Raw genomic sequence first — 53022 nt, forward strand, 5'->3', positions numbered from 1 at the left:
AAACAATCCAATGGCTGGAAGTTGAAGCTAGATAATAAGGCATACATTTTTAATGGTGAGAGTAATTAACCATTGGAACAATTTACCAAGGGTCATGGTGGATTCTCCATCAGTGATAGTTTTTAAATCAAGATTGAATGATGTTTTTGTAAAAGTTCTGCTCTAGGAATTATTTAGGGGAAGTTCTCTGGCCTGTATTCTACAGGAAGTCAAACTAGATCACAACGGGGCCTTCTGGCCTTAGAATCTATGAATCCATGACTGAGGTTCCTAGGGGCTATTATAATACAAACAAATAGTAATAATAATGATAACGTGTAGCAGGAAGAGAGACAGAGACATAAGCTCTTTCTTTATTTCTTATGCTTTAGTTACTTTAAATAAATGCTTACAGTAGCAAACGGGGGCAAGTATCTGTGTTCTAAACCTTGCTCTCCTCCCAAAGTTTATGCAGGGAAAGTGTGGTGCATCCCAACCTCTTCCCTTCTGTCTTCAGAACCTTGATTGTGACAGTCCTAAGGTGCCAATATTGCATTCACTCATCTCTCTTTTCAGAGCTAGTTCTAACGATTATAAGGATCCTCTTCTCTCTCGCTCTCTTGCGCTCTTTTTTTTTTAATCCAGAGATTTCACAGGCTCAGCTACAAAAATTCCTGTTTCCAGGTTTTTTTGTTGTTGTTGGTTTGGTTTGTGGTGGTGGTTTACTGGAAAATGTGTCCAGGTTTACAAATAATGACTGCTCTTCCTGATTTTATCTTTTTCCCTTTTATTACTTCCAGTTATTAGTCACTTGGCCAGCACTTCCACTGGGACTTTCCGAACATCAGGTCTGGCCAAAGAATGGAGTTTAAGTTTATGACTCCCCCTCCCCTGCCGCCAGCCACCCTCCGAGACTGAATGATGTCCAGTAGGAAAAGTGGGACTTGTCTGTATATGTGAAGCCTGTTTACCATTTACTGGAAGACGCCTAGAACACAGGAAGTACAATCAGGCAAAGGGATTCTATGGCGGTGGTTCCACTTTGTGGCAGCTCATTCTCCCAGCTGACTAGCAACAGCATGGACGTGTTTCCGCACACAGTAAAGATGGAGACTGCCAGAAAACCATTGATCTAATACACTGGTAGACAGGATTGCTAAGGTTTGCTATAAAGGTCTTTGCTATCTCTACAACCCCCTCTGTATTTCATGCTCACCTCTATAGTCCTCTTATATGACCATATTTAAACCATGTTAGCGGGTACCACAGTTTGCCTATACATCGTTCATCTTTTTAATCGTGCTGCAAGGGCATTCTTGTACCACATTCAAACCTTGTACAAAGAGATGAAGAGGTAAGAGCCTTTAACACTGTTCTCACTGATATGGTTCATTCGCTGCCTGGCCAAGAATCTTACGTCCTAACACAGTTCCTGGAGGGGAAATGAATTCATTTATCCACTTGGGAAGTAGCAATTATCTCCCTAGTTACCAAACCCCAGTGAAGCTCCGTAGATTTTTTTATACTTCCCCTGTAGCTTTATCCCTTGCCTGATTCTCCATTTAGGGGAAATTCATTTGATTTCACAAACTGTTACCTCCACTTTCACAGTCTTTAAAAAAATCCCTCACAAAACCTAATGCACATCGTAGATGGGTTACATTGGCCTCTCTTCAAGCAGAAACTAATCCTAACATGTCCATGAAAAGTGGTGCAACATGATGACCAGACGAGAAGGCAAATGGCTTGAACTGAGTGTGATGCTTGCATGTGATGCAGAGGTGGGGAGCTCTTGTATAGATCATAAGCATGGATCATGACATGAAGCACTTTTTATTATTATTTATATGTGCAGGGCACAACGAGACACAACAAACAGAGGGGAGAGCAATCAAACAACAGTGAGATCACTATAATAAGCAGGAGTCACAGCACACAGACTATGAAGAACCTTTATTGAAGGTAAACCTGTGAGGCAAGCTGGGGGGCGGATTTCCATCCTTTTGGGAAGGAATCCCATTGCACTATTGTGCAATGATGAAGAGGAATTCTTTAAAGAGGATGCAACAGACTGAACAACAAGAAAAAATGTTCTAAGAGTCAGGTCTACTAGCATGTGGAATAGAATTCCAAGTGGTGGAAGCTCCATCTCTTAAACCCAGACTAGACCCAATACTCCAGACTATGCTGGAAGGAAGAACCTTGCATTAGCCAGGGACGAGGGACAAAATAATCAACACTTTCCCCATCTCTGATTAGCTTGAAATAGGAACCGGAATTATTTTATTATGGTTCTTCTGGAAATAAGAAGAACAGACTCGCAGGGAGTGAAATGCATGTGACCTGCATAAAGCCAGAGTAAGCTAATTAGATGCATATATGTATGTGCGGGGAGGCACCAAGTACCTTGGGAAGGCAAAATCAATCCAAACGTGGGAAACAGTGCAGTCCTTGCCCCTCCCACTCCCCCAGATGCTACTCCAGATTATAGCCTGGAACAGCCCTCACATACCACTTGGATGGGGTGTCTAGGCCCCTTGATCTAGATAATTTTGGATTCTGTACTCTGCCTCCAGTGCCACTGTCTGTGCAATCCTACTACAGGGATTAAATGTTGCAGCTTTAGAATCTGGTCAAATTTCATTAGATTTAAAAGTTGTTCACATGAATATTGGAGGTTTATGGGCAAACAGGATGGTTTAGCTGTCTGAGTAAATTCTTATGCATTTGATATATTAGCCTTTACGGAGACACAGTTAAACTCTAGGATTATCAATAATCCAATTACACTAAACAGGACAAGTTATAAAGGAGAGAGAAGGGAAATAGATCTGGAAATGGGGTATTGGGTTACGTAAGGGAATTCCAAAACCTGTCTGGATGTCAGTACCGATAAAACTGATCTCAATTTATGACTTTGCAGGATTTTATTAGAGCGCTAGTTTAAAGTTAGATACAGGAAGGCCCAGTTCCTGAATATGATATCAAGAAACTAAAATACTAATAAATACTAATAAATAATTGGTTTTAATAATAGATGTCAGCATTAGATGAACAGCTAGGCAATACCACACAGTTCATAGACTAGAGTCTGACAAACCTGACTAGGAGCAGCCTCATTTTTCAACACAAAAGATCAAATTTTCAAGAGGCCTCTGACAATACTTCTGCAGTAGTTAGAGAGTCACCAAATGATACATGCAAAATCCCACATTTGCCTGGGCATTTTTGCAGCAAATCACACGACTGATTGCACATGTGTACAAATACTGCAGGTATATTTTCCAAGACCTTTGTAAATTTGACCCCAAATGCCATTTTGACAAACCTAAGTGCTCAAAAATCATGAATCAGGCTCCCCAAAATCATGGCCTTTGTTTTTTAAATAATAAATGTTGGGTTCTTTTTATTTGACTTCAGGTTTCTGAGCAAAGTTACACTCATTTTACATTTCCAAGCTTTTATCTGAAGCCACAAGGGCCAGAAACTTACTTCCCCCCCACCCCCGCAACAAAAGCTAAGATTCTCATGTAATCACATCATTCTAGAAGTTAGGGAACAGCAATTTGATAATAGAGGGCTCTTCAGTTAAGCAGACAAAGCTATAACTAGTTCCAATGGCTGGAAATTGAAGCCAGAAAATTCAGAGTAGAAATAAGCGAAAACAAAGTTTAATGATGGTAATTAATCATTGGAACAGTTTACCAAGGATGTGGGTAGTTTGTCAGTGGAAATGTCAAAATCCAGATTGGACGTTTTTCTAAAAGATATGTTCTTGTTCAACCACAGCTATTGGTTTTGAAGCAGGAATAAATATAAGGAAATCCTGTGGCTTGTGTGATGTAGAAGATCAGATTAGATAATCACAGTGGTCTCTTCTGACCTAAAAAATCTGTGACTCTATAAAGGAAAAAATCATGTATTGCAAGAGCTGGTAACACTGAAAATGTCAGTGAATTCATCAGTAATATAGAGTGGGTCTTTGGTCTGGTTTTATAAGGAGGGGCTTGAAGAGCAATGGGCATTTCCTTGCTGGAGAGGATATGGATTAAATCACAAATTACATTGATGTGGGGATTTCTCTGAAAATGTTAATAGTTGAGAAGGACTAAAGCTGGAAGGAGCAGAGGTGTTGCATGAAAGGTTTCCAGGTCCTTTCAAGAGCTGAGATTAAGAATGGGGCATTTGTATAGCTCCTCTTGAATACTGCAGAGTCAACACAAGAAAAAGTGCACACCACCCAGCAAGTAACATTCATTACCATCATTTTCCCTCAATGCATTTTTATGTTTTCCTGTTTCTAGCTTCAATTTCTGCTGCTATGGAAGGGACACACTTAGGCAACTGTGCACGTTTCTGGTTTAGTGGGGGATATACAAACCATCAGTGGGTCTTCTGGTTTATGAAAGGAAGGAGGTCTTAGGGACAGAGAAAAGGATTGAGCCCTGGTCTACACTGGAGGGGTGGGGAATCGATCTAAGTTACACACTTTCAGCTACGTGAATAATGTAGCTGAAGTCGACTTACTTAGATTGACTTACCGTGGTGTCTTCACCACAGTAAGTCAACTGCTGCTGCTCCCCCGTCGACTCTGCCTGTGCCTCTCACGGCGCTGGAGTACAGGAGTTGACGGGAGAGCACTCGGGGGTCGATTTAGCACGTCTAGACTCGACACGATAAATCGATCCCCACTGGATTGATTGCTGCCCGCCAATCTGGCGGGTAGTGTAGACATACCCTGAGAGTCAGAAGGTTAAGACATTGGACTAGGACCAGGAAATTAGGGTCCGATTCCTGGATTTGCCACTGGATTCCTGAGCGATGCTGGACACACCCCTTAATTTGTGCATCTCAGTTCCCCATCTTTACAATGGAGACAATAATCCTTGCCTCCCACCCCACCAAGGCTTTAAAAGTGCTTTAAGGTCCTCACATACAGAGTTAATTGCCAGCTTTACCCAATGCTGCTTGACTTCTTTGCAATGCAAAGCAATGATGTCAACCAGAATATGCCATGTATGGAAAGCAACAGCAAATAATTTCATTATCAACATGTGTTGATCTGGAATTGGGACTCTCAGCATGGACTAAAGGCTGCAGCCTCAGGTCCTTTCTAAGGGCTTGAGTACATGCACCATGTACTAATAATTCCCTGGTTCGTGTTAACGTAGTCCCATTTCAAACAATAAGAATATAAGAATGGTCGTATTGGATCAGACTGAGGGTCCATCTAGCCCAGTATCCAGTCTTCTGACAGTGGTCAATGCCAGGTGCCTCAGAGGGAATGAACAGAACAGATAATCATAAAGTGATCCATCCCCATTGCCCATTCCCAGCTTCTGGCAAATAGAGGCTACGGACACCATCCCTGCCCATCCTGGCCTATAGCCATTAACGGACCTATCCTCCAGGAATTTATCTAGTTCTTTTTTGAATCCTGTTATAGTCTTGGCCTTCACAACATCCTCTGGCAAGGAGTTCCACAGATTGACTGTGCATTGTGTGAAGAAATATTTCCTTTTGTTTGTTTTAAACCTGCTGACTATTAATTTCATTTGGTGACTCTTAGGCCTGGTCTACACTGGGGGGGGTCGATCTAAGGTACGCAACTTCAGCTACGTGAATAGCATAGCTGAAGTCGAAGTACCTTAGCTCGAATTACTTACCCGTCCTCACGGCGCGGGATCGACGTCCGCGGCTCCCCCGTCGACTCCGCTACCGCCACTCGCTCCGGTGGAGTTCCGGAGTCGATGGGAGCACGTTCGGGGTTCGATATATCACGTCTAGATGAGACGCGATATATCGAACTCCGAGAAATCGATTGCTACCCGCTGATCCGGCGGCTAGTGAAGACGTACCCTCAATTCTTGTGTTATGAGAAGGAGTAAACAACACCTCATTTACTTTCTCTGCACCAGTAATGATTTTATAGACCTCTATCATACCTCCCACTAGTCATCTCTTTTCCAAGCTGAAAAGTCCCAGTCTTATTCATCTCTCCTCATATGGAAGCTGTTCCAGACCCCCAACCATTTTTGTTGCCCTTTTCTGTACCTTTTCCAATTCCAATACATCTTTTTTGAGATAGGTTGACCACCTGTGCATGTAGTATTCAAGATATGGGTGAACCATGGATTTATATAGCGGGAATATGATATTTTCTGTCTTATTATCAATCCCTTTCTTAACGATTCCCAATATTCTGTTCGCTTTTTTGACTGCTACTGCACGTTGAGTGCATATTTTCAGAGAACTATCCACAGTGACTCCAAGATCTCTTTCTTGAGTGGTAACAGCTAATTTAGACCCCATCATTTTATATGTATAGTTGGGATTATGTTTTCTAATGTGCATTACTTTGCATTTATCAACATTGAATTTCAGCTGCCATTTTGTTGCCCAGTTTTGTGAGCTACATTAACATTAACATACACCAGGGAATTTTTACTGCATGCCAGCAGGGTCCGCACAGGCCAGTTAGTGTGCAACATGCTAGTCTGCACTAGAATTTTCATCCCCTTCATGCGGGCTAATGCACTGTGTGGACAAGCCCTTTATGGCCCTCTGCAAAAGCTAGCCAGGGCCTCACATATCCAGTTTCATCTCAGAAGCATAGCACAATGTTTCACGCTGTGTTGATGACAGCAATATGGAGCTAGATTCTCACTTGCTCTCTCTCTCTGAGTGCCCCAGGAACATGGTATAAAGACCATTCGCTTAGAATAGGGAATTAGAAATTCTGTAAACAGGGATTAGACATGCTATTCGATGACAAATGGATTTGACTGCCAGTTTCAGGCATCTGGTGCCTAATGCCAAACTGGCAAACGCCCTCTTGAAATGCACATGTATAAGGCATCTGCACTCATTGAACTGCTGTACTTTTATGGTAATAAACACAGGAGTCCTTAACACTACAGATTTCTGTGCATTCAGATGGGTTGGCTCAGACTTAGCTCACTAGCTATTAGATGTTTACAGGAGAGAATTAGCTGTTTATATTTCACACGTATACTGTAGAATGCACACCCTGACATGCAACTAATAACTTGCAGAAACCCACCACCCAGCCATAAGCGTATGGGTGAAGATAGCACTCTGTTCAAGTGAGTTTCTACATCACATGCCAATGGGTCAAACAACTGTGAATCAGAGTCTTACTTGTACAAAGGAAGATGCAACAAGTTGTCAGAGGGAATCTGCAAATATGAAAAGAGTAGAGTGGGCGTGAGAGTAAACAAGAACAGAAAAAGAGTAACAACATCAACAGAACTGGTTGAAAGAGGGGGAAAGAGGTTTGTTAGCAGACAATTTATCCATTTAATAATAATAAAAAACCCTAAATAGTTTTGGCTGAGAACTGCTGAAAAGTGCAGAAAAATAATAGGGGAAATTTGGGTTTTGGTTTTCCAACAAAAAATTTTTGAGGAAAACAGACACTAGAAAAATTTTAATTGAGCTGAAGCCCCAATTTTCCATTGCTAAAAATTGTTCATGGAAAAATTTCAACCAGCCCTAAGAAAAGTAACCTTTGCATGTCCTGCACCGGCTCGCATAGAGAAGACCCTGATCATAAGTGTCCAATAGTCACTATCAAAGTCAGTATCAAAACTCCAATAAGCATTAAATACCCATAGGAAACAAAGTGCTAGCTATCCAATTATTAAAACAAAACTCTTTCCACGTGCACCTATTTTTTGTTTGTTTTGGTGGAAATCTGGAGGCGTTCTAGCTTTATTGGAAAACACTTATGATCATTCCTTTAAAAAAAATTAAAATATGGTATCAACTGCTGATTTATTTATGTCTATCCTTTGGGTTTTACCAGAAACCTTGTAAAATTCGCTAGTTGAGCCAGAAAGGTTTGTTGCCAGTATTGTGCTTTACTGAATGTAGGTTCTGCATGTTTTGTTTGTTATTCTGAGTCCTATTACAAACATTTAGCAAAGGTATCCAGAGGCTTACAGGAAACTCAAGAGAAGCCAAAAATCACCAGATGGATGAGAAGCATCTTAAGGGGATAACACTGGGCCTAGGAACCAGTATAGAATTAGACTTAGGTTCAAACAGAAGATGCTTGATCTGCCCCTATATTCTAGCACTACTTATAGTTTACAGGAAATTGTTGTGGGAAATGGCTGAATCAAAAGAAAGTTCTAACTTTGTAGAATTTTCTCTGTAAAAGCTCTTTGAGACCTCACATCTTCCAGTACATTATATTTTAATTATAAACAAATATATGCACTCACACACAATACTGTTTTGGCCTCATCTCTGGCTCCTAGAAGGAAACACAAAAGAAAGAATCAGTTAATTCAGCTGGAAAAAGAAAATATACTCAAACTAAACATAAATGAAGAATAAACTAGCTCTTTATGCTCTTGAGCACTGTCACCAAAAGGAGGTGCTGTTCATCACAGTACAGATCAATCCTCCAGACCCTGGAATCAGTCCCATAGTGGATGGAGGGAGACTAGCTTTCCCTGTGTCATGGGCTCTGTAATTGTGAGAGCATAGCAGGATTCAGCCCCAGCCCCTCACAGCACGTGGGAGGCTCCTCGTGCAGGAACACAGTCTGGAAGCAAGCAACAGAACAAAGCAAAAAGGTGTGGAGGTGCAAAAAGACATTACAGCTGTAGATACTGTCATGAACCTGCTTCAGGGTTCTGTGCCAAGCACCAGGGGATATCTGTGTAAGAACCCACAGCACACCTGAAACAAGATGGCTAGTGTGAAAACTCTGGGCCACCTGTGCAACCTCACTAGCTCAATTAGCAAAGGGACAATTCTCTAGACCAGCACCCTAACTCAGAAACATCCCACTAACATCCCAGTGTGGATCCTCTTTCTCCAGAATGTACCTTTCAAGAGATGAAAACGGAACATTCACCAACCTGTGGCAAAAGATGCCGAGGGACAACACTTCTGAAGTCCACACAATGGGTGGGCTATCAAAATGAGAATGAAACCACTGACGTTTACAAACAGATCGGATAAGTGCCCGCAGGTATTGGCATGGGTAAGTCCAATGTTGTCAGCAGTAACAGGATTGTATGCGTTTTGTAGATGTTTGAAAGTTTAGCCTTGACTTTACAAGAAAATGTCATTTAGAGCCCAATCTAATCCAAAACCCAGGGACGTTACTAGGAATGGGATTTCTTACATGTGCCAAAAGTGACTCAAACACATAATCCCACCCTGGGAGTCTTTCCATAGACACCAAAGGGCTTTGGGTCAGTCCTTGTGTAATTATTGTCATTTCATTGCATTCAGGGGAAACCCAAATAAGGTCACTCACACAAGTTTAGTGTGCGAGCTTCCGCTATATTGCAGGGCTGTGAATTTGTCAGAATTCACTAACTCATGGTGACTGTTTTGGACTTACATACTTATTTGAATACATAACAAGTACAATGAGCCAGAGTGGCAGCTGGCGTAATTTTTTTTTTCTAGAAATCATATAAATAAATGACAGCAAAGTATTATCATTAAGTGCAATTCTGTTCTCATTTACATCTGAGCAACTACACTGAATTCAAACAAGGCTGCAAGGGAGTAAACATTTATGGCAAAACCAATTCAATTTTGAGCTTAAACAACAAACTGCCAGACTAGAGAAGCCAGGAAAAGTAACATTTCTGAATCAACAAGAACGTACAAATTAGAGCAAGATCCACCTTCCATAAAATCCAGGGTTAAGCAACAACTCAATGCTTCACTAAGTTATTTTCCCAGCTCATATGCATTAGGTACTCCTGGAACAGCTTTGATTTAGTCATATCCCAGTTTCACTGTGTGCTAATCTCAGAAATTTGCAGCTAGTTAAACTGCACTTGAGCCACGCACGGCATTAGAATGGCATATAAGCATGGCTGGATTTCAGCCAGACCCATAGCCTTTTGCTTTCAGGGGCTTTATTATTCTACTGCACAAACATTTTCTGGACTGAAGCTTGACATTGTGCAGGGGTTCATTTTCAAAACAGCTTTCAGAGATTAAGATGGGTGATTATTCCCATTAAATTCAAGGGAAGTTTGGTAGCCAAAACACAAAGTAATGTTCTGAAATCTTACCTTATGAGGTCTCCAACCCGCAGCATAAAGTTACTTCTTAGCCCTGGTCTACACTGGGGGGGAGGGAATCAATCTAAGGGCTGGTCTACACTCTGGGGGGCGGGAATCGATCTAAGATATGCAACTTCAGCTATGCTATCCACGTAGCTGAAGTCGAAGTATCTTAGTTCGACTTACCTGGCTGTCCTCACGGCGGCAAGTTGACTGCTGTGGCTCCCCCGTCAACTCCGCTTACTCCTCCTGCTGAGGTGGAGTACGGGCGTCGATTCGGGGATCAATTTATCACATCTAGATGAGACGCGATAAATCGATCCCCGATAGATCGATTACTAACCGCCGATCCGGTGGGTAGAGTAGACGTGGCCTAAGTTATGCAACTTCAGCTACATGAATAACGTAGCTGAAGTCAACATACTGAGATTGACTTACTGTGGTGTCTTCACCGCGGTGTGTCGACTGCTGCCACTCCCCCTTCGATTCTGTCTGCGCCTCTTGCGGCGCTGGACTACAGGAGCCGACGGGAGAGCGCTCAGGGGCTGATTTATCAGGTCTAGACTAGACACAATAAATCGATCCCCGCTGGATTGATCCGGCAGGTAGTGTAGACATACCCTTAGTTGTATTGCAACAGTCCCTAGTGATGCCAACCAAAAATCAGGCTCCATTCAACTAGGTGGTATACTATTATCTGGTAAGAAACTGTCCTTGACTCAAAGAATTTATAATCTAAGGCTCAGGTCTTCAAAGGTATTTAGGCACCTAACACCTATGGAAATAATAATAAAAAAAAAACCTCTGAGGATGTAGGCCTCAATTCCTGACTGCGAAGACTTCCGCACATGCTTAACTCAATGGGACTGCTAACAGGTTTGAAGTTAAGCATACTGAAGTCTTTTCATGACTCAAGCTTATACAGACAAGGCCAGCGAAGCTGGGAGAAAGACAGCACTCTTATCCCTAATTAACGATGGAAATCAAGACCCAGTGAATTCCCAAAGGGGTCGCAGAGTCTGTGGCAGAGCCAGGAACTGAATGAATGCAGCTCACTAGAGCTGCAGCCCAGCGACTTAACCTTCCTCTCCGTTATTACTTTATATCACGTTTACATTTTGTCCTTTCAAAATTATGCACAAGCAGAAGATCATAGAAAACAAAATTCCCCCTGAAAAAGAGGGTTTTTATATTACATTTTAAAAAAAAACCATATCACATAATGTGACCCCCATCATGTTCATGCAGCCACGGTGCTCCATAGCTGTACAGCACTTAACAGCAATCAAAATATAACTAATACTTAAGATGCTGAGCAGAGCAACACCGGGGAAAGTTCAGGGGGTGAGTATATCTTTGGGCCAAACTCTGCCTGACTTGTTCCCAGGCAACTCCAAATCAGGGCAAAATCTGACCTCATGGCACTGTCCTGTTTTTGTACTTTGCAAATGTCTTAATTTTTCATCTCTGAACTTCAGCAGGTTTTGCCACAGTAGCTAAACATCCTTTAACATTCTATTTCTTTGTGAAGCTAATTTTTTAAACTTCATTACTTGACACTAAACCCTGGTCTACACTGTGGGGGAAGAAAACAATTGAAGTTACGCAATTTCAGCTACGTGAATAACGTAGCTGAAGTCAACATCACCACGGTGAGTTGAGTGCTGCTGATCCCCTGTTGACTCTCCCAGAGTCCCCTGTTGACTCTGCCTGCACCTCTCGTGGTGCTGGAGTACAGGAGTTGACAGGAGAGGGCTCAGGGGTCAATTTATCGTGTCTAGATTAGATGCGATAAATCGATCCCCACTGGATCGATCGCTGCCCGCCAATCCAGCAGGTAATGTAGACATACCCTAACTGGAAAATTTCCACCTGCTTCCAGAACCAGGGCCTGAAAAATCTGAGACAGGTAGCAACCAGCAGTTTTTCTGAGTGCACCTTGCTAACATCTTGGTAACCCCCAGCTGTGCTACTCTTTGTCTTCATAGCAAAAACCAAACAAACCTGATAATACATTTCTTTGGATTGTGAATTAATGCTACCCTAAAAAAAAAAAAAAGGACTCTGTTGGCCCTTTAAAACTTGCCAGTTGCTTTAGATAACTAAGCATTTGTAGTTAGATTACCTTGGTATTCAAAGTATTTCCCATAGCGCAAGAGAATATAGCCAACACTGAGGTACCTACATGGTTTCTTTAGGTGTGTGACAGGGTTGGGCGATGACCCTGTCCATTGTGAGGCGGGTGCGCCCCATCACACTCCTAAACCCCAGTCAATATACTTGCCCTTCTAAGCAGGGGAGTGTGGCCCAATGGCCAGAGTCAATAAATTGTTCGCTGTAGGCAGGGCAGTAAGGCCTGGCGGCTATAGTCAGTAAGTTCACCCCAGTGAGACAGGGCAATGCAGCCCAATGGCCAGTGTCAATAGATTCACCCCTCTCTGAGGGATAGTATGGCCTAGTAACTACAATCAGTACAATTGCCCCAGGAAGACAGGGCAGTAAGTCTTAGTGGCCAGAGTCCATGGGTTCACCCTTCTCAGCAGGGCAATGATGCCTAATGGCTAGAGTCGATGTACTCGCCCCTAAGAGCTGGGTGGTGTGGCCCAATGGCCAAAGTCTATAGGTTTGCCCCTCTTAGAGGGGCAGTAAGGTCTAGTAGTTGCAGCCTATAGATTCGCCCTTCTTAGCGGGGCAGTAATGCCTAGTGGCAAAAAATCAGTAAATCCACCCCAGTTTGTAGAGCACTGGGGCCCACTGGCCAAAGCCAATAAATTTGCCCCAACTAGCAGGGCTGTAAGGCCTAGCTGCCGAAGTCCATAGATTTGCCCTTCTCAGATAAGGTCCATATATTTGCCCTTCTTCTGCGGGAATTCGGCAGCAGGTCCTCCTTCTCTTCCTCTTCGGTGGCAATTCGGCGGCAGCTCAAAGAGGAAGAGAGGGAATGAGGGACCCACCGCCGAATTCCCGCCAAAAACCCAGATGTGCCACCCCGATACCAGACGGAGTGCCGCCCCTTTGCATTGGCCACCCCAAGCACCTGCTTCCTACGCTGGTGCCTGGAGCTGGCCCTGGGCTGGAGCCAACGAAGCACATCCTTCCTCCCCAGTAGTCAGCCCCACCTGAGCTGAGCTGCTGCCTCTTATACCAGTGCACCTGGAGCATGCCCAGTAGGGTAAAGGGGGTGTGGTTTCTTCAACCCACAATGTAGGGTTAACCCTTCCCAGTCCAGTGTGGGGTGAGTGCACCCCATCACAAGGTGCTTATGCAACCCCTCTCACCACAGCATCTGAACACCACACAATTTTTAATTTATTCTCACAATGCCCCCGTTAGACAGCACGACTTCCTCCACCCCCTTTAAAAAACCCAAACAGGCACAGAGTCTACACAGCCAGAATCAACAAACTTGCAAGGGTCCTACCACCATGCTAAAAATAGCTGCACAGACATCACAGCTTGGGATCAGAAGCCTAAGAAGGTGGTAGGCCTCAGACCCCAAGCTCCAGCCTGAGCCGCAACTTCAAAGCACGGTCTACGCAGCTATTTTTAGCACTGCCACTAGCCTGAGTCCATCAACCTGGACTGGGAGGCTCACTGCCACATGCTGGACAGACATGGTAAGGCCCAGATCCTCAAAGGTAAGTAGGCTCTGAACTCCCGTTGAAATCAAGGGAAGTCAAGAGCCTAAATATCTTTGAAGGCCTGGGGAGTAAGTAAGTGACTTGCCCATCATTACACAGGAAGTCTGTGACAGAGCAGGGCACTGACCGTGGGTGTCCTACAGCTCAGGCCAGTGTGTAACCCACACACCATCTGGGTGTGGTGTTCTGTCCCACCGAGTGGCACCGAAACCACTTAGAGAGATTGAGTCTGCTCTGCAGCCTTCGCTAACAGCCAGTTGGCTTTTAACTCATGCGGTAGAGACTCATACACTAAGCTCCAGAGGTCGCCCGTTCAATGCCACCGACGGGGGTCTGCTACAAGTGCACTAAGCACTAAACTGTCCTTTCTCCCTATATTGGCAGCTTAAGTAAAAACGGCAAGTCACTACCGCGTCAAACATGCATCAAATGTAATGGCTCCTAGCGGGCATAGTTCTAGGTGCTCCATACCTCTCCCTCCCCTTATTTACCGTGTATGTTAATAAAATGGGAATATGCAAAGAGTGGAAAAAGAACAACTAGTTTTCTATTTCCCTCCCAGGACCTGGCAACATGTAGCTTAATCGCTGTTCCCATTTTGTTCCCTACACTTTTATCAATTAATTCACATGTGCCTTATAAACATACTTTAGCTACAGGTGACTTCATCAGATACCATAGTATGGATCTGTTCCCTGACTTGATTGTTCTTTATCAAAATGTGAGAAGTCAGACTAGGGACGTCCCTAGCTATTCTGGGGCCCTACGCTGCCCCGCAGTGGGGGGGATGTGTGGGGCCCCAGGCCTCTGTGGGCGAGAGCGGGGGGGCTGGCTGGCCCCAGGCCTCTGCGGGGGGGTGGCGGGCTGGCTTCGGGGGTAGGGGAGAACCACCCCCCAGCACTCACCAGCGGCGCGGCTGGGGCTGGGTCGCTGCACTCCAGCCACCCATGAGTGCAGCCCCGGCACTGATGCAGAGCTCAGGGGAGTGGGGGCAGGGCTGAGCAGAGGTGGGGCTGGGGTGGGAGCCCTACGCAGCTGCGTACTTTGCGTATGCATAAGGATGGCCCTGAGTCAGACTGTATTCAGGGTAGGTGGGAACAGTGTTAGAAGAAAAATGGGAAATGAAAGATTTCAGTGAGAGGCAGAAGGCATTTTTTGATTGGGAAAATCGGCAAACCAACCATTTTTTAATTGTGACCTTAGTTGAGACTGATTGAGGACTTGATACACAAACAAACAAAAATGCATTCAATCTGGATCCTCACGTAGGAAAGGATATTTGTGGTAACCAAGAAATTTGCCACCCACTGCTGTTGCTTTGGTGTAATATTTCCACAGTTGCCCTTTATCCAAAATTGGTCACTGAAAGAAAGGATAAAATAAAAGAAAAAGATTCCATGCAGTGAAGTGGGATTCCCAAAGGATGCATCATTTCTTAGCAGCAGAACAAAAAAAATCTCTCCAATGGAGTGTCCTGCTTTTCTGCTTTATATGGCACTTCAGATTACCCAACACTTTTTTGCAGTATTCCTCATCATTTCCAAATAATACCGACTTGATGCTTTTAGAGCCTAATCGTGTCCTCTTTATTCACATAAGTACGGGTATGTCTACACTGCAAAGTACAAGTGTAATTGTAGCACATGCTACCTTTAATCTAGTGAGCAAGGTAACAAGAGCAGTGAAGACCTGGCAGCACAGGGTTAACAGCCCAAGTAGGTACTCAGGGTCCCTGGCATGCTTGTATTGGGTGGCTATCATGAGCACAAGCCGGGCTTCCAAAGCTTTACTACTATTGTTACCCGTGCTAGCTAAATTAAAGCTACCATGGGTATGCCTATATGCTACCATTAGACCTTCTCTTTGCAATGTAGACATACCCTGGTGGCAGGATTGGGCCCTAAATTAATACCCCTAAAAGACTAAAAAAAAGTAAAGATTGGTGTTAGTGATACAGGAACCCTTAGCAAGTTCAGTGTTCAGGTTGTAGTCAAACATCTAAAAGTTTGGATGCTTACTTATCTGAACTATCCAAGCTCTCTATAGCTACACAACGGAGCTGGGAGTCTTTTGAGTTACTTGTGAGATTGCCAGTAGTCTGGTTCCGTTTCCAAGTGGAAGTGAAAATACAAAGATTCAGCTTGGAGTGAATGCCATAGATTTGGAGCTAGTGTGTGGGGAGGGTTATTTCTACAGAACCCAGGTGTTCCTCCTGAACGGCAGTGACATTTTAAAATCATGGACTGACCTGTAAGGAATATGTACCTTGAACATTGTGCAAGCTTCTGGTGTTGCTCCTTAGAATCAGCTCTTTATCTTTTTGGGTGCACTGACTTTTTGACCTAACCAAATTTAAATCTTAATAGACCCCCAAATATCAGACTGTGTGTCCCCCCAATATACTTGGGGCGGTCGTCAAGAGGGGGCCCAGTGGCCTTTATTTGCTTCATCCCTCCTTAATCCTCTGAACTATTTGGGTAGTGCAATGGTTCCCAAACTTCTCAGAGTCATGCTCCCCCAACCCCATCCATGCTGTGGCTGGGAGTGGGGACACAGCTCCTGCGGGGAGGGGGGACGCAGACAGGAGTAAGGGGGATGCAGCTGGGGACAGGTCTGGGCCTGGAGTGGAATCATGGCTGGGGGCCAAGCTTGGTTGTGGGCCTGGGTCTGGGAGCTGAACCATGGCTGGGCCGCAGTCTGGGGCTGAGGCTGGAGCCGGAGCCAGGGGCGCAGCAAGGGGCAGGGCTGAAGCTAAGGGGTGGAGCGGGGCTGGGGGATCACTGGGTAGTGGCTGACTGAGCTCCTCCTCTGATGTCCAGGGGCTGACTTTGGGTGCCAGCAAAGAAGGCCAGTTCTACAACCCTCCTGGTATATTTAGGAGGCAGACATGCTGCCTATCTGCATTCCAATCCCAAAGCAGCAGAAATGTTCCTGGTCCCACTGCTCTAATGACCCATTAATGTGATGAGGTTCTACTCTGCCTATGTAAAAATGGCCACTTCTTCCTCCATAGAGCTATTCCCCCTGTGTATTAGAAGGTTCAGTAAGATGTTTGGAGTCAAAAAATTAAACAGCAGTGTTCAGAAACCAGTTATCTTTGCTATACAAGGGCCATTTACAAAATCCTGAGCTCACCCGAACTTCAATAAGGAACGGTCTGTGAATTACAATGTATATTTCTTTCAGACCGTGCCAGTGCAGATTCCTCATGCTCAGCTGTGCATGAACATTTTGAAAATACTTTCTTTGCCCCCCACCAGAAGGATGATGCTAAATCTGTAAGAAGTGCGAGCCCTGTCTTATGAACATCGAATACTTGCCCACAAATGCAGAAGTCCTTACACTGTTTGACTGTAGTCAAATTATTTCTTAACGTGAACCGGAAGACTTGCAAGGGAGCGTTAGCATACGTTACAAGCAGAATCTCCTTACAGAGCGTTGCATGAGGTTTCTGACCGCAGTATCTGTGTGTTCTTGAAGATGATGTATCATGTTACTAATTCCCCTAATTGCATGTCTGGGCTAAAAACAGACTCAGTTTTCCTAAGAAGTTTCATCTTAATAACATTACTTAAAACACTGTGGTAAACTCAAGTAAATTTTAATTGATGCACTTACGTTATAAATCAGGATATATGTGTAGATACTGTTTACCTTAAATTTGTTTATCTGGCTTCGTCGCCCATTTTGCGTGTTTTGTCCAAACACAGAGAGGAGCAGCGGTGTCAGATTTAGGAACTGGAAAGGACTTGAGAAGTTTTTCTACACATTCCTGCTGGGGGATGCATGTGGACTGAGCATTTGTGTTAGTACAAAGCTCAAAGAAGAATCAAACAAGACACTTCTCCTATTGGGCTAAGGTGGCAATACAATGGAAACCTCATCAGGCTGTCCATTCTCTTCATCAGACCAGCGTATTTCAAAACAAGGTGAGTACACTAACCCAATGGAATGCATGGATCATGAGAAATAGGCCGGAATCAACCTCCAGGTTATCACCCTCTGAACTGAAGGAAGTTCACATTCAGGCCTCAACTCTGAGGTTGGATCCACCTACATACAACAGTTTTAAACGTTACGCAAATTCGGGAAGTACTTTGTAATAAGGGTCCCTCGCTACACATCACTGCAAGCATGACATTTGGAAAAAAACCCTTGGTAAAAGTGTCATGGATTGGAGGCATACAGTCAGGGCGTTGGAACAGAGGTGCCTCAGCAGCTAAAAGAAGTCGAGGCACAGCGATCCAGAAGGGTTGGGTGCACAGCCTGGAACATTTTCTGCTAGGGGTTACAGTCCTCATCTGATGTGACAATACATGTAGGGGTATCATCTCAGAGGGATCCTTACAGAGATTTCCTCCTCCACAACCCACTCCCATAGGCCTGACCATGAGAGGGGATGATCTTGGCCCAAGGCATTGTTCAGGCATTCTCTCAATTAGGATTCAACCTGGCAGATGAAGTCTGAACGTAACACACCAGGAGTCCTTGGTGATGGGAACGAACGTTCCAGCAGATGGATCTGTCAGCTGATATTTTCAAACAGACTAATTCCAAATCAGTTATTTAGGCTCTGATCACACATCGTGCAATTTCCCCAGGCACCAGCACCACAAAATTCATGGGAAAGTGACATTTCAGTCAGGGCTGCCCAGAGGGGGGGGCAAGTGGGGCAATTTGCCCCAGGCCCTGGGCCCTGCAGGGCCCCCACGAGAATATAGTATTCTATAGTATTGCAGTAGTAGCCTAACAGTAGAGTACGTACAACAGAGTTCGTCTCACTGCCCCGAGATCCCTCGTGAAACACAACCACCTGATTCTTTTCCTTTTCACACCAGTATCTTAATTAAAACATCAAGACAACTCTGTAAAACACTTAGCTCATCATGGGGCACTCCCCTTTGGGCAACAGAAGAAACTGGTATTACTTATTTCATAATACCGTGCGCAAGTGCCAGAGAGATAAGATCCAAGCAAAGTAGCTATCAAAACTTGCCCATCCTGGGTGGTCATTTCCTGAAGATTCACCCAGCACTTAAGAAATTTATTGCAGTTATTCTAGTTTTATAGCCATCTTGTTTCAGCAGCACTTTGACTTTGGCACATTTAGTATTAGAAATATGTTGGGGTTCCATTCTGAAGAGGTTATTTAATGTCTACCTTAAACTCTCTCCTTACACCTGGGCTGAAGGGTGTCATTGTTAATAAGCATGACATTATTTTTATGTCAGAGCTCCTGTCTCAGGTCAGACAATACTGTCAATGCATCAACATGCCCTTAAACAAAGATAATTAAGAAATAAAAATTGTAGGCCCCATCTATGCCAGGGATTGGTCTTGATTTCAGACAGCAGTGGCCAGCAACAGGTGTGAAATTAAGGCTTTTCCTGTCTGTGATGATGCACTATTGCTGCTTTTTATCTAAGGTACTTATTCCACAGTAATGGGGTCCCATAGCCAAGCACCTCTCAAGCTTTTAATGTATTTATCCTCACAATACCCCTCTGAGACAGGCAAGTATTATTCCCATTTTACAGATGGGGAACTGAAGCAAAAAGAGACTAAAAGACTTGCCCAAGGTCACACAGGAAGTCTGTGGCAGAGCAATCAATTGAACCTGGATTTCCCAAGTGCATCCTAACTGTTGGGCCATCCCTCCCATCTAGCCCCCATTTTAGCAGTCCCTGTAATCGCCAGTGCAAACAAACATCATGATTGCTGACTGCAGGTCTGTTGAAGATTTGGAGTTTATGGCTCCTTTAAGTTTCCCACAATGCTTACTAGTCCAGTGCCTTCGCTGATCTTCTCAGATCTCAGTCCACCATCTATTGGACGTGAGCTGTGCAAGCAACGTTCATTTCAGGCCCTACTGAAATGCACATTTGCCCCACATGTATCCATTTCGGAAATCCAAGAAGGCAGGGGAGGAGGGAGGAAAACCACTTGAATTTAACACACATGAAATATATTGGACGTGATGTCTGTAAGGTGGCCCTGCCACTCCAGAGTAATGCGGCTTCTGTAGCACACAGAAAGGGAACTATTTCCATCGCCCCCACAAAAATATGCATTTTTTTCCTGTATGTTACCGTAGAGTCCCACTTAAAGCTTTTAATCAGAAAACAATATATTTTCAGGGAAAGCATCCCAGAAATGCTAGAGCAGTAAGATGTGCTAGCCAACTAAAGTGAATACATTAAACACGGCCTGTTTTTGTGAGGGTTATGTTATTTAGAAGTTTAAGGTACTGAGAGTTTTTAACCTCAACTCCAGTTTTTTTAAAAGAGATGGTGCATTTCATCCTCTCCTCTTCCGTCCATTTATCTCCCAGCTTCTGAGATTTGAAGCTCTTCGAGGCGGGGGCTGTCTCACTCTGTGTTTGGACCGCACCTCGCACATTGTGGTGGATGCTACTAGAGCATGAATAGTTAATCTCACGTTCGATGGGACTGGCAAACTGGTTTGAATAAGAAAAAAAAATTCAGATGTAGCCTTTAAGTAGAGAGGACTTTAGTTGCAAAGATCAAAGCCCCTGATTTGGGGATTTGGTTCAGCCCTTTATAGAGGATGGGCTAGCCACAAAAGTCCAGATCTAAATTTCCAGACTCTGGAGTTTTGGCTCAGGCTTCTCTCTAATTTTACATTTATCACCTTAGCACTCAGAAATGTACTAGGTGCCTCACAATACCTGATCCCCGCACAAGAGAGCGTACCATACACATTTAACACATGACAGCTGATGGTCATCAATACACAAGTGAGCAGAGCGGGACGGACAGAGGAAGGACAATGGTAAATTCAGTTACTCAAAGTCATACACATCTGGATGACTCTGGTTCCTTACTGTCCTTCCCACCCTTTTTACAACTTTGTCTAGTTACCCTTCTTCCCTCTCAATTCCCAGAGACAAGGCGGCAGAACTGACTTTTTAAGAACAAGAAGAATGTGGCATGGGAGGGTTTGGATCATTTATTTTCCTTCCTCTTTATTTTCACCCACCTGCCCACAGTCCAGCCAGGATGAGAAGGACTGCTGTTGGGTTAACGTGGCCCAATCAGGAGCAAGAATTACTAGATCTCACACAAGCAAGGCTGCTCCTGTGAGACTTCCTGACTAGTTTTGCAGGTATAGTTAAGTCTACTGAGAAGAAAGGGACCAAACTGATTTAATTCCAAGCTGAAATCTTTTCTGTGCACTATAAATATGCTCCTAGGAGAAAATTCTTATCCCCTCTAACAATAGGTGATGCCCAAACTTACAAAGTTCAGCATCTGGGTTCATTTAAGTGCTGAGATGCTGAACCTTGTAAATTTTGGACATCACCTGTTGTTAGGGGGATAAGAATTTTCTCCTAGGAGCATAGTTATAGTGCACAGAAAAGCTTTCAGATTGGAATTAAATCAGTTTGGTCCCTTTCTTCTCAGTATATGAAGATACTAGAGATATTACATGGATGTCCACTGCCCCAGTAAAACAGTAGAAATCAGCAATTTTATTACTTCTTTGTAGCATCAGAATGATTAGAACGCTCCAAAGGCAGAGTTTTCATGCACTTCCATCTCTTAAAACCTACTATAATCACCCACGGGAAAACAAATCAAAACCACTTGAACTTCTACTCAAAGTGGAAAGGAAAGAGGAATTAAGAGTCCTGCTCCCCTAGCACTAGTCAGGCCCATGCAGTTCTTACCCTTCCCTCTTCTCTCACCTCATCCATTTCTTCCTGTTGCGGGGGAAGTCAGTGGGCAGAGGTGCCAGAGGGCCATCTACCATACAACTTCTGAATAAAGCTGATTGGGAGTTTTTCAACTAGGCTGGGTTTTTTGTTGTTGTTTTTTGTTTTTGGCAGCGGGGTGGGGGGGAATGTTAATGCTGATTCATTGAAACCAAAGCTTTTTGCAAAATAAAGAGGGGGGAGTTGTTTCGACAAATGTCTTGACTCAAAGTTTTTGGGAAAAGGTTTTGGAATCATTGCCACAAAATATTTCAGTTGATCCAAATGAGGTTTTTAATTTTTTTTTCCTGATTTGCAAAACTTTTCAAGATTTTGACTTTTTGTCCTGATTTGGGATGGGAAAAATGTTCAGGCTGTTTGCACCTAGCTCTAGCTCTGAAGCCCACAGTGCTGCTGCCTTTATCTGGTGCTTCAGTTGTTGCTCTGGTTTTTCTGCTTTTTTGCCGCGGGGCTGTGTTCCAGCAACCTCAGCAACTGGCATCGTGATTCATGAATCTGATGTGTGCAGCACTGCTAGTTAAATCAAAGCACCAAGTATCCCCCACTTGGCACCTCGCATTTGAGATGTTTCTACCCAAAGCAATCCTATTTTATGGGTTGTTTTGGATGCCAGGGAGCTTGTACGTCATTTCCTGGAAAAACCCACATTTAAACACAGCACACTTGTTTAGGGTTGACAGAACTTATGACAACTTGGCAAGCATGAGGTATGGCAAAAGATGCACACCACAAAGTGTTTTCCTCGGCAATGCCCGTGTCCCCAAAGCAAAGCAGCCTCCTGAGCTTTTTGCTGAATAAATTAATGCCAAGCTGGAACTTGACAGTGTTCACAGGCCTCGGACAATCAAAACCAAAGAATTTCTCATGCCCTATATTTGCAATCACAGTCAGATACATTTTAATTCTACCATGAGCCAGCTTGCCTTTGACTGAATTTCACTCAGAACACATACTGCCGCATAAAGACTGTGGCCCAGTCATGAAAGGCTATTAATTAATTATGCACACTCGTTTTCTGAACCTGACAAACATTTCTGCTTCTAACCATCTTTCAGCTACCACCGGCATCTAACTAATTTCTCAGGAATGACCTCAGGCAAAGTGGTTACCACAGTGCGCGCCAAGGGAACTGGCAGTACTGACAGACTGCAGGCATGCTCAAATGAGATGACAGAGTAGGTGCTAAAAATTACCTGTAAAGCTCTCCCCTGCTGTTGAAAGTAACTTTAAATTATGATGAAGCATTTCCCGAAGCTTCTAAAATTTTAAAGAGACACTGACTCCAGATGGATAACTCTGTAAGGCACTCGGGGGTTGACAGACTCTTTGCATATATATTCACATATACTATGTCCTTAGTATTTCTCTTCCTTTCTAAAATAATAGATCTTGAATATTAATATAAATAACCACACAACCATTACATCCTCTGGCCACTCTCTCTTAACTTCTCCCCTTACTTCTCCCAGCTTTTTTTCCAAAAGCACCCCAGATAACTCCATACTAGTCTGCCAGCCTTTACTACTTCCTCACCTGGGTTAAAATTCCAGCCCCACTGACGTCAATGGGAGTTTTGCCATGGACTTCAACCGGGCCAGAATTTCCCCCCTGCTGCCATTCTAGTCCCCCTCTCCCCCCTTCTCTTTCTCTTTCTACATAAACACATTCTCCTTGCCACGGAGCTACCATCTGTTACACTCGAGATCCGGTTGAAACTCACTGGGCTAAGTGTCAGCTTTGCACTGAAGGGATAATATCCTAGAACTACTGTAGCGATCTCATTTCTAAATTAGCTTAGGTTTTGATTGGCAATACACAATAATTAATACAATTATCTTTGTTGTATGATGTAGCACAGCAGGGAGTGAGAGCCGTTTGTCAGGAAAACAGTGTCAAAATATTTGTATATATTTCCAACACATGCCCCTTTATCAAAGCTAAATCTCTAACAGATCTGCTAGCAGTGCCATTCTTAACAAGTGCTGAAAGATTAGATTTCAGAGGGGTAGCCGTGTTAGTCTGTATCAGCAAAAACAAGGAGGAATCCTTGTGGCACCTTAGAAACTAACAAATTTATTTGGGCATAAGCTTTCATGGGCTAAAACCCACTTCATCAGATGCATGGAGTGGAAAAATTTTACACCATCAAATTAGGCCTGAATAAAGACTGGGAGTGGCTGGGTCACTACAAAAAATAATTTTCCCTCTGTTGATACGCACACCTTCTTGTCAACTGTTGGAAATGGGCCACATCCACCCTAATTGAATTAGCCTCATTAGCACTGACCCCGCCATTTGATAAAGCAACTCCCATCTTTCCATGTGCTGTATATTTATACTGCCTATTATATTTTCCACTCCATGCGTCTGATGAAGTGGGTTATAGCCCATGAAAGCTTATGCCCAATTAAATTTGTTAGTCTCTAAAATGCCACAAGGACTCCTCGTTGTTTTTCAAAGATTAGATGCTTCTATGGAATCTAGAATGTATGTTTCATTATGTGCCATCCTCATGCATATTCATTGAGAAACAAACATATGTAACTATTATCAGAGTCAACTGGCCTGATTCCTCTTTCACTTATGCCAGTTTTAAACTGGCTATTATTCCAGTGACGTCAGGGGAGATTACTCCTAACTTGTGCTGCTGCAAAAGAGAGGACAATCAAACTCACTATGTGCAGTGGTAGGACGAATGGAAATTTTTGTACCAAAACTGCTTTTCAATTAAAAAAATTGAGTTATCAACAAAACAATTTTTTGTGAAAACTGTCAGCTTTCTGCAGAAAAATTTAATTTTTCCATAGTAAAAACTGAACACCCAACACTATGGCTTTTGGCCCAAATATTCAGCATTTGAATTTCTGCCAAAAAATCAAAATCTCCAGAAAAACTGTTTTTTAAATTGTGGTTTAAAAAAAGAATTAAATATATATGTTATAAGCTTTATCTGGAATAGATTTATCAGGAAACTGAAGACAAAGGTTACTTTCTTCCCTGATTTATAGCCCAGGCACGATCCCAGGGAAGTAAGTGAGGCAGAATTTGTCCCTTAAAATGGAAATATCTGCCTATTAAAAAGTAGTAAGGAAACGCCACAATGAAACTGTATCTTTGGGCAATTGTAGATATAACCCCAGGGTGTTACGGGGTAAGAACCTCGGTTTGTTAAGCCTCATACAATCAGGCTATGATCAGAAGGAGGCTTGGAAAGCAGATTGGGCTAAACAAGCCTTAAAAAATAAACACCTTGTGCCAGATCCCAGGCAGAAGTTTCCTTGGTTTGCCCTTCCATGGTCATCTTGGTCAACTCTGAACTGAATTCAAACCAACCATGGTAGATGCAGATATCTAATGCACAAATGGAAAATCAAGGACTCCCCGGTGTGTGAGTGTGGGTCTTCATGACAAACCATTGAACATATCGCTACCTACTGCCCAATGTATAAATATGAAGGAGGCATCACTGCAATAAATTCTGCTACTCCTGATGTAGCCGCTTAGCACCATCAACGTAAAGTGAAATTGTAGTTGCTGCTCTTCACCAGCTACACGAAAGAAGAAGAGGAGCCTCAGTCCCATTCCAGCCCCTTCACACCAGGTAAAAGGACTGGAGCTGTGTAAAGGGGCTCTGCAAATCCAGTGTCCAGCTGGAAGAGGATTCCCTCAGCACAGACGCCGCATAAGACAGCCATGAGAGTTTCAAGGCCCCCCCACAGGAGGGAATCAGTGGGAGTTAGGCACCTAAATCCTTTTGAGGATCTGGGCCTTGCTCTGTCTCAAACCATTTTCTGTGGGATTCAGAGGCCACATCAGAAATTCTGTTAAACTGTTATGCAAATTACAGGGCCCACTAACAAATGTTCATTTCATCTGTATTTATAGCAAAACGGAAACTCAAACAAAAATGTGCTTTCAAGTAAATGACAGTGTGTGCAGAGTCCAGCTGATTTTCTTCCTTAGGTTCCCAGTCCAAACTTTTCACACTTCAAAAAACTTGAACACAAGATGAAATCCTAACTCTACTGAAGTCAATGGGAGTATTGCCAATGATTTTAAGAGAGCCAGGATTTCACCTACAATCTTTAATGTGAATTTGGTTGCCGCAAAAGGGGAACCAATTGCAAATTTCTCTACCTCTTTATCTCAATTTTAGTTACAAAGTCTGTGGCATTAAGACAGAAGAATATAGGGGCAAAAATAATTCTAAACTATATGAGCTATCACTGGAAAAACACAGAGGTTTGCCCCCTTATAGAGTAACACTTAAAACAACATAACAAGTTAGGGGTTTTTAAACTCAGTTTAAGTTACACCACTTAAATCACTGAAGCGGGTTGGGTTTAAGACAGCAGAATTTAGCCCACTGAATGTTGATTGAAGAACATATTCACCAAAAACCAATTACATCAACGGAGGCTGTACAGCTGTCTGTATAATATACTGTACGTACGTTAAATACTAAGGGCCGAATCCTGGTCTTACTGAAGTTTATAGGGACAGATAATAAAACATAAAATATAATAATGCCCTTATATTAATCCATCGTATGCTCACACCTTGAATACTGCCTGTAATTTTGGTCACCACATCTCAAAAAAGATATATTAGAATTGGGAAAGGTACAGAAAGGGGCAACATAAATGATTAGGGCTATGGAACAACTTCCATACAAGGAGAGATTAAAAACACCGGGACTGCTTAGCTTAGAAAAGAGACAAGTAAGGGGGTCTCTTTTCTATATGATAGGGGGTCTATAAAATCATGAATGGTATGGAGAAAGTGAATACAGAAGTGCTATTTACCCCTTCACATCAGACAAGAACAATTAAAAGAACAGGTTTAAAACAAACAAAAGGAAGTATTTCTTCACAAAACTCTTAGTCAACCGATGGAACTCGGTCATGGAGGATAGGCCATTCAATGGCTATTAGCCAAGATTATCAGGGACACAACCCCATGCTCCAGGTGTCCCTAAACCTCTGACTGTCAGAAGCTGGACTGGACAACAGGAAGTGGATCACCAAATATTACCCTGTCGGAAGACAAGATACTGGACTAGATGGCCCTCTGGTCTGACCCCGTATGGCCATGCTTATGAGCTCTGCCACTGATTTTATGGGACAGGGATCTAGCCCCATTCATTGTTAAAAGTAAGTAGTCTACAGCATTCTGTTTGGAATACAGCTTTTCCAATTAAATCCAGCACACTTTCTAAGGGTTCACCTATACCCGCACTTAGTTCACAGCAAGTTGGTGTATAAATCTACCTGCTGTGCACTAACTGTCTGTGTGGACCCTCCTGCCATGCACTATAAGTTCACTAGTAAGCTTTAATCTACTCCAATTTCCAAGAGAGGGTAGATCAAAGCACACTAGAGAATGTGTAGCCCACGGCAGCAGGGTCTACACAGACAGTTAGTGCATGGTAGGCTAGTGGGGGTACATTTACACCCCAGCTAAATGTTTGTGTAGACAAACACTAAGGTATTTCTAGGGAATTGATCACTACATGAATACACTGTTATGCAATGCCATGTACTTAGCAATGGTTGGTCCACCATTGTACTTTCTAGAATTTTGCTCACAATTACCGAATGTTACATTTTTGACATTTTCACATTCTCCAGTGTCGAATGCTGTACTAAGCACTTTACAGACAAATAACTGGACACGGCCCTTCCCCCAAGGAACTTGCCATCTATATGACAACAAACAGATGGATGAGGAAAGAGAAGCAGCTGAAAGCAAAGGGACTGAGCAGTTTAACATTGCATATTATGTTTAAAACTGCTCAAATGGCTGCTAGTGGCAATAGTATCAAATCTAAATTGCAATTATAAAGAGAGCTTTTTAACTGTATAACAAAAACAGTATGTTTCCACTGGATTTCTTTAGTAATATTGAGAATACTTTGCACTTACATAGATATCATCTTCCGTCAGAGGATCTCAACATGCTTTACAAATATTTATTGGTTAGTATTATACTGCCACACAAGAAGAGTACTGCGAGGCTCATTACCGTGTTTTCACAGAGGGGAAAGTGATGAGGGACTTCAGGCAATTCTGTTCCAGTGGCAGTGATAGAATCTCTCCTGCTCTAAATGCTGTTTCATGTTACTTCAACAGCAATAAGGATTACGTTGGGTTGTGGATTTTTCTTTTTCAACTGCTTTTGAATAGTTCAAATATGAAGACAGTAGAGTAGTCTATGAATAATACTATATACAATTAGTATAATGCTTGAACATGTTTTCGTGATCAGTAATCAACAGAAATATGAATGAACTGGTTTCATTGGGGGGCTGCCCATACTATTTTAATAAATCACTAGCAAGAAATGATTGGACGCAGAGAATTCACAACTAGGGCCCTGATTCAGCAAAGCACGTTGGCACACGCATCACTTTGATCATGCAACTAAACCCCACTGAAGTCAAAGACCCTTTAGGCAACCCAGGATCAATGGGGCAGAAAGGTGATTTAGAACCATGCTCCTTCTGCTCCCTGCCTCCACACAGCTGCGCCGAGTGAAAACTCCCTGCACACAAGAATCTGGCTCGATAGGTCTTGTAAGATTGAGGCCTCATTCACCATTTCTAGTTTGTTTTCTCAAATAAAGTAAATCTAAAACAAAAGAAAAAAATTAATTCCTTTTTCAGATCAGGAAATAGAAGAAATAAATAGGCCAGCAGGTTCAAACTTTTAGGCCCTACAGACACTTGAGAAATTCACCACAGTGAGCAGGGTAGGAAATGAATGAGAAAGAAGTGAAACTCCACTACCTTCTACAGATATCTATTGGAAGAGCAGGTTAATAAATCAATCAATCACATCTTCCAGCAAATAGTGGTTTCTTACAAAACTATAATTATTAAGAAAACTAATTGGCCAGATTTTCAGAAAGTCTGCAAAGGCCTACACAAACTGCATGTTCAACTATTTGCCTACTATACATGCACCGATACTATGACAGTACAAGCACATCAGATAATTATGCATTCAAATTGTTAATAGGGCACATTTGCATTTACAATTTCCTATTTGCATATGCAGTTAAAGTAACTAAACTCACGCATACAACTGCACACCTAGACCAAGATTTTCAAAAGTGATTTTTGGGTGCTTAACTTCAGAAAATGTTGAGCACCTGCCTTCTGAAAATCAGGCTCCATTAAGGGTATCTGAAATAAATTGAGGCACCCACAATCACTAGTAAGTTTGAAAATATTGTGGCCTTGATATGCATTTGTCCTTGGTTGGCTCACTAAGGTAAATTTCTAAAATCTCTCTTTGTATCTATAGGTTTGTAAGAAGTCAGCAAAGAAACAAAAGGAAATGATATAAGACAATGGAAGCTGAAAGCACTCAACACCTGCAGGATCTGTCATATATTTTACTTTATTGTTCATTTATTGCGTGGTTATGATTAACTAATGCATTATGTCATGTATAATTATTGTACACTAAATAGCGTTAAGTTGTAGAATTATAGAAGTATAAAATTGATCAGTAATTAGAAGGGATAATTATGTATTAGGTATTGAAGTTAGTAGGTTTGAAATGCAAGGCCTGTAGGCTGAGGCCTGCAAGATTTTAGCTTAGCTGTTTTAGGCCTTGAAAATAAAAAAAAGGCTAATATAAGTAAGTGACCAAAGAATAACCCGATACCCTAAGATTATGAGAAAAGAGGCACCAAGTGATATTATTGCAAAAAATTAACAGTAAGGGTAATTTTTGGCTTAGAAGATACCCGATAATTACATTTTTCTAACACATGCCCTAATCACAGGGTGTACGATGTGTGTAAATACTGAGGTATAGTCAGAATTACATTATAAAAGAGGGTGCCCAGAATGGGAAAATCGAGCTCTCTATAGGAAACAGCAGGTACCATCCCTCTACTGAAGATCAATCCATGAAAGAGCCATCAGACCAGGGGTGGGCAAACTACGGCCCGCAGGCTGGATGTGGCCCACAAGCTGTTTTAAGCTGGCCTGCGAGCTCCCACTGGGGAACGGGGTCTGGCTTTGCCCTGTTCCGGTGCTCCTGCTGGGACGCCAGGTTGGGGGCCACACCTCGCGGCTTGGCCCCCCTCTGGTGCTCTACCCGGGGCGCAGGGTCGGGGGTCGCTCCACGCAGCTCCCAGAAGCCGCAGCATAGTCCCGCTCCGGCTCCTACATGCTCCAATGGGAGCTGCAGGGGCAGTGCCTGTGGACGGGGCAGCATGCAGAGCCGCCTGGCTGTGCCTCCATGTAGGAGCCAGAGAAGGGACATGCCGTTGCTTCCAGGAGCCACTTGAGGTAAGCACCACTTGAAGCCTGCACCCCTGAGCCTCTCCCCAGGCCCCAACCCCCTGCCCCAGCCCTGATCCCCCTCCCACTCTCCAAACCCATCAATCCCGCCCAGAGCATCCTCCTGCACCCCAAACCTCTCATCCTCAGAGCTCGCACTCTCAGCCAGAACCTGCACTCCTTCCAGCACCCCTGCACCAGCCCTGATCCCCCTCCTGCCCTCAGAACCCCTTGGTCCCAGCCCAGAGCATCCTCCAACACCCTAAACTCTTCATCCCCAGCCCCACCCCAGAGCCTGCACCCCCAACCAGAGCCCTCACCCCCTCCTTCACCCTAACCCCAATTTTGTGAGCATTCATGGCCCACCATACAATTTCTATTCCCAGATGTGGCTCTCAGGCCAAAAAGTTTGCCCACCCCTGCGTCAGACCCTATTGTTAAGGATGTGAGTATAATTATACCTGAAACTTGTGTATAGGTCTGTATAGAATTTCTATATCCTTGGGTACTCATAACTTTAATTGTAATTTTAATAAAACTTGTAAAATAGACTAGACCTTGCACTAGCGAATGTGTGTGTGGTCACTACCCTTGGTCTTTGTGTGTTCCTAGAAACTCTAAATCTGAAGCAATTAGCAGAGGTGACTTTCACGCTGTTAAGCTTAAAACTGTAGCCACCAAAGCTGAACCCACCATGGTATATACCACATTACAAAAAGAACTTTAAATAAAATAAAAGGCTACAAGGTCCTTGTAGATTATGTCCTCTATAGGGAGATTGGCCCTGTAGGGGTTGAGGAATTTGTCTGACCTAATACTTCATGATATCCCGCCTACTTACTCATCTGTCTGATTACATGCATCCTCTGGACTTTCCCGTATGGCCTAACGAAGGGTGTGAGTTGATGTTTGAGGAACAGCGTAATTAGAAATATATTTGATTTTAATGGGTCATTCTCCCCTGTGACACACCCTTTTGGGGAATTAACTTTATAGTGAGCGGGATCTTCAAGATGTTTATTTCTGGAAATATAACTAACCACATTCCCTCTGCAACATACAGAAACACGAGTGATAAATTATTAGCATTTACTTGCATTTTTTTTGATGTCATAAAATGGGAAGTTAATCTCATCTGTGGCCTACACTCCTTTAAGAGACTTGGGGATCTGCCTATATCAACCCAATTCAATAAGTTACATTTCCAAGAATCATATACTTCTGGAGTGATCAACAATTTACTGTTGTTTACAAGAAATTACATCTACTATCCCAACAGCGGAAGCATCTATTCCATAATTCTTGTTTCAAACACTAAATCCAAGCTTGCAACCCTTACTTAACTTCAGAGGGGTTATATAAGTGAGCAAACTTGCTGGGCACTCTCTTGGTAAGAAAACACAAACTTGCCTTCAATTGTGACCTGTTAAGCTTAGGGGCATACTAAACTCAGATGCATGTTTATTATCTTAATATATGTAGGGAAAAAAGAAGGGTTATGATTTCCCAAATTATTTTTCTTCTTACTAATGGCATCTGGCCGTGTATATATTTAAAATGTAAATATTTAAACATTTACCCTTAGAGCCTATTTAATTTTTTTTTTGTTCTTTACTAGATTAAATCAGAAGCTATAAATACCTATACATGAAGCACACATCCATGCTAAATTTTTGGTACATATTTTAAAACATCCATCTACTGAATGGACAATTGGCATTAATTACTGGAATCAAATAAAATTAGTCTAATTTCATAATGCATTATTATTATTAGTCTCATTTCATGTGGACAGTACATGTTCATAACATCTAATACATTTATGCAACAATGATCAATTTATTCTTTACACGACACCAAGTGATTGCAGACCAAACCCTGCTCCCTACTGCACTTGTCTAAATCTGAATTAATTCCACTGTGAGCAGAATTTAGTTTTTAGGGACTGACTGATTTTAATTTTTTTATTATGGGGGAAGAAAAGGGAAAAGTTCTTACTATAAAGGCAGAGAAATGGCTGTAGCGTCTTTTCCCTTTACTGACAGTAAAATGTACAGAAATGTAAAGCAATAAAAACTTTATTGAGGGGTGTTTTTATAATGTTTACATTTCACCCAACCTCATGTCTCTATGACGCTTTCCAGAAGATAGCATTTTAATAGGCGCTTCTTTCATTCGACTCCGATAATTACAAGGGAAAGACCAAGTTTTTAAAAGTATAGCATAATTATCTGACCTGACCCTATGATCCTTCCACATTGTAATGTTCTTCCAACAATCTGTTCTTCCCCCAAACGTCTTCTTCCCCCTACTTTATTTTATTGCAATCTGCAATGTTATATTACAGTCTGCAATGTTAAATTTCGTTTCAAATTACACAATAAAAATATAGCCTATTCATTTTATTGTTAATTAAATGCATGGGGGGAAAAGTCAATGCAGCTCTCTCTCTCCTCTTCCACTGAAAGTTATTTATTTTATTACATTTTCAAAGAAAAGATCATTTTAAAAACATGCTGAAGTATTTAGAGCACATTCACATTTGTTTCTGCTTTTGACAAAAAGATACAAAACAAGATGCATTTTATTTTGAGAAGTGAACTGACCCAGCAATTTGAAAAAAATTGCATTATTGCAATTGGTCTCCTTTATTATTTTTAAGTATTATTTAAATGTACCAACATTATCTTTCTTTGCCACTGTAAAGAATGATCTGCTTTTAAGTCTTAGTGGTAAATAATATCTCCTTTTCATAAGAGAATTGTTTATTAGTCTAAGGTTCATCCTCTGATTTATCGATTCAGATTTCCATAGCAAGATGGGCCGTGTGCATAGCAAACCAGTGTGCCTGTCATATGTTCACATCTGAAGTGTTTACAATATTTTTGATTTACACCTTCCAGGTGTTCATTTGGAAAACATCACAGCATTTGGTTTACACATTTTTACAATATATTTGTAGCCATCAGCGAACTTCCACATTTGTAACAGTGGATTTGCCAAGAAGACTTTTTTTACTTGCTGGCCAGATGCAGATTTTTGGCTTTTAAAGTGTAAGATAATTGATTGGCCGTATTAGTAAAATTCCCCAAGTACATATTTTAGATTAGAGGAAGTTATCTGTTCTAAGAACTGCAGGGAACTGTGTGTCAGGTTACAGTTTTTGGTGTGTGTCTTTCAATTACAACATAAACCGTCGATCTTTACCTTCAAAATGGAACAAACATCTTTTCTGCTTCACCATTGCAATGTCTTTTCCAACAAACCCAAACACCGATAACAATAAATAGCTTATATAATATATACTGGCTCCCCTGTTTAAGGCTGTGTATATTTTACGTAAATTAGGTGTTACATCTGCAAGGTGTTACATCTGTAACCTAAATCAAAAAGATTATCAATACCTCCCATAACTTAAACCCTTGTCATCTTCATGCACATTTTTAATAACGTCATTCTGTTTGGTGCTTTTTTAAAAAAAAATGTGTATATTTCACACTGAGTTTTCATTATGGTTTATATTTTCTTTTTAATGGTCTGTGTAGCAACCGAAGTTCATTGCTGGGTGTTTTTATAACTAATTGACCATATTACTCTTTTTACAATCTGAAAGATTTTTGTATTTTCCCAGAAGCAGAAATATTTTCAGGGTAGCCGTCTGGGTTATCATCAGAGCATATTTGTGTACCTTTGCTTTCCTTAAAAATAAAAGTCGTTTCCCCCATATTAATGTCTACAACAATTTGTGAATATCTGGAGTGAAAAACCTATACGCCATTTTCCAATGTCAGAGCAAAATGCTGTTAACATTTAATACATTTTTAAAAAAATCTGCAGTCCTAAAAAGAACACATTTTAATAGACTCTGGGCCCAATCCTGGAGTCCTCACTCCAGTAACTCTCCTGTAAGAGTCCATGGGAGTTTTATCTGCAAAAAGGATGAAAAGCAGATATCTGATCTCTTATTAGGATCAGTTTGTTTATCTGGTACTTGCTCATTAAACAGATCAAATTTATTATCATGTATTTAAAATCCCACTACAGGGATTTTTATTTGGTCCCCCAGAAAACCCCCTTAGCTACAAACTTCTTGGCTCAGATTGGTGTATAATAGATATGCCAAACTAAAGGGAAACCAAGTCTTTTCATCTATTTCTTTATTATTCTCAGTGAAGAAATTGTGGAAATGAGGCAAAACGCTAGTGTCTCATATACATTAAAAAAAATCAGAGCCCTTACATATAAAGTTATTGAAACCACAAAGATGATATACTCCTTTTTGATGTGTGGGTAACAAACTGGAAAAAGTTGACAGAGTTATCTGAAAGTCATGGACTTCTGTATCTATATTAAGAGTTTGTCCTCTTAGATGTATGTGCATTCAGTATATACAAATAATCTCACTCCAGAGTTGAGGCTGTAGCTTAATATTGTATATTCGCACACACATTATATAAACACTGAGCATTATGTGTGTTATTGTCAATGACCGTACAGTACATTTTTAAAAACTTTCCTATTTCAATTAATCAGTATAAAAGTTGCAATTTTTTCATTAAAATGCTGGCATAAAGGTACAAACACCTCCGCTTTGTGCAGTGCAACCAGATCAAGAAGGAAACAGGTTATTTCGTTTTATCCATTATTTGTTGGTTTGAAATAATATCAGGCAAATGCATAACTCAAATTGAAAGCTGATAATGTAAAGAGAACGGATTTGACAGTTGACGATGCCTGTTAAATGGGCAGGCAGATTAGCAGCCTTACTTTTTAACATATAAACATCTGAAACCCGTTTCCTGTTTAAAAAAAATCTAGGTGGATGACCTCAGGCAGATTTTTTTGGTATTTTTTTTATTAACAAATGTGAATTGTACATCACGGTGAAAAAAAATGGGCCACACTTGGTGGTCTTGCTACATTCTGTATATGGGAGAGTGAGAGAGAGAAAGGGGAGGAAAAATACAAAAATAAACTTTACCTTCTCACTTTCAGGGTGGGCAATGCCATTCCTGCATTGGGGTCCTCCGCTCTGGGAAGTGTTAAGGCTGTCATTGCAGACACAATCCCAGCAGTATGTACTTCAATAGGGTCCGAGGAAAAACATTCCCTGAATTCCTGCTAGTTAGGTCCTATCTTTGCTTCAGATTCAGGCGTTGCAGGTTCACGTTGCTACTGTCAAATTGAACAGGACATGGCTAATCTAAACCAGTGCTGGCCCATAGTCCGATTTTGCGGCAAGGCAAAACATTGACAAATTTGCTGTTTAAAAAATGTTTTCTACTCTTTCCAGATTTTTTTTTAAAACCTATAAATACACAGCACCAGCTGCAACATGTTGCTGAAACCAGCTTTATGAATCTAGTATATTCTGACATGATAGATTTTATAGGGCTTTGGTTAAAATTTGATATTGGAAGTTAACATTCCAATTTTTTGTCTTTAATGATAACAATAGCAGCTGACTCCTGTAATTTGTGTATTGTTCTCCCTTTATAAAGAGCATTTTCATTACATAAAATGTATTTATAGACGACACCTTATAAGGGAAGTGGGATTGTTGGGACGTCGTTTCAGTTATTTTATCATTTTAAAATAATCCAGCAATCAATTTTAAGATAACTTGAAGTGTTTAGCTTAAATATTTATACCACTAATTTACTGTGTTACCCTTGGCACATCATTTAATCTCTTGGTGACTCAGTTTCTCCATCTGAAAGATGAGGATAATAATAATTGCTTGATTCAAAGCTCGTTTGTCAGGCTCAGTTTCTTTCACAATGTTTGTAAGGCACTTTGAGATCCTAGCATTAAAGGCACTTGAGAAAATCAAAGTATTATTAGCATTAATTAATTGCTATGAAATACATAATGAGCTATAGTACAATAAAGCTAGAAAGGACCTTTCCTGTCAGCATTAGCACAAGCAAACTTGAAAATATTTCAGCAAAGCTGCGGAACCAGACAGTCACCCATCAATATTTCTACAGATTGGAAACAGTTCAATTCAGTGGAGAATCGGTGATTATAAGGTTATAGTGACACTCCTATGGCATAATGGACTATGTCAAAAACTATCTGGCCTCATCCAAAGACCATGAAGCCAATGGGAAGCCCTCATAGACTCATAGAAATGCAGGGCTGCTAGGGACCTGGAGAGGTCATCCAATCCAGCCCCCGGTGCTGAGGCAGGAATTAAGCATACATAGACCTTCCCTTGATGTCCACAGGCTTTGGCTAAGGCACATAATGTGTAATGATGCTGCATATCAAACTGCATTTTTTAATGTGCAAGTTGCTTCTAGAACAGAGTTTTGACAAAGGGCATCTTGGTACAATGCAAAGCTAATTTAATATAAATTTCATGAATTATTTGATAAGTGCTTATTCTAACATTAAGTAAATCAATTCATCTTCTGTGCATTCTTGAGAATGAATCCTTGTATTATCTGTATATGTGCTGTCAGCTAGGAGAGTTTAGAAAATACCAGCTCCTATCTTATCTTGTCAGTTCATACCACTGATGAAAAAAAAATATGGCTGAAAGAGCCACAGGCTAGGATAATTAGTAAAATCAAGTGACTTTGTGTTTGTTTGCTTTGCAGAATGAACTTTTTCCCCCCAGATTTTCACCATCTTATCATAGAGCATTTGACATGACAGGTTAATGAGAAAACCCCCAAGTTGGACTTTTGTAGCTAATTGCATCAGTGGTCCCTCCCTGCTCAAACTACTGGACTGTCTGGCTTCTTCTCCAATGAAATCTGAGCTCTTTGGGGAATACAAAAGCCATGATTGCAAATGCACAAAAACACTTACTCATACAGTTGTAAATTTCTCTTATTACATTCATTTTGACTTCAGTGTGACTGAGTCCGGCAACTTTTATAAGGTCTGTTTGACATGGCTTTATTCAAGTCCCTCCAGTTCTACCTTAAAAATAGTATATATATATATATATATATATATATATATATATATATATAGTGGACCCTATTACAGTGAATGAAAGATAAAACGTACAGTTCTTTGCTCTAAGCTGAATTGCAACTCATAGGCTGTAATAAAGTGAAACAATTTAAGACAATAGAAGACAGACAGTCCCTATCACTGTGAGTTGGGGGAGTGGGGGGAGATTGATCACATCCTGCACCTGAGCTCATTAATAATATGCATCAGCAAATATGTGTGTCTCTTTTGTCTTTACATGCTATGTAGAATATTGTTACAAACATAACTTTCTTGCAAACTCAGGGCCTATCCCATTAGTTGAATGTTTCCCATTTCCTTCATACAATTAAGATAATTAAACAATTTGAGACTTCCATGCTACCTCAGAATAAAGGCCGTTTCATTGCTAGTGTTGGGTGAAATAGTCACCATGACATTGGGGCATATTTTGAATTTCAAGCCAGAATATTGCCGACATAGAGGGGAGCATTGATACAGAGCCAAAGGGTGCCACAGGAGGGACCACCAGATTCATGGATGGTTGCTAGTGGCAGGAAACCCTTGCACAGAGGCTAAGGGGGCAGTGGCTGCCAATGCTCTCCTTACTGACAAGCAGCAACAACAGAAGGGTTGTGCTGTAGTCATGCAGCCTATCCCTAGCTGGGAAGTGAGATTTCGTCCTGCCTAGTCCTGGTGCAGGAGCTTTTTGAATTTCACCTTCTATTTGATTTCACTATGAAAATGGTTTCCCCCTGTATTCAGGTTCTGTATCTTTCCTTTCCCCCTCCAAGCACAGCCTTTGCTGTGTGTGAAGATTTTTCACAGAACTGGCTCTCTAGGCAATGATTTTACAGAAATCCAGGGCCAGATTTTCAGTCATGCTCAGCACCCTCCTCACAGAGGCCAGAATATCAAGAGAGATCCGGTCCCATTTAGGCACCTAAATAAAGTTGTCAGATTTCCAAAAGTGCTTGCAAGCTCCTAATTAGAGCAGCAAAGAATCCCCCTCTGCTCCCCACTGAGAACAAACAGAAGTGACTGAGCACTGAGAGGTGGGGGGGACCGAACTGGGAACTGGTGGGTATTCATCTCATTTGAAAAACTACTAGCCTCTAACTTTCTTGCCATAGGGTGTTGACTTCCACATTCCGTCAGAATATTCTACTATATCACCGATATACATACAGTCAAACTAGGAAGGCTAAAAAATGTCATGCAGATCATATGTTAGATTTATTTTGAACCACTGATTTATTTGTGTTATAGCGGTCAGCCCACACTGCTGTAAGAATAGAGTCAATTAGCAGGACAGGCAACCAAGGCAACAATGGATATTGGAGGGGAAAAAAACATACGTTGTTAAACTGTCTTGAAATTGCGTAGTTTTGTTTCTGTTTTGTCAGTGCCTTGGCGAGAGTCTCGCATTGAAGCATCTTTATCTGGGAAATGCGGCCTCACACATTTTTTAAAACAGATTCTCTCTTATCACATGGCTTCATTTCATAAGTGCAACGTGAACTCAAGACCAATTTTACAAATTAAAGGTTTTTGCCCACCATATTAGTCACTATCATAATCGTGGGTTATGCACAAAGGAACAGTACTTTGTCAGTAAGGACCCAGGGTGTAAAATCCTACCTCAGACAAGTAAATGAACAAGCACACAATGCTAACAGTTTCTGACCATATTGCTTTGGAACTGTGTGCATTTAATTACACTAACTATTTAACTATGGGATCAGATTATACAAAATTATATATCACTCAAATCTCTATCGGGGTGTAAAGTCTGGCAAGTATTCTACCTGGGAAAGTGACATCATCTGCCTTTTTGTAAGCACAGAAATATATTTCCAGTGCTGACATAGTCTACATGTTGACCTAACAAAAAGAAAGACTCTCCCACCACGTTGCTCTGAAGTCACCTGGTTCTTCTGAATATATGCACCTTCAGGTGCAATCTATACAGTACACATGGCCGTTTGCACTAGGAGGCTTGCAGGTAGTCTAAACTATAGATGGGCCAGGATCAAAATTATATGAACATAAGAGACAAGGTGGATGAGATAGTATTTTTTTTTAGGACCAACTTCTGCAAGAGACACGCATACACAGCTTGAAAGCTTGTCTCTCTCACCAACAGAAGTTGGTTCAGTAAAAGATGACCTCACCCACCTTGCCTCTCTAATATCCTGGGACCAACATGGCTACACCACCACTGCATACTGTATGAATATAGTTAGTTATTCCTACATCCAAGCAGTGCAGACTTTTCATAGTTGCCCTCTGTAATACCAACCAATGTTATTTCCTTTTTATTATAAATAGGAATTCAACTAAAATGGATAAACTAATACCCACTGGCATGCTTTGTAACTGTAATCAGTGTTTTCCGGCAAAAAAAAATGCTTATCTGAAAATAGAGGTGCTAATTTTATCTTGTGAAAGTAGATATCTGTTTACGTTCCTCCAATTTCTAGAAAGATAACCAGAGCATATTATATCATCTGAATACAGCATCCTATGAGATCAAACAGAGTAATGTATACATATGCCAAGGTTGATTGAAGCGTTATTGGTGTTCACTTCCGCTTCACTAAGTATGTGTTTCATTGATATACGTAATTTGCCACTGCCATGAAAGAAATTCAAAGTCCTCTGTTTGTGCCAGTTGATTTCTATGATATCAGGAGGCTTTTAAAATAGGGATCCAAAATAGACGTGCCCTTGTCACCCTTGTGTTTCAGTTCTCTCCAACAGGAAATGGCACAGGTTCAATTTTTTTATACTGGAAGCTACATGTCGCTAGATAAGAATCACGTCTTCCCTATGACTAAGCACTGACATTTGAATGTTTAAAATATAGTCAAAATGATACATGGCAAACCCCACCTGAGACTGTTTTTCTTTGTCCAGAGTCCCACTTTCTAGCCTCTTGAAAGGGAAGGTGGAGTTCTCGAGGTTATGACATTGCTGTGTTATGTTATGGAAATGGATGTTTGCTTTATTCTTGTGTTCAGAGAAGTCGCTGCTACTGTCAGTGTATCATTTCCATGAAGACTGGGTTTTCCTGGTAGCTTGTTGGAAATGGACAACAGGTTTTCTATGTGGGTATACGCTGCAGGTTTGGGGATCAACGTTGCTTTTGCAAAATTAAGGATGTCAAATTTACATGTTAAAAATTTTAGCAGCATTGCCTTAGAATTAGTGTCTTCTAAAGAAAGAAAAACAGGTCTGACATTTATGGAGTGTGGTCGGACTTTGGCAGAAAACTCATGGAAGGAGGACAGATGGTTCAGAAAGTTGGCTATGGGCTACAGTGCCTTTCACTTCTAGGTCACCAGTTCAAATACAGCCTAGGTCAATAAGGGCAGAAAGCCATTTCCAACTAATGACTCTTTTTGTGGCCTATGAGAAAATTGCTGATGGGTTTCGATCCCCGTTCCTAATGGACAGCTGGTGTGAACCAGCCGCTTGGCTGGCAATCTCTGAACAGAGGCCAAAAGGACAGAATGGTGTGTGGAGACTGAACTACACACTTACTCCAGAGGTGATCACTCTGGGTCAATAACTGACATACATGGTCATATGAGCACCATGATTCTGGCTGTCTCCTGTATGGACATATGAAGGGACGGAAAGACTCCCTGTACCCTCTTTCCCACCCACCCTTGTGCACATGTGCAAGGGAAGCTATATGCTATCCCAAGACATGCTTTTATAAGCAGACTATTCTGAATCTGTACCCTTCCTGTGCCATCAGACATCACTTAGGCCATGAACAAGGCTCCACCTGTTTTTTTTAAAACAACATTTTATCTGAGAATTTGCAGATTATTAAAATTCAAAGACAAGTCCTCAGCATAAAATCAAGTAAATCAGAGATGGTGAAGACATTTAAAAGAGTCCAACCTCTAGAATCAAAGGATATAGTTCCCTTCAGAGGCCTATCAGATAGTAAACTTATTCTGTATTTTGGGTCAAAGTCTGCTGTCAATCACATCAGTGGAACCTCTTATCCAGCAAAATGCTTAGTCACGTGCTTAACTTTAAATACACGAGTAGTCCCATTGATTTCAAATGGGCCTACTCATGTGTTTAACATTAAGCTCATGTTTAAGTGTTTTGCTTGATCAGAGCCTACAATAATTGATGCTGCATAGCCGTAACAGAGCAGAATTTGGCAATTTCTTTTAACCAAGAGGTTAATATAATCAATGGCCCTCTACCGAATCGTTAAGATAAATTCAGTAGATCTGAACTGTATGGAATTACAGAGCCCTGTACATGTAATAAAACCAACCACTCACATAGAACAGCTAGGTGTTACTACTGTCTCCTTTGATTATTAATTATTATTAATAATAATAATTTTTCAGTAGAACCCAAAACTTGCTAGATTCCCTACAGATAGATAGGAAGACAGTACCTGACCTGAAGCATTTACTGTATCAAAGACAAAAAGGGTGGGAATGAGATTCAGTATAAGAGCAAAGTGGTTTGGTTTATGACTGACAGACCTATTGTTACTTCCACTTTGGATTTTCTGTCCTTATTGTATGTATAATCTACCCTCAAACCCCGGTCTACCTACCCATAATTAGCTGGCTAACTCCACAGGCATTAGGACAGAACTGGGTCTTCAGGCGGGACTCGAAAGAGGAGAGGATGGTGTTCTTGTGGAATAACTCAAGAAGGATGTTCCATCTACAGACAGCAACGTAAGCAGTGGCACAGACACCACTGTGAGAGAAGTGAAGAAAGGAGATATGGAGGCTGGCACCATTGACAGAGCAAAAGAGAGAAGATCAAACAGTGCTGATACCTTTGAAGATTCCTCTGTGGAATGATAACGTATGAGTTGTGTTATAGAAATCTAGGAACACTTTTCCACATCATGATGCATATTTCCTAGAAATCAAGGGCCAAATTTTCTCTGATTACATGTATGCAAACTCATTGAAGCTGGACCCAGGAATTTGTTCAGTAATTTTTACTAGGAACAGCACATGCAATTTGTAATATTACACTATATTTTATAAGTATTTTATCCCTAGTATAGGCCTTATCTCATATCTTAAAACTCCATGTTTTCTATATATTTTAAAATTGCAAAATGCTCTTATTGCCCTTTGATTTTGGAATTCACCAAAAACATCAGGATAACACATAATCCATTTTATCTAACACCACAGCTTATATGGGAAACCAAAAGAATACATCTTGCAAACGAAAATAAACAACAAACCTAAAATTCCTGGAACAAAGAGATAAACCCCCCACAAATTCTTAAGCAACAGAAGTCTCCAAAGCAATTTTCCCAGTTATAAAAAGCAAAAATAACTGTCTCCAACATACTTTTTCCCCTTACAAATGTTATACACAAGCAAGTGATAAAAGCTGTACCACTACGTAAAGTTTAGAAGAGATGGAAGCAGATTCATCTATACTGGCAAGGGTTTGTCTCCCAATCTCATTTTAAGTTCCCTATGATTGTAGGTATAGGTTTTGCTTTCTTAACTGGAGAGGGGGAAAGGAAGGCTTTGTAACAATATAGAAAGCTTCAGTTTCTGCAGTGTTGCAGGATCTCTGCTGCTCTTTCCACTTTAAAACACTGCAAATCAGCCATTGCTTCAGAGTTTTTGCTGAAGGTGGCTAAATGGGGCTTATTAATTCTGAGAACTCAGGGCCAGTTTCTGCACTTATTAACACTTTTAAACTAGTAGATTTTTGTGTGTGGAAAATTGTCAAGAAAAACCAGAGGTTTACACTGTAGATGGCAGGTGTCTGGTGTCAGATATTTACTGTTCTCTTATGTATCTGTTAACAAAATATAAATAATGTGAATTAAGAAACACAGATAAGCTTGTGAGATATCTTGGGGTCCCAATCATGCCCCCACTGAAATCAATGGCAAAATTCTAGCGGGAGGAAGAATGAGTGCCTAATTAAAAAAAAAAAAAAAAAGCATGTGAAATTGATTCTTAAGTAAAGAACAAGAAACTCGAGTTATGCTGGCTTCTTGAGCCTCTCTCTATCTTCACCGGTCTTGAGCATTTCCAAGTAATTTAGGACCCGATACAAAGTTCACTGAAGAAAATGAAATAACTTCAATAGGCTTTGGATCAAGCAAATAGAGACTTAAGTAAAACCCAGCTCAATACTGTAATCATCTGAGGTAGACAGGAGAATATCATCCAGACTCTAAACACCCAGGTTTTTATTAAATCCATCCCGCTGTTGATAAGAAGTCTATGTGTGGAGATAGAGATGCTATTTGTGCCTGACGCTGTACTCTAGTTTTTCAGATAGTGCAGAGGCAGTCAGCCTACCAGCAGAGGGAGCACAAGGTAACTATTAGCATCAACAAATGCATGGCTGGTGACATTTCCAATGCGTATGAAAAAAGGAAATGAGGAAGAAAAAAAATCAATATCTAAATGTGCTAATGCGCATCAGCTGACAATTCAGCCCCACAATTCTAACTTCGGCCATGTTTACATTACAAAGTTCAGTTGATACACGTTACATTGGTGTGCAGCTGCCAGAGTTTGTATATCACTCGGGCGCATGCACGCTTGGATGCCTGCGTCAGCGCTGCACATACTTACCAGGTATGCACCAATGCAAAGAGCAGAGCATGGGTAGGTATTCTAGTGTGCCCTACCCCACTGTCTGGCTCAATGTCTAGTGGAGCATTTCCAGTGTTGTGTGGACTGTGACTCTCATTCAAGGAGGTGTTGTTATTGCGTCGCTGTAATGGGGTGCTTACATTGGCAGGAGACAAATTGCGATGTAGACACGTGCACAACGAGGTCTACACAACCTAACTTTGTGGCATAGACCAGGGCTCATTATTAGCTTCCAAAGTTAAAGACAGGAGATAAAGCCCTGAGATTCAGCACCAAAAATGCCTCTACAGCAGGTCTTTGAAGTTGACACTACATTAATGCATTAACAAGGCTAAGGAATCTGTTATGGGGAATATGTAATGTTGCAAAATAAAGAAACAAAAGCCTGGGTAGTATTGGATTCTATAGGAAAAATACAATTGAAAAAGTCATCTGTTTGGAGTTGTTAACGATGGTCTTCCATAACACACTGTGCCATGATCAAAGATTCATATATACACGGTATTAACGTTTTTGATCCTTGCTTTATAAACAACACTTACAATAATGATAAATCGCCATAGTGCTCTGATAAGGGATTGTTATTTCAAAGTTACAGGAGTCCTTCTATAGGGCAGAGATAACCAGCTCCATAGCTTCAAAAGTAGTTTTCTGCACAGTCATTATAGCAAGCTAATTTGGTATTGCAACATTCATTTTCTTGTGTAGCTCTACAAAGTGTTTTAAGATTATTTTTTATTTAAAAACTGACATCCTTTTTTAATCAAAAACTGTGATGCATGTTACAAAAAGACACCCAAAACAGAGGGGTACGATTCCTTTGCTCTTAGCTGAGATTTCCCAAACGTCTCTCTAATGCAGTACAGCAGGGTGAAATGCCCCCTGCCCCTCCCCCTTTGCAGAAGGCTTGTGCAGAGAAAAATATATGGAGAAAATAATAAAAATGAAAAGATGCAGCAGGTCTTTTAGGTTTTGTCTTTTTTAAATTCCTCGTTTAAAAAAAAATGTCCATCAGGAATGGGAGAAAAGCATCGGCTGGCTCTTTCCTTACATAGGAAAGAGAAGGACTTGGAAGAAGGAAGTCATGCAGCTATTACCCTCTCTGCAACACTTCTAAGGTTAAAGGGATAAAAATCCATCAATTTGTAAGGCCTGACCTTGCAGTGTTGGTTTTCATCTGAATTCAGATGTGCGGGATTAACCCAGTGAAGTTTACATGACACTGATGTAAAAGCTGCATTACAGGGCCTTCCAGCAAATTACATTAATTGGAATCTTTAATCTGGGGTGGGGAGGGGGTGTAGAGGGACCTTATCTGACGTGCAGCATATAATAAACAGATGTCTCCTAACCCAGATTAATAATAAATGCCACCTTACTTTGCAGCTAATTTTGCAACCATTTTTACCAGCACTGAGAATTGGGCCGATAGCAGTTCCCTAACAACCTTATACAGTAAGCCACAAGATACAGAAAATTCCCAGTTAGGGCCAAATTTTGATCTCAGTTACACTGGTGTAAATTTCTGATCACTCCAGATTTATGTCACCACAACAGAGGTCGAAATATGGCCCCTTGACTTAGTGTTCCTATGTTATCCCTTACTAGTAGCTGGAAGCTCATACTGTCGCATAGTTGTGGCAGCTGGGCCAAGTAATCCACCATCTATGCAGCCCCTACCTCAGACAACCAATGACATTGTTGCATGAAAATTAGCTGCAAAGTAAGGTTGGTGATTGGTTGAGTTACCTTTGATATCACAATGGCCTCTGACTCTTGGTATGGCATAGACCAGCAACCTCTGGCACGTGGGTTGCCAGGGTTAGCACCCTGGCAGGCCGGGCCAGTTTGTTTACCTGCCACGTTGGCAGGTTCGGCCGATCATGGCTCCCACTGGCCACGGTTTGCCGTCCCAGGCCAATGGGGGCAGCGGGAAGCGGCGCGGGCGAGGAATGTGCTGGCCGCGGCTTCCCACCACCCCCATTGGCCTGGGACAGCAAACTGCGGCCAGTGGGAGCCGCGATCGGCCGAACCTGCCAACACAGCAGCTAACAAATGGGCCCGGCCCGCCAGTGTGCTTACCCAGGCAAGCCACGTGCCAGAGGTTGCCAACCCCTGGCATAGGCACATGACTTACTATAGCCGTACACTGCATGGGTGTAATTCGTAAAGCCAAAATGGCCAAGAACTTAAAAACTGGACAGTAACCAACTGTGAAACCCAGTGATGATTCAACCTGGGGATATTCTAAACAAAAAAGAGCTCACAGCCATGCTGGTAGCTTTTTCCATCACTTCACACTGACTCAACAGACATTCAGGCGTCACAATGACACTTACCTACAAAGCCACCCCAATCCCTTTGCAGTAAAATAAGCAGAGTTTGAAGACAGTAAAAAAACAGGAGATTAAAATATAAGTTAGTTTGGCCTGAAGAACAGCAGCAGCATAGGGCCCATTGCTTAGGTGCTGGAACTAGGAGTGCTGCTGCTTCACCTGGCTTGAAGTGGTTCCCATCATATACAGGTTTTACAGTTTGGTTCAATGGCTCTCAGCACCCCCTCTATAAAAATTGTTCCAGTAAATTAAATGTGACCATTTGTTCCTTTAGAATGGTTCAGGCTCCAGTTAGCCATGATGGCTTTTTTGCCACTTCTTGCAGTGACCATTTACTACAGTGGTGACACACACAGAGCAATAGAAGGATTAAAAAACCACTTTAATATCAGCTTCCAGCTAGCTCCTCCTCTAAAGAGGCAAGGAGAAGGGAAACAGTGTACGAATTCAGCCCTTAGAAAACCTTAATTCATCCCCCTTGTGGGTAGGCCTTATGATACAGTTCTTCCCACAGATCCTTTGTCCCAATCTATTCCCACCACCAGGTCCAAATCGCATCTGCTCTGTATTCTAGTCACGCAGCTTTCTTCTCCGCCTTGCCAGGGGGGCACTGAGAGCATAGGAGAGGCAGCATTCCTGCTCTTGGTTGTAGTGCCAGCCCACAACAGCAATCGCGGCGAAAGGCCTGCTCCAGGCTGGAGCATGCCCAGAGCAAATAGAAAGTTCAGAGAATTTAGCTGCAGTCTAGCAAGTCTCTACTGAGCATGTGTGAACTGTGATTTTTTCAAAGGTTAGCAACTTGGCCAAATTTCAAGCATGGGGGCACAAGAGCATCTCAAAGAAAAGGTCACCAGATATTTGTTAACATAGGCAAAAGAACATTGCCTCCCCTACCTCGTGCTCAGATGTGGCTGAACCATTTTGGCTAAAATTTTCCAAATAAATTCAGCCTGGGGCAGAAACCCAGCACAGAAAATTTCAGTCAAAACAGAAAAAGTTAGGCAAAGTTATAAGAAACTGAAATCAGGGGTCTTATTATAGGAAGTATCAGGCAAGCTTAATACCAGCTCTGCCTAAAAGACACAGGCACACCCACCCCTTGTGGACAAGTCTGATAGAAAATAATCTTTGTATAGGGCTTTTGAACCATCTTGTCAAGTAGAATAAGGAATTATATTCTTTCTACAGAAAGGTTCAAAACCACTATCATTTTCAAACGGTTTTTAGGACTAATGTCTAGGAGAAGCCTATTCCATTTCTATAGAACCCCATTGAATTAACCCCGTCCAGTTCTGTAGGACTTTTACATAACGGGTGTGCCTGTGAAGCTACCTCAGTGGACTTGCAGATCTGAATTTAGCCCTGCTGTCTCCAGAGGATACATTTACAAATAGACACTGATGTTCTTAGTTTCTTGAGGCAGCCAAAATGAGAGCAGAACAAAGCTGGGATGCAAACGAAAACCTACTAGTGAGTACAGCTAAATAAAGAAATGATTATTTTGTTATGGAAACCAATGCAGGAAATCTTGAATTAGTCAGTAATTCCTGACCTCTCATTGCACCGCTGGAAAAAAGTGCATATTGTGAGAATGTATTTGAAGCTTATGTCGTAAAAATGAAAAATATTTAGACATACAGTCTAAGCCTTAAACACTTTTCACTAGGAAAAACCCCTCCATATAGTATTTTAAAATTAGGACAATATCTGATTTCTGCGAACACCAAGCCTAGTTAATTTTCAGCAGCCAACTCAATCACTGAGAACATAGCAAAGGCTTTAGTAGCTATTGTGAATGAACCTTGTAGTAATTGTTTCCATGCATCCTCATTAACATGACGAGCAACACAAACAACAACAAAGGCTGCTATGTACTGTGTGCCAATCAGGAGGTTATTCCAAAAGAAACTTCTTCTGGCCTGCAGAATTTTTTTCTGTGTTTCCCACTGGAAGGAATATCGTCATTAAATGGGATTATAACACAACATTGCATTGCTTTATTTTTAAATTGCACCTTTAAGTATCAAAGCATTGGTATGCTTCCTATGGCTAAGTATCATTAAGCATAAAGTTCTGGAGAACACTCAGTGCAGGACAGGGAGAATGAGGAGATATGAACATCAGACTGGTAGGCACCTCTTTGATCATCAAATCCAGACCCCAGATACTGCAGGCAACCCTGTCATATAATCCATCATATAATTCATAAATGTATTAAACTCCATCTTAAAACTAGTTTGGTTGTTTGCCCCCAATCCTCTTTGAAGGAAGTTATAGAGTAGGGAAGTGATACTCGGACCTCAGTGGTTGAGGAGCCAAATTAGCAATCAGCATTACCCAAAAGAACCACAGTAGTGTGAAATCAGTGTTTCATTTACTATTATTCTGTATATATTCTACAGCAAAATGACTGACCAAGTATTCTACAATTGGTTAGTAACACAGTAAAACATCCTGATTGGTTAATGACTTAGATGGGTTAATAATTAAATCACACCGTGTTTTAATATCACATGCTGCAAAAGAGCTGCAGGAGACACATTAAAGAGCCACTGGCGGCTCCAGCGCTTCAGTCTGAGTATCACTGGCGTAGGGTGAGGAAACAGCCAATTAGCATAACAACAGAAGTTGCACTTGGTGGACTCTGGAATCCTGCAGTGACAGATGATTAGAATGTTCAGAGCCATTTTCATTCAAGGATCTCCATTTTTACAAAGAAGGGCGACCATCAACATCCACATTTTAGAGATGGGGACGCTGAGCGGTTCAGCAAGGTACTAAAGCGTGTGTTTAACGTCAAGCGCACAAGTAATGCCAATTAAGTCAATGACCCTACACTCATGCTTAAAGGTTATGCGTGCATTTTCCAAACAAAAACTTTTTCAGTGTTTCAGTTCAAAACAGCTTCTTGTTCCCAAGTGTATTGCGGTGGTGCATGATGGCCAGCGAACCGAAAAATTAATAATTTGCACAACTCTGTTTAAAATGATCCTTCTCTTACTGTGCTTCTAACAAAGCCTGAAAAGAACGCAGGTTTCCCTAGTATCTGCTTCCTCATTAATGCACCATCTGCAAGTAAAAGTCCATCAGTACTGAACTGTGTAGGGCCGACATTAAACAGTGAATCTTCGCTGTGCACCAGATTATTAACTCAGATAAGCTTTGGGCCATATGCTACTAGCATTTTTCCCTCTAGCCACCTGTATGGCCAAACGACAGGCGCACTCATGAAAAGGAACAGAAATTCTGCCCATGACTATGTAGAATATTATGAAGTAGCCAGGCAAGGGTTCCATTTACTCATTTTGGCATCTTGCAAAATCTATGTCATCAAAATTTTGCCTTTAAGGCTCAGCTCTGAGGAAGGGGTGGAGCGTCAGTGCATCTCAGTACAGGAAGCATTGAGTGACACTGCCTCAGAGATTCCCCTTTAGAGGCACGAGGCCCTCCACAGCTCAGCCCTGTTCATTGAGAGGGAATTAGGGGGTGGCGGGAAGGAATAATTTGCAACACCCTTTTACGGGATGGGGGACGCACTCCTCCCCCAGCCATGCACACTTCCTGCTAGCTCTATGGGCTAGCGCACACACAGAACAGAGCACGGATGGTACCGTTTTTAGGGCAGTAACCTATGATTTGGGAGACCGTGACTCAGTTCCTAGTTCTATCATAGATTCCCTGTGTGAGCTTGGGAAAGTCACTTGGCTGCTCTGTGCCTCAGTTTCCCACCTGGGGAAAAAGGGGCTAACTGCCCTGCCTCTCAAGGGTGTGGTGAGGGTAAATTAATTAAAGACTGCGAGGTGCTTAGATACTATGCTAATAGAGGCAGTATAGATAGTATGTTATTTACTGTGTGTATTCCCCTAGCACCTATCATGGAGTAATGACAAATTGTGCTAGGCACTGTACAAACACAAAGATGGTCCCTGCCCCACAGCGCTTACAATCTACATATAAGACAAAAAACAATGGATGGATACAGACAAACAAGGGAACAGGGAAACAATAGGGGAGAGGGGCAAAAAAGTCCAGGTGAGAAGAGTGAGTAATGAAGACACTCAACAATCTATCAATGGCAGAACAGGCAGGGTGGAAGTGGCAGAGAGAAAACAAGTGGTCATCAGCCCTAGATTGGAAGTCATGGAAAGGCTGAGTGACAAGGCATGGGCAGGTGCTCAAGGGCAATGCTGAAAGAGACCAGACGATGGGGGAACTCAGCAACAGAGAGACCAGAGAGACATCACGACATAGTGAAGACCAGTTTGGTGAGTGGAAGAGTTGAACCAGGGCTGCAAGTCAAATGAAGAGGTGAGGGCATGGACATGTGCAGCTCAGGGGTTGGAAATGGTCATTGATGAGTGTTGGAGATTGTGAGGGGAGGGAGAGAGAGCCAGGAGTCAAGGTCTGAGAGGAAGGCTGAAAGAGAGGGATTGGGTGGATGGTAGATGACAGCACTCTGGAGGGGGAGAGGGAAGGTCAGATGAAGTGCGGTTCTAAAGAGTGGGCAGGTTGAGGAGAGAGGGGTTGGAAGCAGCATGAAGGGGAGAGGAGCAGCCCACCACACCCACCACACCGTCTGATCCAGGGCAGGGAGAGTGGGAGAAGGAAAGGCCTCTGTAAGAGAGGGCAGATACAGATGCCACGTCCGGCAAAAGGATCCAGGTCTCTGCGAGAGCCGGGAGCTGGAGGGAGAGAGATATTGACAGATCATGGATGGCTGTGATCTTTTTAGAGATGGACTGGGCAGCAAGAGAGGGGGAGGTGGGCGGGTGGATGGGCAGCAGGTTACGAGTGGTGGCAAGAGAGGAGCAGATGTGAGGGTGGGGATGGAGAGAAGGCTGAGGCTGGGGCAAATGCCACCAGGGGTGAGGAGGAGGATGTGGGACCTAGATCAGTGCTGATGGGAGGAGATCGGGTGGAGAGGGAAAGAGGAGCAGGCAGAGCTGTGGGAACTACAGAGGATGAGAGTAAGAGGAGATGGAGCCAATGGAGGGAAGGGAAAGGATGGATGTTAAGATGCAGAAGAGGAGTGAGGAGAAAGCCATGGGTGAGCAGCAGATAGATAAAATTATTACACACACACACAGTCTGAAGTCCCAGCTGTCTGGGATGGGCATGCCCCACACATACCCCAGACACATTCATTCACTTCCAATGGGGAACATCTCCCGCACAACCTCTGAGCTCCCTTGGTCTGGGTAGCCCTAACATAGCTCTAGCCACATGAGGTTGGGTGTGCTGGGGAGGGAAAAACCTCACTGCCCCACAACTGCCCTGATAGTCTGATGAGGGCTAAGCACAATCTAGCCAACGCTGTCTTCTCAAAGAAGGAAGTGGCGCTATTTGACATTTTGCTCCTGTACCCATGATTCCAGTGCTTTGATTGGATTCTAAAAAAACAGGAGACCAAACAGTCTGCTTTCGGTATGTCCATAACTTACCAGCTAAGCCGCTATTTATCTCTCTCAACCAAGATCTAAGTTGTGATGTTTATTTCAACCATTCTGGGGGCGGAGAAGATTCTCTGTGAAGATTTCCCAGTTATTTCCTTTTTGTTCCTTTTTACAAGCATTTTCTACAGCTGCATGCCTGTCATCTGGTCACGGAATTGGAGAGAGGGAGAGCCAAATAGCGTGAGTCCCCAAATTAATCCGACTTAAAAGGTTACAACAATCTGATGGGCAGTGAAATAGTCACTGTTTCCACAGGTCCTAGGGAATAGCGTGCTGATGCATTTTTTCATGGCGTGCAAAGAAAAAAGTGGATGCTAGGTAAACTTGCGTTCTTTCCAAGCTCTGTTAGAAACACATTGAGGAGGATCTTATTTTCATTCCCTTTCTTTCCCCTTCGCCAGAGACACTAAGCAACCCCACCACCACCTTTCTATAACATAACAAAAATAGTACAATTAAAACATGCCAATCTAAGATAGGTAGAGTCCTGGCCAAACAGGGGCGATGCGTGTTGTGTGGGGAATGGTAATAAACATTGCAGTCGACAGTATAAGCTGAGGGGAAAGAAAAAGGAGTTTTTTAAAAGGTGTTTAGTTGGGAAATGGATGGAGCAAAATAGAGATCAACCAGTACCTATGCTCTATGACCGATGACAGAGGCACTCCTGCTTTCTGATTACTAAGCACACACTGTCTTCCCAGGGTTCCACACTGCTGGTGAAAGTCCGTTGCAAAACTCCCATTGCTTTCAGTGGGGCTAGGATTATTTTAATTAGTCAACATAGCAAGTCAACATTTGCCAAGTAGAAAAGGACTCGAGTCACAGAGATAGTCCCAAGCTGCAAATTTTGGTTCTAAATGCAAGATTTCCCTAACGTTCAGAGGTAAATATGGCCCACCACTAATTCTAGAAAATAAAAATGAGAAACTACAGCAAAATATTTCTTAACTGAGATCTGGGCTTAGTTGTGATGTAAACAAATATTCATAGAGCAAAGGGGACAATTTTCTGGCTAATAATAAATTTTCTGGAAAAAATGCATGGGTGGGGGGGACTATTTGCAAATTTGGGTTGAATTCGGTGAATACTTTCAGCCGAAAATAAACAGACAACAAAATTTTCTGAGATGTTGAATCAGTTCGTTTAGAAAAAAAACACAAAATGATCTGTTGTGAAAATGTCATTTCAATTTGCCATTTCACTTTTAAAATGTTGATTCGATTAGACATTCTGAATATTTCGTTTTGTCCCGAACAAGATTTCTGTTTTATTTCAGCAAGGGAAAAAAAATCAGTTTCAGTTTGACACAAACCAATTTTTTTCTTTCAGATTTTCCTGTTCAGCCAATGAACTGAAAATCAATTATTCCCTCGGCTCTTATTCATTCATTTCTTTTTACCTTTTTAGCAACTGAAATTTACTTATCACTATGGGTTTATGAAATACAGAACATGGAGAACATTTTCAGTGGAGTGAATTAGATCCTAGAACGTGCCACAGATTGCAGGCCAGAACTGAGGTGCGATAGCTCTTACTTATCTTTGGTAGTAAGCTCCTAAGAGCAAGGAATACAGGGAGGAGTCCTTAGATTTTCATCTAGTCTAGAGGGCATGTGGGTGAGTGATCCTCATTAGCTATCATTACAGTTGGGGTTTCTTTGTTCAAGCCTTTGCTTTGGATTCAAACACTGAAAGTGAGAATCACGTTATTGTAGACTCCTGTATTCGCCACAAATCTTCTCCTTGGAGATTACTACCAAAGGGAACGTGGGCTATTTTTGGACACTCGCGGTGTATTCCAAGCCATAATTCAGACTAGATTCCCACAGGCATACGCAACAAGCAAGTCGAGAGTCTATTTAACCCGGGAGAACAATCCAAACAGTTTGTAGTTTATTGCCCTGATATGTTTAGCATCTCTTTTCAAAATTGGAAT

General features: G+C 41.9%; 2 long non-coding RNA genes across 2 annotated transcripts; both read right to left on the reverse strand.

The window, feature by feature from the left end:
- Positions 1 to 17353: 17353 nt before the first annotated feature.
- On the reverse strand, positions 17354 to 34884 carry LOC120384161. Its single transcript, XR_005588650.1, has 3 exons — positions 34697 to 34884; positions 19947 to 20141; positions 17354 to 17459 (listed from the first exon to the last, which is right to left on the reverse strand). It is a non-coding gene; the product is annotated as an uncharacterized LOC120384161 (long non-coding RNA).
- Positions 34885 to 41272: 6388 nt separating this feature from the next.
- LOC120384160 lies at positions 41273 to 43380 on the reverse strand. Its single transcript, XR_005588649.1, has 3 exons — positions 43278 to 43380; positions 41492 to 41577; positions 41273 to 41409 (listed from the first exon to the last, which is right to left on the reverse strand). It is a non-coding gene; the product is annotated as an uncharacterized LOC120384160 (long non-coding RNA).
- Positions 43381 to 53022: the final 9642 nt, after the last annotated feature.

This window comes from Mauremys reevesii, linkage group 16, assembly GCF_016161935.1.
Source record: "Mauremys reevesii isolate NIE-2019 linkage group 16, ASM1616193v1, whole genome shotgun sequence".
In the NCBI taxonomy this organism is placed as follows: domain Eukaryota; kingdom Metazoa; phylum Chordata; order Testudines; family Geoemydidae; genus Mauremys; species Mauremys reevesii.